At 36.3% G+C, this 51,623-nt stretch overlaps 1 protein-coding gene across 1 annotated transcript; it reads right to left on the reverse strand.

Annotated features, from left to right (window-relative positions):
* Nucleotides 1-17,113: 17,113 nt before the first annotated feature.
* Nucleotides 17,114-42,057, reverse strand: LOC121431095 (ubiquitin carboxyl-terminal hydrolase 37-like). Its single transcript, XM_041628582.1, has 18 exons — nt 41,762-42,057; nt 40,724-40,871; nt 39,580-39,701; nt 35,397-35,620; nt 34,461-34,567; nt 33,349-33,436; nt 32,537-32,698; nt 31,905-32,033; nt 30,796-30,922; nt 29,715-29,992; nt 28,337-28,459; nt 27,363-27,532; nt 25,341-25,410; nt 24,261-24,369; nt 20,370-21,741; nt 19,405-19,470; nt 17,878-17,993; nt 17,114-17,348 (listed from the first exon to the last, which is right to left on the reverse strand). The coding sequence occupies exons 1-18, from the start codon at nt 41,969-41,971 to the stop codon at nt 17,127-17,129; spliced, it is 3,843 nt and encodes a 1,280-aa protein (XP_041484516.1). The 5' UTR covers nt 41,972-42,057; the 3' UTR covers nt 17,114-17,126.
* Nucleotides 42,058-51,623: the final 9,566 nt, after the last annotated feature.

The raw sequence follows: 51,623 nt of genomic DNA on the forward strand, positions 1-51,623 counted from the left end.
AATAAGTGAGGGATGATAGTGAAGAGAAGATTGATTGCATTTTCTAAAATGAGAAAAAGTGTAGCCGAAATTTTCTACTTTTCACTTAAGTTAACAATGAAGATCAACACAAAGACAATAAATTGAAGTATACTGTATTGTTACATCAAGTTAAAAAATATGCATAGTTAATGTCCATGTTTTGTAGCGCAAACGTATCTTAAACAGAATTGTTATCATTTAATATTTGATTGTGACGGGCGTATATCTAAAAAAAAGATACATTCTCTAATTCATACAAAAGGGCATACAGAAATATTGGAAATGAATACAGTTAGATTAATGTTACAATCGCTTATTATGTCAGCTTTATCGAATGTTCTAACTCCCTATGCAAACGGATGCTATTTAAATTCACGAAATATACACGATGAAAATCGACTTGATAACTTTAAATTGATAAAATTTGATATTGTCGAAAGTAGACAGAATTGATTCTGTCGGAATGAAACAATACCCGAACGCTTCAGACGAAACTGAAATAATTCTACAGAAGAGATTTCATTGGATTTCCTGTAGCAGAGACATGAACCCTTGGGGGCACCCAAGAGATTGCCTGATTCTAGAGAATTTGCTCAGTTTCCCGAAGTTATTGAAATTGATTCAACCTACTTCTTGAGGAAAAATGCGAAAACTACATAATTAAAACCGTAGCGTGTCCCAGCCAAGGCCCTATGGGAAGCGGGGGTACGTTCTGTCGGTGCTGGGGGTACTGCGTGTATTTATAGGCAACTGCACCCCTGGAATTCTGGTAGGTGTGAGAAAATGGGGAAATGTTAACCCAAATTTCCGGGGACCAAAATGACCTTCATTTTGTATAATGGAACCTTGCATGTCGAATTTCTCGGGATCAAAACGACCTTCACCTTCGTTTGTAGTAACACCCTTTTTCTTTGTTTGTCAAATGTCTCGGGACCAAAACTAATTTCATTTTGTAATGCAACCATTCTCCCTCTTTCCTTTTTTTTAAATTGCTTATCAACTTTACACCACCCCCTGTAAAAAAAAATCGTTCCATGGGCTCTGTCCCCATCTTAATCTTTTCAATAAAACCTATTTTCCATTTCTTCTTCCGTTTTTTGTTCACCTTTGTATTATACACTGTATTTTCATGCTTTAAAAAATATTATTTGGTGGTAAAAGCCCCCCCCCCTCTCCTCCTCCGCCCCTATTGCGCCGAACCTGTAGACAAAATTTCACCACTTTAATGAAAAAAAAACGTGTGCGGGAAAAGAAAAACACTATTTATCATCCCGAATTCAGCGTATTTCTATCGATACGCTTTGTGGCTTTGTAAAAGAGGTAATGTATACATGGGTGTCGATCACGGGGGGGATGGGGGGGATATATCCCCCCCAATATTTCAAGTGGGGGGATGGCCTGTATTATCATCCCCCCCAATAATTTAGGGTAGAAAAATTATAATAATGATGATGAAAAAATGAAAAGATTGATCATGATGATTATAGTATGCCATCAATCAGTTTGTTTCCCTCGCAATTTGTGTATATTGTTTTCCAGGACTTTTAAACAGATGGGTGGAGGTTCAAGATGAAAAAGAATGAAATGTTTATTTATATGATATTTTTAACACATGGCATAAAAGGACCCCAACGAAAAACAACTTTTGTTGATAGGGTGTTTCATCCCACCAGTGGTGGGCAAATTAATTTTAATAAATCAATTAATTCAAAAGGGTGGAAAAATAAACGGGAGTAAAATGCTGGCAAGATAAATCGTCTAAGGAATGACGGTTAGCCCGATGGTGCACGAGAAGCCACACAGTTTGTAATTTGTGCTAGTCTTAATTGGTCAGAATCTGCATTTTATCATCATGCATTAGGAAGAAAAAAGATATTCCCAGTCGGGTTGTATACACAGAGGCGTCGATCCTCAATAATTCCGCATGTGCAACTAAAAAATATGATTGTAATGCTACACTTAAATCAGCAAGTGAGATTGAAATACCAACTCGATTTTGATTTAAAATCGTGCTCAAAATGTGTGCTTTTCAGATTGGAATATAAAGCTTTTCAGTTCGCACTCGCATCATTTTTGTACCAAAACCCCATACTTTTCATGATTAAATAGGTGAATAGAATGTCCCGTTTTCAGTTCTAAACATCAAAAGAACTCCCGCTTCGATTTGCAATAATCTTTTGTTGGATATATATCTTGTTCTTTATCAAAAGCGTCCAATAATCTGTCTTTTTTTTCCAGATCGAAATATCAAAATTTTCAGCTCGCGCTTTGCGCTCGCAACTATTGTTCTTCTAGATAACCATCTCAATCATTGGTACCAAAAATGCTTAGAATATCAAGCTTTCAGGTCAAAATATAAAGAAATTTCAGCTCGTTCTCTAGTGAGTTAATACAAAGAAACCTAAACTTCCTGTTTTCATGTCATACTAAAAAATTTCAGCTCGCGCTTCGCGCTCGCATTGTTGGTGAGGGTGAGATATGTGTCTCTTTCTCATGAGTCATATATATATATATAGGCCTATGTGTGGGTGGGTGAGTTTCTTCGTTTTGTGTGATAGAGCGCCTTTAGAACGTTGATTCATGATTTTGCCCCCCCCCATCTGAAAAATGGATCGACGCCCCTGTGTATACATCATGCTCAATAAACAGATCACTATGTACATGGTCCAGACAATTTTTGTCATTTTTTTTCTTTCGCATGAGTTTAGAATAGGCTCACTTGTAACACAATTTGAATTTTTTTTAAAAAAATATATAAGTAAAGTACACTACAACAATGAAGGAATTTCCAAGAACACCATGCATATCAACCACTCCCAAATGTCCTTATTTGTGATTTTAGTAATGTTGAAAGATCCCCATCCACAAAAAATTTGTGTCAATCATCCCCCCCAACCAAGAATACCGATCGACACCCATGAATGTATATCTTAAGAACAAACCCATGCAGCAAAGCGTGCATTATTAAGTATAATTATCATTGTTATCTTGCAGCGCGTCATTATAACGATACCACAGGTACATGCCGTATAGCATTATCGACTTTTTGTAGGCGAGGTTATTACGAGGCAGATGCCTGTCGATCTGGGAGAATTCTCCAGGAGAAATTCGACGGAAATGCCGATACGAAATGGATGGCTACGACAGACGCATCTGGCTACCTACTCAGACCGGTTTTCCGGCTAATATAAAACAGAGCGCCTAATTATCGAATGTAATTCCCCTTACATCGCAATCGTTGTGGTTGCGATGAGTCACAGAGCATTATATAAGAAATAACAATCATCATACACTGTAAAAAAAATATTGGGTAAATTATTTTACCACCACGAGGGTAATTATGCGTCCAACCAATTTGGGGAAGTATTTTACCCAATGCGGGAAGCATATTGTACAGTAAGGTTTATATACTAAAAAAAACCAGCAACTACTTTAGAATGGACAAAAATTTCATCACACTTGGTATATAAAAATGCCCAAAAGAAATGCCCTATGTTGGTTGGACACATAATTACCCTCATGGAGCACTATTACCCAATATTTTTTTTGAAGTGTAGACCTTACCTACTTTTATTTGATATATGCAATTTCACAGAGGTACTTTGGCAGGAAATCAATTTTATGGATAAAAACTTACACAAGGTAACATTAGGAAAAAAAATCAAATTAAATTAAGCGGATAAATTCTCTGTTTCATACCTACTATAGCATTGTCTAAATAATCCAGCTAGGCATATAGTGTAATCATAACCCTAATTAGGGAGACAATTATTATTTTAGTCCATGGAAAGACTTATCCTGTAAGGAACAATTATGATTCGGCTGGGATTCGATCCCACGACCCTATAAAGTATGTTTCGTCCAACCTGGGACAGAAAACAAAACAATTTTAGCATTGCAGACGATCCACGAAAATTCTACATAATAAATTTGAACAAAACAGTTTTAAGGTAAGCTATATTTTATTTCAGGAAGGGTTTGTAATAGCAATTAATTATTTCATTGTTTAAAAAATTGATATGTCTTAACAAACAAAATGTATAGGCCAATACCTTCCGTATTCGAAATTCCCTTTCTTCGAATTCCAGTTACCATATCTAAAGCCCCAAACCAGCTAAGTATATAAAAAGGCTTCGTACATAATTCTAGATCTAGTTCATAATACTTTAGTACGATGCCGAAAGTCAATAATATTTGTTTCAGATTTACAGAAATATAACCCAATTGACGTCACATGAAAAGTGACAGTATTGAGCATTATTTTGTCATACAAATATTGCATCGTTAAACGTATCATTTTGATGCCGGAAAAAAAAATGGTAATAAATGAATAAAAATAATAGTAAAATAAAAAAAATGAAAATAAAAAACAATGGTAAAACCTTTCATAATTCATATTAAGATATTACACGAAAAAAAATAGATGAAACATGGTAAAATGGAAACGTATAGGACCGACATCCTATAGTAGGAAAAGTCTCAGAAACGATTCCTAAATGAAAGCACTCCTTCTCTCCTAACACACAGCTCCTTCAGATTGAAAATTCCTGGAGGACAAATCAACTAAGAGGAGACTAAAACTTATATCTTCCACGGCAGCAGCATAATAGTGCGCGGGTAGTCGTCATCCTGAATTAATAGGCCCAAAATAAAATGCGAGCAGACGAAAGGGGAAAGAGAAATTTTAACATCAACGGGAGTCATAATGGTCTTAATATGCTAATACTTAGAGAAAAATAACTCCGAATACCAGCATTCGAAACAGCGCACTGATATTACAAATACCAAACCGACAGTTTTCGGGACAAATAAAGAATTACATCAGCTATTTTACACAAGAAAATACAAATTTTATCTATGGAAAAACAACTAGTCGGTTCATAATGGAACGACACTTGTTACCATGGTTACTATGACCAATGCTTCTGTTACGTAATCATCATAAGATATGAACGTATTATTTCCAATAGAGGTTGGATATAAACATTTAAAGGTATGCAGTACCTATGAATAATTTTCATTAATATTAATTAGCTGACTTGTTTCGTATATTGATTGGACCACTGGACCAGCAAAAGATATCAAGACGATCCGAAATGTGAATGTATGTGTTATTGTACAGATAGGGCCTATTTGACCGTATTTACATCTATTCCATGCTATTTCTTGTCCTTTGTTAACACTTCTTACTCATTTTCCTCTTTCATTTCGTTTAACTCATTTAGAAAAAATCAAGTAGATGAGTTCTTCTGATTTAAGTATTACATAACCTGATAAAGATCAGAACGAATTATTTGATTACATTACAAATTTTTGACACTTCACGATTGTCAAAGTATTTTGGGATATAAGACGACCGCCAAAAGGTAACATTGACTTGTCTTTTAAACTCAACAATAGCCGCATATAGTTACATGATTAAATTTATCTTTTTTTATTTATTTGTTCTTTCGTTATTCTATATCCATTTTATTTTCCTCTTTCCTTGTGTTTCCCCATTTTGGGAAAAATTAAGGGGAAAAGACTGCAATTATATAATTTCAAAGAATGTCATTGATGAGTCGTTACAAAACAAAATATCTCTTACAATCAACCAAACGCCTCTGCTTATGAAAATGGTATATAACATCGAATCAAACAGACTGAAAAAAAGCTCACAGGCTAAAAACAGATAAATTACTTCAGGGGCAATGTACGACAAGTTACACAGCAGTTAAATGAATCTAAAACAGTCCTTGGGATGTATCAAAGCATTAATTACTGCTATATAATGAGCAGGGCTGGTCGTTTGGTATGGATTTGGCCTTTTCTATTCAATTATTAAAGCCTGTTTTAAGGGAGAGGTCGCCCTTAATTTAATAAATTCACATACAATGCCATATGATTGGGAAGTAAATTCATGGTGTCCATTGAATTATGGTCATGATATAGTGGACATAATAATGACCTTAAGGTCTCAGGAGCATCCGCGGAAAGAAAAATCTCCAGCGTGTATGCAAGTAAGACACGTAATTTTATTATTTAAGAAGTTTTTAATAAAGTGTGTAGTTTTTGTTTCATTTTATTCATAGTTACATGTGTGGGTTCGTTTTATTTCATTTTTTGTCTTCGTTTTATTTCAATTAAGTATCATCAAAATAACGCATTACTACATGCCTAATAAAATAATAAACAAGTTTCAAGTTTCAAAATTCATTGATCAAAATCCACACATTTTGGATCATTTTCAATTTTACAAACAATTTTATGGACAATTACAGTGAAACACAAAGTTAAAAATCATTTTTTAAAGTATAAATATGAAATATAGAGAGATATATAGATAGAAATATTGCGGGCCCAGATAATAGTTAAGAAACATCAAAAAAACTTAGGTCACACAGGCCTACTTCATTATGGTTAACAATTGTCCATGTTGAACCCTCAAACATATTCAATACATATTCAAGTCAATAATTGGCCTCTTTAATAGGTAAAATGAGATGTTTTTCCTTTTTTTTTAGTTTCTTTGCACAATTTTCAAATAAGTAATTTATACTAGGCTCAAATCAAATTAAATATAATTGAATAAAACAGCCTATCAAAATGATAATTATCACGGGTGGGTGGGGTGAGAACCTGCAGTGCAGGATCCCCACCCCATCCCTAACATGAGCTTCATACTAGCTTGTGTGAACCAATATTGGTCATACTCTGGTCTACACCGATCAACGTCCCGAAATACTATCGATCAGTGAGCTAGTCGTGTGATTGTATTATTGCATTATTTTTTAAGACTTCCCATCTAAACTCGAAAGATAAACTTTCATCGCTATGCTTGGCGATATAAATACTGCTATTCGGCTATTTTCCCACCGCCTAATTAAAACAACTTGAAGTCGTCCTCTGCTTTTAGCCTGCATAATGACCCTTATGTAAATGACCTCCTTTCTGTGTCTTTACAGGAAGGCACATAGGATATTGGCAATGATATCAAACATGATCTACATGGACATTCAATCGTGTTCTTTTGGAAGAAACGAGAGTAGAAGGCGCCATTTATACCATCTCTGTTCATTGGTGTGGTCCACATGAAATGATAATGACAAAATTGACCATTCCCTTTCTCTTTCTTACTCAGGAAGAAAATGGGTATAATCGAACCAAGTTTCCTTGCCAATAAAACGATATCAAAATGCCATTAATGGATTATGATTTACATTAGAAAAAATGCCACGGCGTGACATATGGGTCTTGTAACATAACTCTCATTTATTTTCTGTGATATTGGATGTAGCGCCTTTTGGAACTGAACCCTTCATTAGAGCAATGCATGGAATCCATTGGTGTCCCCCGGGTTACCTCTCATTAAGTGCTGGATAACAAGCTATAATGAGGTCCAAGAATCCTCGGACATACAAACGCGAGCTTCCTTCTCCTACCACAAAAAAACATTCCATTACGATGGTCTGAGAGTGAGCAGGTATGATATACAAGCTCGTTATATACTCGTTATACATGATAAGGAACTATACTAGGGCCATGATGATTGTGATGATGATGATTACGATGATGATAATGATGATGATTCTGATGATGATGATGTTGTTGTTGATGATGATGATGATAATTATGATGATGGTGGTGGTGATAGTGGTGATAGTGGTGATGGTAATGATGTTGATTGTGTTGATGGTGATGATGACGACGACGATGATGACGATGATAATGATGATAGTGATGATTATTTTGATGATGATGCTGCCTTAGGGAATAATGTGTAATTCGAAGGAAAACACCCTGGTGATGGGTGTTTCATAAAGCTGTTCGTAAAGTTAAGCATGACATTACACAAGACTTAAACATGTTCTTAGGTGCTAAGTCAGCTGAATAGGGATATCATCATGAACCACAAAATAGGTCACCGGTCATTCGTAAAAGAACAGCTTCATGGAAAAAAAAACACCAACCAGGGCTAGAGCAGAAACACGTGTATAGCTTTCAATCCGTTCAAATATTTTATCGGAAAGAGGTGATAACGACGCTATTTATTTCTCGTCGTCGCTACATGCACGATGATGAATTACCAGTGGATAGATACCTGTCATGAAGTTTGACCAGCAGTGGGAAAATTGTGGAAGAGATGGGGATGGCATCGTCATCGCAGCAGAGGGGGGGGGGGGGGCTTTGGATAAGAAAGCAGGCCGGGGGAGGGGGTCATAAAATGTCCTATGATGAAGCCATGCTGCCTCATAAGGTGTCTTACCAAACAAGAGTGTTCTTTAAAAATGCAATAAATATGTGACGATATTAGTGTAACTTAATACTTATTATTAATATACACCATATGAAGTAAACAGGAACGGTATCTATTGACTACACGTGTCCCTAAAACTCCTGGAATCTCCAACATGTGTAAGTGGAACATATTTTTCTTACTTGCATTATCCTCGTCTATGTTGCGTCTTTACAAAAACAACAACCCCATTCTCGAAAAATACTTGATATCTATAACCATTGCATATATAAGCAACTTCTATGAATGAGAGAAAAAGAAAGAAAAAATAAAACCATATTTGTATTTCTTGTACGCCATTAAAGACTATTGCCCCAAGGCCAACATCCCCCAGCCCCAGTAGACCTGACATGCCAATTCCCCTTTAGAAAAAAAATCCACTCCTATAGCCGATGAGAAAAGCATTTTCACTTTCATTCTTTCAAATGGGGAAAATAAATACCTGTCATCAATAATATCCTCTCCGAATATCCAGAGCGAAACTTATATATCGTCCAGAATGATTGCTTTGACATTCACGTCATTCATAATTCATTCATGTTTAGGACGATGTAACGGATTTCCTCCTCATTTTGAAAATGTTTCTTAATATAATATTTATGTTCACATTCTTGTTAGTAATCCAAACGTCATGGTTGCAATCAATGGGTGAGTGATACGGTAAAAAAGAAGCCAATTAATGCTTGGAAATTAATAATAAATATCTAAGCACATAATAGTTGCGTTTATAAAAGTTGAATACAAAAATAATCCAGTTAAAAAGTCAACACACAAAGATAAGTATCAAATGGTGAAGATTTTCATAATCCAAACTCGGAAGAAAAGGGAATAAAATGAACTTTGGGGATGAAGGAAAGGTTCTCCGAAATACAGTCACTAAAAGAAGATAGTTAATTGTTTAGTATCTAATTTCTTACACATCCCAAGGATCGAAAATATCACTGTCGACACATTCAAAGCTTGAATCATCGCTTAAATCCAATCAGACAGAAGAAACCAAATTGTATTATCTTTGAATTTGGATTAGGCCGTTCGCGTGGAATAAACCTAGTATATGGGTCTGTAGCTTCCTTTGTGCAAAGAGAAAGCAAAGTGGCGCCTAATTCGGAGCTGAGCCGCATCAGTAGGCGAATTCGGAATTTACATTAAATTCTAGTTATTAATTTCTTTGTTTTCTCTTGTATGGAACACTCCACGATAAATCCAGTCATATCCGAGTTATGTAGTGTCATTTTACCGTTTAAACAACTTCGTCAGAGTAGAATAAACATAATATCTCTCTAACTGAACAAAATATTAAATATAATGTAGACAATGCATCTGCAAATATCGAATAAAATATCCTATGATTGAAAAAAAATTGTCTAAAAGTGGCTGGTATATTATACGGCTACGTCACTGGCATATTTATGACTTTCTGACTCATCGTCGTCATCATCAGCGTCATCATCATCATCATCACCACCACCATCATCATCATCATCATAATCACCATCAACACCACCACCACCATCACCATTGTCATCATCATCATCATCATCATCACCATTAATCACCACCACCATCATCAGCGCCGTCGTCGTCGTGCTATAACGACCATGACCAACATTCGTTTTGAACTCTTTATAAATGTTGCATAACTATTATCACAAACATCATGATCATGATAGTGACCAATAATGATTAAGATGACCACCCTACCCTTCAAATTCAGTAAAACAAAGATAAATAAGAGTTCCATGTTCGCTTTCTATGTTTTATGAAACACCTGCATCTACGGTTTATCATTTTCTTGTCTCCGAATATTTATGAAGACATTTATTTCGCTTCAGAATTAATCTATCATTTTGAAATGAGATCTAGTCGGGAATACACTCCAAGGACATAATTAATAAGATTTTTACTAAGATATCTAACCACAAAAAATGAAGATGGCAAAACTATGAAAATTGTTGATGTTGTGATTCTCCAAGCATGCCAAGTGAAACCCACGGGAGTGAAACACACAGATTGGTGTATGCTAGATGTTAAACGGCGCCACGGCTTATACGTCATATTGTCATCATAAATTCATGACCGTGAATTGGGTGAGGTATGATACATTGCATACACCAGTGAATATCCCTAAGCAACGGTGAAAAAAAAGAAAGAAAACATAGCACTTACCACTTTGCAGAAGATGTATTACATAAATACACACATAGGTCCAAAGGAATTTCCTCCAGTCCGCCATAATTATTTCAGCCAAGAATTTTTCCCGCCAATGAATACACACAGATCGTCTGCTCTCGCTGTAATTGCCTCAACTAAACAGTGGCATGCTGCAAAAAAGAGAAGACGAAGTACATGTGTGCTTAAAAGTGCATACAAATCCGTCCAGTGATGTGAGCGTAATGCTTTCTGATCGCAACTCCTATCAAAGGGGGGTTGGAATATTGGAGTGGAGCCGAAGTGAAAAGAATCTCGGAGCTCTTGTGTGCGTAATGACATTGGAGTGCACAGGGATTCTACCTCCGCGCTGCCGAGCTGATGCCTCTAAGCAAGAATTTACATCTTGTCGCAACGGGAAGGATGGCGGTGGTATTATATTTAAGACAGCGTACATACATACTGGGAGACTCTACTGAAGATATATTCATGTTGTCAATATTAAGCAGCGAAGGGTGAAATTACATAGTTGTGATAAAAGCGTTAAGACAAGAAGATATATTACAAAATAATGGTATGATAAAAGAGGGGCGTGGAAGGGGGTGGCTGCAAGCTTACCCCAAAGTATGCTTCTCTCTTTTTCTTGTCTTATCCCTCCCCCTCTCTTTCTTTCTTTCTTTCTTTCCTTCCTTCCTTTCTTTCTTTTTTCTGGTTAAATCAAGCCAATAACTGGTAGATAGGAAGGATGTTTGAAAGGGACGTGGAGTGGGGCTCGTTATAGTTATGATAACATAACTTGGCATCTTATTTTTTGTCCAGTCCAGATTGAAATAATTCCTTCATTTTCCTTGTGTATCATTATTGCTCAATGCAGAATGAAGGATATGTCAATGGGTAAACTGACGTAGCTCTATGGAAATTCATCAGTGTCAATTTTTTTTCTACAGGAAATTTGCACAATGTCTTTTATAAACAAAGAGACGCACAGAAAATTTTCAAGAAAACAATGAATGCATGAATATACATCATAGTCAGAAAATATTTTGAACGAACATGCATAATAGATTGTTGATGTTCCTGGCTTTCTATTGTTGAGATTATTCGGATCAATCGCAACTCTTGGTAAGACGGGGCACAGTGTGATTAGTCCCCCGGTTTAATTCCTGGTGGGTGTTTCATAAAGCTGTTCGTAAAGTTACGAACGACTTTACGCACGACTGGAACATGTTAGGTCATAACTCAATTACATAGGGGCATCACATAGCACAAGAAAGGATCACCAGTCGTGCGTAAATCATTCGTATCTTACGAACAGCTTTATGAAACACTCACCTGAGATAGAAATATAGCTAAAGAGAGTTATCTATTGTGCTCACTAAAGCAAAACATTCGTGCAAATCTGAAATTAGAAGTCTTACTTTTTTATAACTCGAATGCGAATGCACATCTCTTTTTTATTATACATATGCTTGAATATAACTTCATAGCAATACTATTGACAAACACAAGGGGCATTAACCTTTTGGAAACATGATGAAAGACTTTTTTGAAAGGTGCTAGGCAAACTTCACTTATCTTTTCTGCAAATGTCGAAAAGATTACTGAAGTTTGACCAGCAATTTTTTTTCATTTACTTTATTGGGTAAAATTTATCTGCTTCTTAAATGGGAACGAAACCTTTGGAACAAGTAGGCTGGAGTCGAAACAGAAAAATCAAAGAATAAGAACAAAGAAAGTTTTAGAAAAATCGGACAAATAATGAAAAAGTTATGAGCATTTGAATATTGCAATCACTAATGCTATGGAGATCCGCCTATTGGCAATGGGACAAGGATGTGTGATGTCACATGTGAACAACTTTCCCTTTGATGAACTATAAAATACCCTCAAAATGTCTCTTTTTCCTATTGTGATACAAACTCTTTGTCCATGATGTGAAATATATACTAAAGTAAGGGGGGGGGGGGTTGTTCACAAGTGACATCACACATCTGTCTCATTGCCAATTTGAGGATCTCCATAGCATTAGTGATCGCAGTATTCAAATGCTCATAACTTTTTCATTATTTGTCCGATTTTTCTCAAACTTTCTGTGATCTGTTTCTTTGATATTTCTGTTTTCACACAAGCTATCTTTTTCCAAAGGTTTCATTCTCCTATAAATTTAGCCCTAAATAGCCCGGGGGGGGGGGGACCCCCAGCAGTGTTTTGCTTGTCTGATTCTACTTTATTTGTTCAAATAATAATACTTTTCCGGGGTCTGGAGTACCCCTTTAGTAATTTAGTGACGTTCTATTTCATTAAATTGAAAAGTTGCAATAATCATTATTTTATTATTGTTATGATCACTTATTTATTTTTCATATAATCTAAATGCATAACATTATGTTAAGAGATTTTGTTTAATCAATAAAATGCCCTTCTGTAGAGGGAAGGGGGGGGGGGTGAAGAAAACAATTATGAAACATAAGAAAAAGAAAAAAAATCATAACTTGTCTGGCCTCTGTAAATACCTGATAAATATTGTGGACATGAAAATCAGTATGAACAATATAAAGTTGTCTCTTGAGTGTATAAACCTTTTGCATTCCAAAGAGAACATTTTGTTTAACCCTAAATAGACTGGGCTATTTCGCCCCCCCCCATTATGATCTTGGCCGTCGGATCGTGCGGTCACGACAAAAATTGGCACACATTTCCCATGGAATAATTTACAAAACTGTAAGATCTTTTTTCTGCGAAAACTATAATTGTTAATTAATTATGCTAATTCATACATAATATAAATGCTATTATTAACTATATAATGCCCCTAAAACGCTAATTTTTGGTTCATAGATTCTTAATAGGAATCTGATCAAATAAATCTTTAAAACCTTCCACATCACATTTATTTTCATTACATAGTTATTGTTTTCTACATTTTTTATGTATTTCTTTTTTTTTTATGGAAATATTATCAGTGACTTAATTTTGACCATAAGCAAGATTAAATTTATTGATTTTAATCATTAAAGGCAAAATAATGATACATTTATACATTTGGCTGAAAACCCCCACTATTTGCATTGTTTTTGTACACGGATCCACGTTTTGAGCAATTTTGGGTTGGCATGCACTTACGAAATATTGCATAATTTCGAATTTGGTCTCAAAAGTTGCGCGAGACTTAAAAGTAAAGAGTCAGCGAGAGACTGGCACCGGGGACTGACATTTCTCCTGATAGGAAAAGTGTGAGTATAAATGCAATCCACAATAAATATCAACATTCTTGGAATCATTAGGCTTCATAGAATTAATGTTTAATTCTTGTGCATGTTTATCAATACAATATCTCATAAACATCTTAAAAGGCCTATATTTTTTGTACATGAACATACAGATCATTGAGAAACAAAATGTAAAACAAAACAACAACATGATGCAATTCATTAGTTTTTAACTCACATGATATTATACATATGGGTCTACTAACATTTTAATGCCTTCATATCTGTGGTTTTAAGAGGATTGTACAACTTAACTGTCTGCATGTTGGAAATATCATTGAATTAGCCTTGGCTTGAAATGTTATTCAAAGCTGGGCTAAGTCTGTAATTTTGCAACCCCCCCCCAAATAAAAATGTATATTTGTTAGTCCATGGAATAATATTGAAATACAGCCTCTTTGATACAACTAAACAAGTGAAAAACCTCTGGCATTTGTGCCTGCAATACATTATTCAATATAGTAGCAGGGCTGACTTTGAAAACTACATGTAAGATAATTTTTCAGAGAGAGAGAAACAAAAATATTCACCATTTTCAATTCATATAAATTTCATATAATCTGATCAAATATTATTTGATCAGATTAAATGAATGTTATATAAATCGAAACAATATTTTTTTTCTCTCTCAGTGATGAATTACATATCTTACATGTAATTGTAGATTATCAATTCTTATCCTAGTAAATTGATCTGAAATGACCGCTGACCTTGACCCAGTAATCTATAATCATCTAAGTTATTATTCATATTTATGATTTCAAATAGTTTCAAAATCAATTTGAAAAATGAAAAGCCTAACCTTAAGTCAAATTTTATGAGACGGTAACTGCAATCAAATAAACTTTAAACTTCGCCTAGTGACATGAATTTTCATTTATCCATCTGCTGATAACCATTATATGGAAGTTCTATGGAAAAGGGATTTAAACTCATCATTCATAGTACCCAATAAACCCTTACTGAACTGGGCCATTTTGCTCCATGAAATACTCAGATCTCAGCCCTGAAGGAGCCAAATGCTGCAAAAATCTGCACACGCCTAAGAAATAGCACAGAGAGATAAACATGGGTACAAATTTCACAATTTTTTTTTTTTTAATTAGTTATGATGATTTATGCAAATGATATGCATAAATCATGTTTTTCTATAATTACTTCATAAACAAGCTTCTTTTACATATTTTTTTCTAAGTGTATCCTAGAAGCCTTGTTAACATTGAACCAAAATTCATCATGTTATCTTATTGTTTATGAATTTCTTAGGTATCCTATCATTTTGTATTTTATTGTTTGTTTTTGCTTTTTATACTTTTGAGTACTTTATTTTGACCAATATCATTACTCAATGCTGACACATAGCAGCAATGCTGACCCAGTGACATTGACATATCAAATATTTTCTCTTTTAAATTTACCCTTTGAATATATAATGCAATCATCCAAGGTCATGAAGGGAGCAATGCCACCTTATTGGCCAGGGAAATCAATACTCCTTTACACAAGTTTCACAAAAACAAATAGGATTAATAATTTTTTTTTACAAAGTTATGAACATTTCTATTATTAATTTGATAATAAATCTTTGAAGTTCATTTACTTCCAACTGCCTTGTACTTTGACAGGGAAACACACATTCATTTTTTGTTCAAATATTGTTTATGATATCTTATAAACATCTCATACAAGTATCAATTAATCTGGCTAAATACTTTTAAAATAATGAACAGAATACAGTTGGATCAATTATAAATTGCAATCTGAAGTGACATCTGACTTTGATACAATGACCTCTCGTTACCCTCGTAATAGCCGAGACCTAATAATCATCAAGTTTGACTGGATAAATATGGACTTAAGATTTCAAAATTATCTTGAATATTCAAATCAGCCTTGGGTTGAATTTTCTTTCAACTTGAGACCAGTTTACTGACCCCCAATGACGTTTGACCTTGTTCGAGCGACCTGAAATTACACCTCCTATTTTCTGATACTTGATAATTATAATAGGTAAATTTCATGTAAAAGGATTGATACCACAACATTATCAAACTCAGTTCAATTATCCTGATACCAACTGATCAGTGACTATTGATTCGCCTTAAACACATGTCCAAGTTTCATGAAATACACGCAGAAGGCTGTTACATCTTTTAAAAGGTATGACATTTCAAAAACCTAACCTTGGTTAAAATTTGGTGTGGTGATGCTGGCGTTGCCAACACTCTCAGAAAGCGTCAACTATGTCTCGCTTCTGCTATGAAGGCGAGACAAAAACCTGGGACGTGGTTAAGGAACCTGATGGAAAATAACATTTCTATAATTATCCATAGAGCCAAGAGTCTACATCAAAGTTGATTGATAAACTTTGATATAGTCATGAACAAGGGTCTTTTTATGAAGCTGTTTGTAAAATCACAAATGATTTGTTTTATTTTATGCATGACTGGTGATCCATTCTAGTACTAAATGAAGATCCCCAAGCCTCGCCTTCAGACAAGAAAAAAAAATTGATGCTGTCGACCTCTGACCTCAATCACATGACCTGGAATCTCATGCCAAATGGTGACACTTGATTATCTTAATTCCCAAATTCAACAAAATAGATCCTCATACATTTTAAAGATTTAAAAAGCTTCACCTTGGTTAAGATTTGATGTGGACGCTGCTGACGCCACAGCACACATGCTACGCCTTCAAGACAAACATCATATATTCATTAATATATCAATCTTCTAACATTAACATCCGAAGAAAATGCAACACATTAACAGATTCATCATTTAGTATTTTATCTATGTGGTAAAGCGTTAGCTCTAACAGGACTAACATTTTGCATCAATTTTATAACACATATGGATAATGCTGCAAAATTCATGACTTTAGGTTTCTAGTTTTGTTTTCAGAAACAGAAAATCTTCAGCAAGGTAAAAAAAGATTGATCATGAAGGTTTGGCAGGTTTTTAATCATGGAAAACATTATCTGGCCTTGCTTATCCAGGTGGGAATTTCTCAAAAAAAGTTTGTAATTTGGTTTTTAAAGCACCTTTCAAGCAAATGAAGAAGTCATTCTCTCTCTTCTCCTGATGTCATCTGGAGAGGGTGGCTTTGTAATTCACACCGTAAAGAGGTCTCGCTGAACAATGCCGAGTTGAAGTTTCCTGAGGTAAAATGAGTTGTATCTGGTTGTTCATCACTCCCTTCAGACTCCATCGGTGACCGCGGGCAACTCTTTGATTCATCGTAAAGACCTTGTCAGCCCAGGGCAAGGTTGTCCAAGAAGTTCAGGTTGAACTCTTTCTCAAGGTTAAAGTTGGATCTGATCGTACATTCCTCCTTTCGATCATGGAGTATTGGCAGCATCCAGGCCTTGTCCGACAATGTGGAGTTTGTGAAAACAGTTAAATGCCTCTTCAAAGGAACTCTTTAGCATGGTAAAAAAAGATGTATCCCGTTCTCCTCCTCTCCTCGCGTAGGCTTCTCTCATCTCTCTTCATCACCGTTGAATCGTCGTAACTTAGCCAGCATTTCTTCTCAACATCGTAGACATCGCTGATATAGTGTCCAGTCATTGATGTACTCCCGATATGGCTCACGATGGAGACAAGACGATAGGCATTGTTCAGATGACCAAGCTGATTGAAAGGAAGCAAAGAAGAAAAAAAAAAAACATTCATTTGTTATCCACTCATTTAAATCTTACCTCAGAATGTTTATTCATTCATTCATTTGAATCTTACCTTAGTATGTATTTTTAGTTCATTCACTCACTCATTCATTCATTCATTCATTCTTTCTTTCATTCATTCATTCATTCATTCATTCACTCACTCACTCACTCACTCACTCACTCACTCACTCACTCGAACTCACCCACCTACCCACCCATCCATCCATCAGAGCTGCCAACCAGAAAAAGAACATTTCAGTATTTTTAAAGCTGAAAATCAGTATTTCGGTGAGAAAATCAGTATTTTCAAAGAATACCATAGGACCACATGTAAAGCTGAAACTTAAGAAATCAGTATTTTACATGAAACTATCAGTATTCTTCTCATTTTTCAGTACTAAATATTGAAAATCAGTACAACTTGGCAGTTCTGCATGCATGCATGCATCCATCCATTCATTCATTTGCTAAGCACTCCTTCATATAATTCTTACCTCAGAATGTTTAGAGAGCATTTCTGTTTCTTCCTTGGAATAGACTGGTGATGATGGTTTAGAATCATCTCTGTCTTGGGTTTTGTTTGGGGTCATACCTTGTCTTTCATGCAGATCTGAGGGGAGAAACAATTGAATGTTACATAATAAAGTGAATATTATATAACTCAAACAGAGATTCTTGCCATCTGATAGGTTGAAAGGTGTTCAATATTTGGTCAATTCTTTACTGCGTGCATTTTGTAATTTTCCATTGCACGGTGACCATGCATTTTTTATTTTTCCATTGCACGGTTAGCGCGCTAGCGCTCCCTCATTATAATCATGTGTATGTCTACTTACCTGTGTGTGTAGGAGTGTGTGCGTGTGTGTGTTTGCGCGCATGAAATTAGCGCAGATCAACCTGACTGTGCGCACTCGACTCAAATCCATGAAGCAAAGAGTTATATAAAACAAATAATGAATGCAAATATTTGTGCAATGGAAAGAATATTTACATTCGATGAATGGAACTTAACATCTTTCATCTCATGAAAATATTCTTCCCATTGCACGCATGCACATTCATTATTTGTATACCATTCTCCATTAATAAGAGAGGGCTCTGTTATAACATTTTAGTGGTGCATCATAAAAGGATGTAATGACAACAAAAATTACAACTGTACATCGACATAATAATAACAACCACAAAATTAATTGAGTTTTTTTTTTTTTGCCCAACGTTTAAGACCAAATGGGAGATGAAATTCATAAATGGGTAAAAAATTTCATTCTAATTGGCCTGCTAAATCAAATGGGTGTAATTTAATTGTTAAATGGTCTGTAATCATTTTTATTGAAAAAAATAGAAACAAAAGATGAAGAAAAATAATATGCAGCGTTTTTATATCCAAACAAGGGATAAATGCTGCAAAAAGGGTATCAACTCTGCATGCATTTTGACAAACCCAATGGTAATCTTGATTGTGATTGGCTGCTGAGCCCTGCTAACATGGTAGTAGCTATAACAGGGAAGTTACCATGGAATCCTTGATTTTGATTGGCTGTTGATCGGTGTTACCATTAGATGGCAAACTTACTGTAATACAGTCCAACATAGCCAAGCGCTAGTGAGACATGTGTTGTTTTTTTTCCCGAAAAAAGAGAACGTGATAAAGTGGTTTCGCTGCACCCTGATTTACTGGAAAATGACCCTAAGTTCTTTTGGTGAGTTGGGTAAGATATTTTTATAAAAAATAATCTGGTTGTAGGTAGACTATATTGGAAATTTACGTAATTAAAGTGAGTTTGCATAGGAATTTTGAGTTTAGATTGAAATCGCATTTCCCTACGTACTAATAGATTATAAAAAAAAAATCTCGGCAAGTGTGCGTCCGGATAATAGAGAGATCCGGATAAGGGGAGGCTGGATAAGAGAGGTCGGACTTTAGTAACTTTTATGCAACGAGGCCCAGGTCACTAGTCATGCGTTTGATCATGGCCAGCTTGCTTCTGGACACCCCCAAACGATAACAATTCACTTACCCTGGAGACTCATTTCTTGTGCTCTCAATATCTCAGCTGCTTCTCTCTCAGAAATATCCTTTACCTCTGTATATACAAGATAAATTGTTGTAAAACATTAACTCTTTGCCCGCTTTGTTTCACTAGAGTCACATACAGCCGACTGCCAAGTTCGACTCTCAGCACATTCTATTCACAATAGACACAAACTGCATACACTCACACACAATAGTGATGTGGGCATGGTATCGTGAGCTGAATTAGCACAATCAATTCAAAACCCCTCTAAAGGTTGCACCTTGAGATTAAGGTGGCGCAGGAATGATTCTGTCCGTGGCGGGCAAAGAGTTAAACGAAGAGCATAAACTTGGGTCTTTCTCTTCATTCCATTCCTTGTGATGTATTGACTACACTTGATACAGAAGTAATAGAATTTCATGGTGCTGAGTGTGACATACACTTTTGGGGGGACTTATACATATAAAGAGTAAAGACAAGAAGGAAGAGAAAATAATATCAAACAAAGCGAAAGGTAAGCTATAGTGGAGTTCCCTTTTTTACTGAAATCTAAACTGAGGTCTTATCTATTCTTACAGTATTTAGTTATTTTTAGTTACTTAAGTTACTTTGACTCTCTCCGAGATCTCTCATTCTTTCTTTTCAATTTCTTGTGTGCCTCGGAATAGAATATTTCTAGATAGATGGCGCTATATAAATGCCTATTATTATTTTACCCTATCAAAAGTTGAGCCAAAATTGCTTTTCATGGCCATTAGTGGGCATGCATGTAGAAAGGGCACATACATTACAATTTTTTTTAACAATTAGAGCTAAAGTGTTAGGAAAGTCAAACCATTATACACATATTCGGTTTTTCTAAGATAATCAGAAGAAACATTAGTTTGAAACTAAAAATGATTCGATTTTTTGTAAGATGGTCATGGACATTTCATAAAGTCCATAGGAATGAAAAGGCAATGATTTACCTTGCATGCTGAGTTCTGTAGCTTTCCTTATATCTTCTTCCTCCTTGGCTTTCATCTCATCATAGCTAAGCTTCCTTTCTTCTTTTACCTCTCCAAGGATACCATCACCACCATCATCATCATCATCTTTCTTTTCCTCGTCTGCCCTGGTCTCATCAGAAGAGGGAAATTGCTGGAAGATGTTCTTTTTCAAATTATTGTACGGTTTCCACAGGTCAGCCCTATTTCCCTCAAGAGATTTACCATTGCGATTGAATTTGGTCTCACTGTTTGGAACATTTGTCGATGGAGAATTCAGAATGCTTCTGGGTTTGCTGCAAGATGAAGTTTGGTGATGGCTACTGGTATTGACGAGACCTTCAGTTCTGTGGTCAGGTGTCTTTGATAAATTGCTATCATCGACACTAGTGGCACTGACCTTGTTTGGTGTCTTCGATGAATCGACATCGTCAGTGCTCTTGCCACTGACCTTGCCTGGATGATGAAGGATGTCATCATCAGAAGATACCAGGTTTACAATGTCAGGACTGCTTTCCCTAGGTGGCAAGATATGAGATGCATGTAGACGGGATAGCTCTTTTAATTTCTGTGCAATTTGATTGGTGTCTGAGTCCCACATGCTAGGTTGAGTTGGGTCCTCATCGGAAGTACTGTCTAAGGAAAACGCAATGGGTTGGTCATCCTCAGTGTCCATTGGCTCATCCTTAGCAAACACTGAGCGTTGCTGTTGATATCTTTTGGCTCCACCAAGCAACCCATTGCCTTCTTGGACCAAATCTCCATCCTCCTTACCAGGAGCCCTTCCTGCATATTTCCCACCCTCTCTCTTGCAAGAATAGCCTTCATTTCCCATCCAATTGCACTTTTCAGAACCCCAAGTAGTGGATTTTCCAGCAAACTTTCTCCTAGCACCTCCGAGAAGGCCACCGTTCGTAAGGGTTCCTAGAGGCCCTTCTCCGTTGAAAGCACCTTGCCTCTTGAGCTCTTCCTCATGAGTTCTCTTGCTCAAGTGGAGCGCCCTCTCGAGGTCAGTAAGTCCTGCATCCTCGTTCAATCCATGCTCTTCTTGATGAGATTTCTTGCTAAGATAGAGCACTCTCTCCATGTCACTTAGTTCTGGATCCTCAATCAAACCAACTGGAAGATCATCATCACTATCTTGTTCCTCCTCCTTGGACTTTTCTCTCCTCTCTTCGGCCTCCATGGAATCGTTAAGAGCCTTTGCCAATTCTTCATCCGTAAACTCATCTACAGCAACCTCATCAGGCTTCCTTTTAAGACTTGCCTCTGCTTCCTGGCGACTCAGCTCCAAGGCACGTGCAAGCTGTTCTTCCTCATCCATCTCTATGAAGTTTTCATTGTTAGATTTATCCTGCAATTTCACAAAACACATAATAAACCATAAGGTTCATATACTTTCTTCAGAATAGGCAAAATTTGTCATGGGAGGGTTAAAAAAATATTAAAAAAATCTGGGGGAAATGAGAAAAGTTTGTCATACACAAAGCAAAAGAGATATACAGGTATATCAAGATTTGGCATGAAATTATGATGTATCAGACACCTCATGTAACAACTATTATTACACAGCACATAACTAAATTGAGTACACAAATATTATGCATGAAAAATTCAAATGGACAAATTGTAAAAAAAAAAAAATCTTTAACAGATTTTTTTTTCTCTTTCATCACATATAAATAATTTTGAAGTTTTGAGAGAAAGTACCATTTGCTCTTACCATCGCATCGTCAGATATGGTGGCTAAGTGGCAGAGAACCCCCCACCCCCATTGATTAGTATATCATGGGTTCAATACCTGGCTATTCAAATGTGATCAAACAATTTGAAAAGAAATGGGACCTTCTGCCTTCTTGATAGGCACTCAAAATTAAAGGCCTTTGCAAAATAAGATTGGAGAAGATTTCAATAAAAACATATTAGCATAAGTAGTGCAATTTGACTCACCATATCTGAACAAGGTTTATCCCTATCTATAACCGAAGGGGGGGAGGGGCCTCAGAGGCCCCCCCCCCCACCGACGATTCACGCAATATTTTTTGCAGCGCAAAATCTTTTAGGTGTGACGCTCACTGACTTTTTACTTTCAAGTGCGCATCTTTTGAGACCAAATTTTGCGACACCCGGCTACGCCATTCCGAAATTACACAAGATTTTGGAAGTGCATGTCAGACCAAAAATTGCTCAAAAACATGATTTTGTGTGCAAAGTCAATGCAAATTGCGTTTTCAATTAAAAAACATAAATCTATGATTATTTTTAGCTTTGCTAGTTCTAAATGGATTTATTTAAGCTGTTTATGATCTTGAAAGAGTCTCTGACAAAGTTCATTGAAAAAACAATGAAAAACAAAAGGTAAACAAGTGGAATGCCTCTGGCCGTCTCACCTGCATCACGCGGTTCAATATAGCAGCAGTGCTGACTTTGAATACTACTCTAACTCGCACAAGATGTTCAGTGATACATGGTTACTCTTATGTCCACGTTTTATGAACTAGACCAATAAACTTACAGAGATATGATGGTTATTCAACAAAAAACCCCAACATGGCCAAAGTTCATTGACCTTACATGACCTTTGACCTTGATCATGTGACCTGAAACTCGAACAGGATGTTCAGTGATACTTGATTACTCTTATGTACAAGTTTCATGAATCAGATCCATAAACTTTCAAAGTTATGATGGTAATTCAACAGATACACCCAATTCGGCCAAAGTTCATTGACCTTTGACCTTGGTCATGTGACCTGAAACGCGCACAGGATGTTCAGTGATACTTGATTACTCTAATGTCCAAGTTTAATGAACTAGACCAATAAACTTTAAAAGATATGATGGTAATTCAACAGATACCCCCGATTCGGCAAAAGTTCATTGACCCTAAATGACCTTTGACCTTAATCATGAGACCTGAAACTTGCACAAAATTTTCAGTGATGCTTGATTACTATTGTGTCCAAGTTTCATGAATCAAATCCATAAACTTTCAAAGTTATGATGGGAATTCAACAGATATCCCCAATTCGGCCAAAGTTCATTGACCCTAAATGACCTTTGACCTTGGTCATGTGACGTGAAACTCATGTAGGATGTTCAGTGATACTTGATTAACCTAATGTCCAAGTTTCATGAACTAGGTCCATATATTTTCTAAGTTATGATGACATTTCAAAAACTTAACCTCAGGTTAAGATTTCGATGTTGATTCCTCCAACATGGTCTAAGTTCATTGACCCTAAATGACCTTTGACCTTGGTCATGTGACATGAAACTCTAATAGGATGTTCAGTAATACTTGATTAACCTTATGGCCAAGTTTTATTAACTAGGTCCATATACTTTCTAAGTTATGACGTCATTTCAAAAACATAACCTCAGGTTAAGATTTGATGTTGACGCCGCCGCCGCCGCCGCCGTCGCCGTCGGAAAAAGCGGCGCCTATAGTCTCACTTTGCTTCGCAGGTGAGACAAAAACAAGGAAATACACAAGAAATTCCAAAATACAATATATAAGAAATTGATCTGATATCACAATACTTGTCACATACATTTGCTGAGAACACCCCAAAGATTTGTTATACCAAAAAATTAGAACATTTGGACATTTATTTAGGGAGTTAGAAGAAAATGTAAGATTTTGCATGCTAATTAGCATAATCACTACATAGCAATTTACATGAAATAAATTACTATACAATTTTGTAGATTTATGTCCCAGACAACTTGCGTGAATGCGCAATCGATGGCCGAGATCTCAAGGGGTGCCTGTGAGGCCCCCCCCCCCTCCTGCCATATTATCTCCCAAATTACCCCGGCCTAGGTAGGGTTAAAATTATGTAAAAAAGAAATAGAAGGTACCATACTCACAGATTTACTACTATCTTGTATATCTGTTTCAAAGCGACTGATGAAGTGTTCAGATCCTTTCTTAGCAGAATCCGATGCCAAACGTCCCCGGTTGAACTTGAAGCCAGATCTAAAATATCAAGCAAAGTTAATCATTTAAAAAATGAAATAAAAACAACTTTGAAGAATGACATCAAATGAAAAGTAAAGAGGCTACTGGCAATTTGTAGAAATGTTGGTAATAAGTGTTGAATAAGTTCTACATCATCTTTAACCGACTGGTAAGAAAAGTTTCAGACATTATTATATGGTAAGGAAATAATTACAGTTGGTGTAAGTGATTGGGACACAATATAATTTCTGAGGTGATTTGGATGCAGCTATCATTCCATAGTGTAGCTGAGTATTTCATATCACCAAGAAAGTGATAAGGCCTAACAAAAAATTATTATGTTGCCCACATTTACAGCGCCCTGCCATTGACAAATCATGGGAAAATCGAATCAATACGAAATTTGCAAAAGGCCAATTGACTTGCATAATATAATCCGTCTGTCATGAGCCCCCGTTGGACTGATGCGATAAAAGTTCGGACAGCACAAATTTGACCAAACTTATGATTAACTTCGGGTCGTCACAGTTCTAGTTTCCAACAATCCCAATTCCCAGACTCTTAGCAGGTCTCTTGATTGCTAAACCAGAATAAATAACCTCTGTGAAGTTACAAGTTTCAAAGTGAAAACACACAGTTTACTTTTTGGGTTGGTTAGTCTACAAACAACTATTTTTCTCCTATATTATACCTCTAAGACATGCTGGCGTCTATCACATAACACCACCAGGCATGCAGCCAATTGAGTGAAAGATTTGAATCCCTTCTCTGTTCCGAGATTAGCCTTGATTTCCCAATGATTTGTCAATGGAAGGTCACTTTAGTAGAGCGGAATCAGAAAGTTAGGTCAGTCACTTTTCTTATAACTTCGTTTTTCGCTTCAAATAGATAATCACGAATGGGATGATTAATATATGCAGTCAAAATGCATATTCATGTGCCTTTTTAAGCCACTGAACACAAACTTTAGCAAATGTTTGACATCTCACAAAAAAGTGTGCCCTTCTTTGCCCTTGCGCACAATCTGTTTGGCTATCCTATTTCTGTTCAAGAAGACCACTTACATGAACCCAATTGTAATAAATTGATTCTTATAATCTTTCAGGGGTTTATTTATTCTTAGCTCTAGTGTTTTCTCTGCTGCTTGACCTATACATCCAAAATATCTCCTCTCTTGAACAAGTAAAGCAGTCCAATTTGCAATACAGGACATACGAGACAGAAGCAAGTGTCACCCAACTAAACTCACTTCGACTAGAATTCTCTCGAAGAGAGACACAGCTGCAAGCACATTGCTACAAGCTGCTTCTTTGAAATGTTACATTGCAAAGTGGACATTGATCCCCAAGCAAACGCTCAACTAGACAGTAAGAGACATGGAGGCTCTTTCCAGCGTGAGGGAACATCTTCAAGGCTCAATCTGTATAACTCCTTCTTCTCCCGTACAATCACATAATGGAATAACCTACAACCTACCCTGGTATGTCAACTGATTAAGGTTAATTCAAAGCCACGATCCTAACCCCCCCTCCCAAATCCAACCTTAAGCACCATAACCTAGTTAAAACTCCAACATGAGTATTTTGGAGGATAAACCACCAAGTACCAAGCTTTTCTAGTTAGACTCTGATTTAAAGAGAAATTCCAGTAGTTGCAGTAAACACTGATTTCATGAGAAAGTCTGTAAAACAAGGCTTAATTGTCAGTATATCATCGATGATCTAGATCTGGCACAGTTGCATTAACCGAACTTTGTGAAATTTTGAAATCTACACTGAAAAATGTTCACACCGAAAATGTTCACCCAAACACAGATAAGCGCATGTGGGACAATGTATAATTATTGCTTAGAGCGTCGAGCCCGACGCTCTACCCGAATCCTGTGCTTATTTGCTGATTTCTCAGCAATTACACAATTTCTTCCAGAATCCTTTTGCACATGCGTTTTATTTATACAAACAGACACTTTGGTGGTCATTTCATTGGATTCTGTACGAACTCATTTTGATATCGTTACCAAAACTAGCATTTACCTTTAACCAAAATTGGCACTTGGGGGCAATTCTACCTTTTATTCTCATATTATCAAATTTCTACAAAATATGGTGATTTGGGCGATTTCAGAAGACATCATCAGAAAGGGCTTTCAATACTCAGAAAATGTAATAAATGAAAAGCTATATTTTTCGATAATATTGGCAATATTGCCTTTTAACTTGCCGAACGACAATATGTAAATGCGCAAATTGTTGGTGATGAGTTTTTTATACAAATTTTTCAACACTGTCGGACATTAAATAGAGGGGATTAACAAAATTTAAAAAATAGAACTGTAATTAGTGTTCATATAGATGATTACAAACATATTGCGGTAAAAGATTATGAACTGGTGTAAATGCCCCCCCCCATAAGAATATTGCAATAGAAATGACATATTAATCTGCCAAGTGGGCATTTCATAAAGCTGTTTGTAAATTATGCGCAACTTTATGAACAAAAGGTGATCCTAAGGAACTACATTAACACCAATGCAAATCCGGTACGCATCATTTACAAGAAGAAAGAATCACCAGTTGTGCGTAAAGTCACTTGTAACTTAAAAACAGCTTTATGAAAAAACCAACCAGGAGGGTATTTCAAAAAGATCTATGTCTTAAGTCGTACTTAAATGCTGACGCATGTAATGATATGCAACGCGCGATCTCATTGATAGATTCGCAGTAGTGTGCGTCCTCATTACATGATCTGACCAATGCGGTCAAGCCTTTCATACCGTACGGACCTCGGCATTTAAGTGTGACTCAAAGTCATACTTAAATCTTTGTGAAACACCCCCCAGGTATATGAAAATACCAACCAAAAGAAAGAATGGGTTTCTCTTCAATATCAACTTGAGAATCATATTGGAATTATGGGGGAATTTCCATACTCAATGCCCTTGATGAATTTCATGGTGCCTGCCTTAGCACCCTCTGCGGCCCTCAACCTTTATCTAGTGATAGTCAATACTTACACATGATAAGCTTGTGTGTGGTTTGATCTTGCTGGCGGTGGGGCAGTATTCCTTGTGGTATGAAAGGCCAATGTTAGGAAGCGTGGTATGACAACACTTGACCTTAGCTTGCTGTCTGAAGATGCATCCGAGTCGTAGGTGTAACGTTTCAGATGGAGGATAAGAACTCTGTTAAAAAAAAATAATAATCATTCAATGTGTGATTAAGATGAGGGTAAGTCAGCTGTTCATCTCATAACAGTTCAGTGCAGTTGAATTGCATTCAACTCAATTCATTCCACCGAATTTCAGGTAATCATCTCCGATCCATTTCAGTTATGCCATCAAGGGGAGTCCACTAGAGTTAACTACAGTTCTATTTTCTCAAGTTCTTGTTAAAGCTAAATGACAGTAGTTGCATTAAGACACTGATTTCATGATAAAGTTTGCAAAACCAAGGTTAAGTATTACACAATTTCTTCCAGAATCCTTTGGCATCCGTTTTTTTAATTCATACAAACAGACACTTGGGTGGTCATTATATTGCATTGTTTAAAAAGTCATTTTGAGATCCTTACTACAACTGGCATTTTTTACCTTTCAGCTAATACTTACATTTATAACATCTAACACAAATACTTAACTCAGTGTAGGAAATAATTCTTATTTTTTGGGGCTATTTTTTTCCACATTGGGGCGATTGCAGAATTTTAGGGGCTATTTCTTTCATTTTAAGAGCTACTTTTTAGGCGTAACAAGAAATCATGCAATAGAAGCAAATATCATTATTTTGACATAGAATATTGATTTTTAATGATCGTGAATAGTTTTTGTGACAGACCTGGGGCAACTCTAGAAAGAATGGTCGCCCCAAAGCAAGCATTTTGAAGGAAGTTTAGGGGCAATTTGGGCTGTCATCAGGGCAAAATTGCCTATCTGAAAGGAAGACCAACTTCTTGTAGACAAAGTGCATATAAACCAAGGTAGGGTTACCTGGGAAGTTTGGTGAATTTGTGGCACACCTTAGCTTCTTTCCAGTCACATTTCGCACAGGCGTATTCTAGTTTCTCGGATGCACAGAAGCTATCGAGAGCCGTCTGCAATGAAAAGGGCTCACTGTGGAGAGAAAGAGAATGAGAGAGACAGAGACATAGATACAGATATAGAGACAGAGAGAGGAAAGAGACAGAAAGATACAGATATAGAAAGAGAAAGAGACAAAATCAGAGCAAAAGAGAGAGAGAGATAGGCAGACAGTGATAGAGATGGAGTGAGAACGAATGAAAGAGATAACAAAGAAAGAGAAAGAAGGGGGTAAGAAAAAATACAGAAGAAATGATTTTCTTTAAAATGGAAGCATTCCAGCAACACCTAAACACAGAAGTATCATCCACTACACTTTTACTTCCTTCAATCACCAGCACACATGGGCCTTGTAACACAAAGGTTTGCCATTGGCTGCACGTACATGCCCTGACAATTCTGATTGGTTCCTGGGGGGTGTTTCACAAAGATTTAAGTATGACTTAGAGTCGCACTTAAATGTCTAGTTGCGCGCAGTATAAAAGGCATGACAGCATTGGTCAGATCATGCCAAGAGGACGCGCACTTCTGCGTATTGATCAATAAGATTGCGCGTTGCATATCATGTACGCGTCGACATTTAAGTGCGACCTAAGTCATACTTAAATCTTTGTGAAACAGCCCCAGGTCAGTTAGGAACACATATATTATGTTACAAAAGAAAATTAGCATACAACAACAGTCTTCAATTGCCATTTTCAAATAGCGATTGATTGCAGAAGTAGCAATGTATTAAACACTATATAAAAGCGGAATATTATTACAGATTTGAATCAAAATCAGAGTGTAAGTGATATCAAATTCTTATCTGTTAACTAATAAATTAAGATCAATTGAGTTTGATTTGAATCTATAGCAATGCTTTATGAGACAGAATGCTGGATATCCCTATGTTACAATGCTATCATGAAGCAAAAATGGCGTTGACTAAACAGAAAATAACTGTAATAGGAGAACATAACAATTATAGACTGCCAAACAACTAAAAGAGTTAAAATCATGATAGATAGCAAATAGGTGAAAGCGCAAAGAATTCTTTGATTAGTGTCTCCCAATAATGAAGGTTACTAGTTATTCTGCTGAGGAAGAATTTTCAGAATTCATAACGATCAGATTTGGGGGAAATTCAGGTACATACATCAAACTGCTATATCACAAGAAATAGAGTATGATGTAGTACATAAAACCAATTAAATGAAAGAGCGTGGTACCAAGTTATTGGTATCATACTTTTACTATATAGTATAACAATATGTTTCTTTCTCTAATATTCAAACAAAGCATTTACCATGTCCTTGGAAGGTCCAGTGAGAGATCATTGAAAGTCTCCTTCTTGCTTATTTCCTCTCCACACTCCTGACACAGAATGGAATGTTCCACTTCCAGTTCAAAGTTCTGACTGACAGCACATGCAAACTTGGGTTTGTCCTCTGACTGATTGGAAGGTACCACTTGGCTGGGAGGGGACACGGCCTCTTGAATGTCTTTGTCCGTCTTCGGATTGTTTACTTTTTCCACATCTTCTTTGAGCTGATCTAGGCACTGGCAGAGGAACTCATGGGCATCCTACAAAATCAAATTACAATATAATTCTGAAGATGTTCATCATCGCGGAGAATTCCATAGTTGATTGATCAGTTGTCTCGTGAAGCGGTTGAAACTGTAAAAAAGTTTCACAACATTTCGTTGGCTGCTGCTCAACTTTGTCAAGAGATGGAGACTTTGGTGCGAGGGCGAAGGTTATAGCGAGTATGCCGACACACATACCGAAGTATGGCTACCTCCCTCCGACGTTCGCATACTCGCTATAACCTTCGCCCTCGCACCAAAGTCTCCATCACTTGATTAAGTTGAGCAGCAGCCAACGAAACATCATGAACTCTCTTACAGTTTAAACTGCTTCGCGAGACAACTGATCAACCAACTCTATTACAATCTATTACAATAGAATTGTCTCTATAATATGTTTGTCAACAAAATACAGCAAAGGCATGAGTAATAAGTTCTTGGATCAATCTACCAGAAAATGTGGTTTCACCATCTCTTAATTTTTCTTTGCTTAATATCGCTTGAAGGATATTGCTTTTGTGTAGAACTTTGAGTAATGAATTTTCCGTCTTGCCACATGCAACTACTTGATATCTGGGAGCATAAAGTATATTCCATTGATTGGCAATAAAGAAAGATATCCTTGCCAGAAAATTATTGAAATTTAAGGCCTGCCTTTAATACTCAGGCTACCAGATACTGTGTGCAAAGGTTATCAAAACATTTATAGTTATTGTATTTATTTTGATATTGTAATGAATACTGTTTGTTCTGATAGTGCCATATAAATCGATAATACAATAATTCTACTGAAATCTTACATGTTGCATGAAACCTGAGAATCTTGTGGCAGTTGCCGATATTGCAGCCTTGACACTCTGGAGGCGTAACTCAATCTCAGCGCTTCCTTTGTTGCCTTGCTTTGAGTAGAGCAGCCGAGACAGGGCCCTAGAAAATAACAAAATACAGAGATTTAATCTTTCTCACTTTGATATCTCAGTTTGGAACTCTCACGATCTCACTAAATCATGGTTAGGTACATGGATAAACCATTCCAAATTTTCTTTGGGGCCATTTTCACTACTTCTGTTTATTCAAAAATTTTGTTTTGTATTGAAGCCGAAAAACTCAAACTATTTAAGGGGGGTCTTTCACAAATCAAGAAAAGTTTCCACTTCATATACATGATATTTATATCATATGGTTTTCCTAAGACCCAACAGTTGATCTTATTTCCATAAGAGAGATATATGGATAACTATATAACATCAAAAAGTGATATGAAAATAATGATGCAATTGCTTTCATTCTTAGTCTGTAAAGGCTTGGTCCCAGTGCATTTAAGGATGCAAAGCGGATGTAAAGCATACAAAAATCTTGCCATCCGTTGGAAAACGTTATGCATCCGTTGTGTACTCTTTTGCATACGTGTTTCATACGCTCTACATCCATCGAGCATCAGTCAACTGTGATTTCATTGTTAGTCCATTTTGTCCATTGTCTGGAGTAGGAGGATGAAAATGGATGGAGCTAACCTGAAATTTTGCTTGTCTGCTGTATCCATTATGAGTATGTTTTGTGTCCGTCGGCCAGTGGGACCAGGCCTGAACAAGTGGTCTCAGTAATATGAATAAAACTGTAATCCAAAGCATTTCTCCAATGGCATTTATCACACAGCTACACTGTATTGCTCTCTGATAGTAACCTTGTTGCTTATCAGCCTATCAAAGCTAAGGGGTTTACTAAAGGTGTAGTAAATGCTGACAATGATTTAGAAATTTCTGACAACATTCTTGAAAAGTGTCCAGGAAATAGCCCTAACTGTGTTCCTGGTCTAGGACTTGCATAAAAACCATCAAATTGGCAAACTGGAAGAAAAGACAGACTCTATACAGAATGAAAAACATGTACATTTGTATTACTGACTTACCTATAGAGGCTAGATTTAGGCAAGACTTTGATGAGAGGTAGATGCTGAAGATCTTGGATGAAGCATTGTAAACCCAGTAACGACTGCAGGATGGCATTCATGTAACAGGTGTTACCAAGGTTAGAAAATCTACAAAGATTTAAAAATAATAAAAATGGTCATCAGGATAAGTATTGACCTTGGTTGAAGATTTGTAAACCCAGTAACGACTGCAGAATGGCATTCATGTAACAGGTGTTACCCAGGTTAGAGAATCTTCAATGATTTTGAAAAATAGTATGAAAATGGTCATCACAAAAAGTATGTTACTGTCCATGGATGAAGCAATGTAACTCAGTAATAACTGCAGGATGGCATTCATGTAACGGGTGTTACCGAGGTTAAAGAATGTACAAAATCTTCAAGAGCACATAACAGATAAATATGGTTGTCAGGAGAGGCATATGTTGTAAAAGCTGCACAAGTCTGAAACTAAACCGGCTACCTTAGATGAAGCATTGTAAACCCAGAAATGATGATCAGAATCATCGGATGGCATTCATGTATGTTGCCAAGATTAGAGAACCTGCAAGGGGGTTGGATGGAAAGTTTAGAGGAGTGGTGGGGAGGATCCTAAAAAAAAAGTGACTCACCCTTGCAGGTTTCTCTGAGATGACTCCATCCCACTTGGTTTGTTCCAGGTCTTGAAGTTGAACTTTGACCTTGGTACATTGTTGGACCTTGAGACGAGAAACCCGGGAGTTGTCTTCTTGCCCGGTTCTTCAGACTGTGAACTACTGCTTAGAGATGGAGTTCTGTGGGTGGAGCATTTCACGAAACAAAAAGTTGGTGATTTTCACTGACATGTGATAAAAGCTACTGAAATCCTTGCATCTGATTGGATCATTACAAAGTGGTTCATGAAAGTAACCAACGATTTATTTCATGAAACAGTGCCCAGAAATAAAATAATTTATGTCTAATCTGTGAAAAGAATGTTTCAGGCCTCATTTGATCTTACATATTTCAAATCGTAAAAAACACATGTGGTTGTTTTTATTTGAAAGGACATGGACTAGAAATAAACAAAAATTGATGGAGAATGTCTTTAGGAGCTAAAATATGCCCTTTTGTAAGAAACTTAATCAGAGTGAGTTGGCAGCCCTGCAACATTTCAACCAAGGGACCATTTTATGAAAGCTGTCAGCAATGGCTGTCATAATCTGACAGTTACCATAGTAACAGTCAGATATGTGTTTGCTTTTTAAGCATATCAAAGCCAAGATCAGATTTCAAAACGTGTCAGACAAAGATGCGGAATAAAAAAGAATGCATTGTATCTACAACAAAGCATGCATCTACAACAAACCTGCCATGAAAATTGCACTTGAATGCCACCAATTTTCGAGCAACACCCTCAAAAACTCAAAAGTAATAAAATAATTGTATTTCCATGATTACTTACCGTGAGAAGAGATCACTTGTTCCATAATTTGACATTTGTCTGCCTCGGGAATAGAAATTATGAGAAACAGCTATAGCTGAATTTGGACCTGAAAACGCACAATCACACACAAAACAAAAATAAGAAAATACAATGATTATGAAAATAGTTTTGACTGGATGTAAAAATGGAAAAAAAAGGAATTTGTTTAGATTTTTATTTTGGAGCTATGTTTCAGAGAGTTATACCATGCATAGAGGAACTGGGGGTTTTCCCATGAAGCCAAGGATTGGGTCGGTCAAAATAAAAATAGCTTAATCTACCCTGCTTTCGATTTCAAAACATGCCCAAAAGATAACTTCTATGCGGTTTAGATGAGGACAGTGTTTTCTAGAATGTATGCCTCAGTTTGCATTGAAGATATGGCAACACAGAACACAATTTGATGTACATGTATGCAGACAAACATACGTAACCTTCAACCTCGTGGACCCTCCTCCAAGGACTGTAGCTTGCATGATGGATATCAAAATGCTATTTTATCACATCACAAGCAGCTGAAAACAGATCAAGAATCTGACTAATCCATCAAAATTAATTTTAAACTTGAGAACAAACAACACATTGATATAACATTGTTGATGAAAACAACAAAACTTAACTTTGCAAGCATATCATGCTTTCAAGTGAGAAATTCAACCTGACATAAAGTTTGTTTTGATAAATGAAGAAAGTTAGAGATACAAACTCATGAAGATTTGAAGAAAAAAATCTGACAAAGATTAATACAGTTCTGATTTTTTTCCAGCTTTGCTTTTGTAACATTTCAATTTAGCAGCTGCCCCATGCATGCTCATTATACAAGTATTTATGTCCATTCATGAATGGAAATACTTTTTTCATTGAAGTGTGAATGAAATTATGAGTCTTTAATAGGATAGAGTAAATCATCCAATAAAAAGTGGCTTTTTGTAGAATGTCATGACATGTGGGGAGGTGCTTGCAGGTGTGTTATGTAATGGAAAACCTGGAATCCATTTGAGTCCTACTTATGAATACATGTACACCACAAGTCAAAACCTTTGTCTTCGGATAAATGAATTGAGCTTAGTTATAAAGTCAAAGAGCTTTACCTTTCTTCTTGTTTTCACTCATTCCTTTTTGCTTCTCCTCAAATGATTCTAGGAATATGGAGCCACCGGATTTCATTCTCTTCTGCAGCACACTCTGCCCTTGTCCTCTATGAAGTAGAAGCAAAAACAGCAAAGCTGATAAAACATTACTCTTATAAAGAGATGATGTATAGACCTCTAAAAGCTTGATAGTAGACTGTACGTATCAGAGAATCAATGGCCGTATTTTGAACTCCAAAGGTGTTTTGTAAAAGTTGTCAGCACTGACTATTGTCGTTACCTCTGAACTTTTCAGTCATATAATTGGTTTTGATTGAATGAGGTGTCTCTCCACTAACGAAATGACAACTAGGCATGGGATAAATACCATTTTGCCAATTGATTGTTTGCCATGGTAAACAATCAAATAGTTTGAACAATCAATAGATTCCTGAATTATCACCAATCATAAAAGCAGGGCTGAATCAAAACGCTTAAACGCAGTTCGAACGACCGTTAAAAGCATAAACGTTTAACCTATTTTGAGAACCGATTAACCATAGACCTAGGGCCTAACAGAAAACCTTCACAAAAGTTGCTGAAATTTCAGATTTTACATCTTTTTATTCATGAAATGGTCATCTATTTTCCATAATTCCTTGAAATTGTTTAGTTTAGTTGGAAACTAAAGAAAAAAGTAAGAATACTCACCTTTTTCTTGAATCGAAATGATTGTTTCACTCGGTAATATTGTAGTCCCACATGTACACTTTCATGATGTTGATCGAGTACAAAACGATCAAAAATAATCAGAATGATTGATCAACTATTGTTTTCAATTAATGTTGAAACATTATGAAAGTCTACATGTTGGACTACAGTTAACATTAGCAACTTTGGTGAAGGTTTCCTCTTTTTTTAAAGCGTTTTTGATCGTTTCAAAACGTAATAATTCACCTGCAAGGCGTAGGTGTGTATCTGTTCTCCTTATCTGTCTGATCAGAGAAAAGCATTGATGCTCCTAGATTCTCTGTGTCTTCACCGTCACCGACTTCAAGAACTTCATCATCAGGGGTCTTGCGTTTGATGGATTTCCATGGAGAATATGACTTCTGATGAAAAGTTGGGGTTTTCACCCCCGTGAATTCCTCCCGATCACCCGTCCGACTCCGACCCGGTGTCTAAGTTTGGAATTAAAACAAAGAACAGATTGATTAATTACAATTGACATGGGATTGGCCCGCCTCCTTTGTATTGCATTCCAACTCAATCAGGAAGCATACGTTCAAAACTTTCTGCACAGACATGGGATGAGTTAAATAAATATCTTACAAGGAATACATCTTAAAACTAAAAAACAAATAAGAAATTATCAAATGAAAGGCTTTTTCCCTCTTAATCTGGTGAGGGTAATTGCGTTTCAATTCATATCGATCATTCAAAGATTGATCCCATAAGAAACATAGTTTTGTATGTTAAGTGTGTACAGTCCTTTTAAGATATACCAATTAACAACTGCATTTCCACCAATAGACACTGTGTACCAGAATAAGCTACGAGTGATTCTTTTTTTTTATTCATCAACTCCATTTCTGCTAAATCTTGCAAACACTTTGACTAAGTGATAAATGCTTGCAAAGTAAGCAAATGTTTGTAAAACTCTGATGAAGATAAATTTGCATAATTTGCAATATCAATATTAACAAGTGGAATACCTCTAGGCTCTACCCGTCTCACCTACATTACTCAATTCAATATAGCAGCATTGTTGACTTTGTGACATTGCTATTAAATATATAATGCAATTATCAGAGGCCATGAAAAGGCAATGCTACTCCTATCAGACTAGGAACTTGATCTCTCACTGCCGTCACTGTCAGAAAAGCGGCACCGACATGTACGTCTTACTACGCTATGCAGTTAGTGAGCCGTTTGTAACCTTTACAAACCCAGATGTACCCGTACACAACTCAAAATTTGGGATGTTTGCAAGCATTAGCCCCTCAATGAAATACACACCTAACCATTCATCTAAAGAATACCTTGTGGACCTACTGTATATCTTTAGAGGCAAATTTGAGAAATTCTAGCATTGCAGTGCGTCCCTGAAAATGTCCCTCTGAAATACAATTGAATTAAATCTACAATTAAGTATTATTCTCTGTTATATGTGCAGAACTATGAAGCAAATTTTGTGTTCAAACATTTCAATGGTCTCGCTTCAGCAGTTTTGAATACACAATCTATTAAAATGCAACAGTGGTAATTTTGGGCCCATTTGAAGTTTGCATGCAGCACTGCAGTACATGTATGTTCTGCATTGTCTGGCATATCAATCCCCTTTGATCATCCAGAATCTGACCAAGGAATTCCCGGATCTGACCAGGCTCATCAAATCACAAAGTTGAGCACGTTCAAAAGGGCAATATTTATATGTATATTTAACACCAAAGCCTGACAGGCCATTCTAAGTATGTTAATGGTAAATGCTGACGGAGATAATAGGCCAAGCCTGTATCATACCTGATTCAATGTGTCATATTCATATATTTCAACAACTGCTTTCTAACCCTATGGTTTTCATTCTTTCATTAATACTAGTATTGTGGAGTGTTGTGGCCCAGTGGATTAGTCTTCTGACTTTGAAACAGAGGGTAGTGGGTTTGAATCCCAGCCACAACGTAATTTTCTTCGCAATAAAATTATCCACATTGTACTGCACTCAACCCAGGTGAGGTAAATGGGTACCTGGTAGGAATTTATTCCTTGAAATGCCACCGTGCTGTAAAAGCCTGCAGGGCTAAAGCCAGGGTAATGACATCACATTGAGCACATAGGGACGCATTTGACAGTGATCAGCAATATACATGTAAAAGCATGTTGGTATTATTATTAGAATTACATGTAATTTACCTAATTGAATAAAAAGTCAATTTCCACTGGTAATGTTCACTTTTGCAAAAGTGTATAATACATTTATGGCATGACCTTCATTGTCATGATTGCTTAGCTTATTGTACTCCTCCATCATACAGATTTTCTTTCAGATTGGTGCAATGCAGGGTGCTACATAAGCACTTGCCCTATTGCCCGGGGAAAGTAAAAGTTAGAGTCGGGCAAGTGTTTTGAAGTAAAAACCAAAACAACAAAATCCTCGCAGAAGAATGACAAAAATTTGGGTAGATATGATATGATACAGCATTGACCCAAATGTTGGTCATGGCAGGCAAGATAAAATCACTTTGGAAAAAGAAATGCAATGACAAGGTAGATCAGTTCATGTTTTGAAGTAACAAGTGGAATGCCTCTGGCCGTCTCACCTGCATCACGCGGTTCAATATAGCAGCAGTGCTGACTTTGAATACTACATGTACTCTAACTCGCACAAGATGTTCAGTGATACATGGTTACTCTTATGTCCACTTTTTATGAACTAGACCAATAAACTTACAGAGATATGATGGTTATTCAACAAAAAAACCCAACATGGCCAAAGTTCACTGACCTTACATGACCTTTGACCTTGATCATGTGACCTGAAACTCGCACAGGATGTTCAGTGATACTTGATTACTCTTATGTACAAGTTTCATGAATCAGATCCATAAACTTTCAAAGTTATGATGGTAATTCAACAGATACATGTACATCCAATTCGGAGAAAGTTCATTGACCTTTGACCTTGGTCATGTGACCTGAAACACGCACAGGATGTTCAGTGATACTTGATTACTCCAATGTCCAAGTTTAATGAACTAGACCAATAAACTTTCAAAGTTATGATGGTAATTCAACAGATACCCCCGATTCGGCCAAAGTTCATTGACCCTAAATGACCTTTGACCTTAATCATGAGACCTGAAACTTGCACAAAATGTTCAGTGATGCTTGATTACTATCATGTCCAAGTTTCATGAATCAGATCCATAAACTTTCAAAGTTATGATGGGAATTCAACAGATATCCCCAATTCGGCCAAAGTTCATTGACCCTAAATGACCTTTGACCTTGGTCATGTGACGTGAAACTCATGCAGGATGTTCAGTGATACTTGATTAACCTTATGTCCAAGTTTCATGAACTAGGTCCATATATTTTCTAAGTTATGATGACATTTCAAAAACTTAACCTCAGGTTAGGATTTCGATGTTGATTCCTCCAACATGGTCTAAGTTCATTGACCCTAAATGACCTTTGACCTTGGTCATGTGACATGAAACTCTAATGGATGTTCAGTAATACTTGATTAACCTTATGGCCAAGTTTTATTAACTAGGTCCATATACTTTCTAAGTTATGATGTCATTTCAAAAACTTAACCTCAGGTTAAGATTTGATGTTGACGCCGCCGCCGCCGTCGGAAAAGCGGCGCCTATAGTCTCACTCTGCTTCGCAGGTGAGACAAAAACCAAAACAACTTGCCCAAATTGGGCAAGCAAAATCCTTGAAGAATGACCAAAATTTGGGTCGATATGATATGATATTGACCCAAATGTTGGTCATGGCAGGCAAGATAAAATCACTTTGGAAAAGAAATGCAATAACAAGGTAGATCAGTTCATGTCAAAAGAAAGAAAAGGTCAATACATGTAGTTTAATTGGGCAAGTATATTCCAACGATTTAAAAATTTACTTGCCCGACTGGGAAAGTGCTTCTTAAAAGTTATGTAGCACCCTGGTGCGATGACTCCCCTATCAATCAACAAACAAACTTCATGAATGCTGGATGTTTCCTGCTCTTCTGAACTTGTCCAAGTTTATGATCTGATGAGCTAGGACAGATCAGGGAATTATTCCTGGTCTGATCATGGATGGGGGATGACATGCTAGAGACAATGCGGAAAACAGCAGTGCTGTATGCAAACTAAGTTGGCATGGGAATGCAACGCACCACTGTTATAAAACAAAATGAGCATTTAAAACCACTGAAGCGAGACCCATGATATGTGAAAAAGAACAGGGGCTTTTTTGTTCTGTAATGTATATTTCATTGTGAATCATAGTACATTTTGGAATTCATTCCACCATGCATTAGAGGGACATTTTGGGGGGACACATTGTACGCATAAATTAATGGATTCATTCAATAATTCACTTTCCATCTCATATTACAGTGGAGGAAAGAATGTATTTCACTTACCAATGATTGTTCTCGTGAAGGTTTGGGCTTCTGAGGTGATATAACTTCCTTAAGCCAAGGGGGCGATGTCTTGTTTACCTGAGGTTTACTGTTCAAGTGAGAACTAATTCCTGTAGTCTTGCCTAGATACATGAACACAATAGAGAGGAAAAAGGTTATATATGGCAATGGTTATTTCACCTACAATTTAAGAAAGCAGGAATGATTTGAATTAACAGAGATGTAGTCGAGACTAGTTCTTCCAAGTCATGAGGCCGCAAGAGAAACCTTCTCTCAAAGACAAGTGACTTAACTAGGCCGAGGCCACGGCCGGCAAATGTGGCCTCAAGAATGGTCTTGATTACATCCCTGGTAACCCAAGTACCAATGGCTAAGGTCCTCTCCAAGGGACCTTTAATGAGGATCATGGGTTTTGAAACTGTTTCGCTGAGTTGCAAGACAAACAGTCCTCAGCTATCGTGCCTTGTAGAGCATCAATTTGAAACCAACAGACAAGTTTCTCTAATAGGAGGCTTTGGCAGGAAGTTTATCATTTGAGAGAGGGCATTGTGGCCATTGTCAATGTCCATTGATCAAGTTACACCTTTTTATTCTATATGACAAATGAGATGAGATGGGAGAACTTGTTAAAGGTGACAGGGTCAAATGTGTTGTAACACTACCCTTTAGTTTGAATGCCTACAGATACATGTACATTCTATGAATTAATTTTCATTGTTTATTCAATGTCTCAACCAGGATTTGAACCCCTGGACCTGGCATGCAAGCTAGGGTCCTGAGATCAAACCCGGTTGGGAGCAGTGTGATCCTTTCCTACATTGTACGATGGTTTTTACTTTTACCAATTATGATATTGTCCTCACTGTGATTATGTTTAGTTGTTTACTAATTTCAAACAAATAGTTGCAAATAATGCAATCTTGTTCAGTTATTACATGTAGATTGCATTATTTGGAGTCAAAAGAGTCAAAAGAATCTCTGGTCTCATCTACAAAGAGACACGCGGTGTACTAAAAGTCTTCTTGGAGAATCTTTTGACTCCAAATAATGTAATCTACATGTAATAACTGAACAATATTAGACCAATAAATACATGTACATACTTCATTGAGCCAAGTGAAAACGTATCTAGTTTTCAACCAACCTTTTTTGCCTAAAGCATCGATAGCATCAATCATCCTTTCAAGACTAGGAGCAGGGGCCTTATTGATGTGAACTGCTGTGCCATCCTTGAGCAAAATCATTGCTCGAGTCTTGTTGCTGGGTGTATATGTTCTACTCTTCACGTTCAACTGAAAATACAGAAAATGTAATAGTGGTATTATTTCAATTAAAATTCTGCCTCGGTAATAAAACAATTCCTGTGAGAAGAAAGGCACGAAACACAAACTGGTGGAAGTTTGTAGAAAAATGACAAGGAATAATACGAAATTTACTTATCAAAGGATGTATGCACATCCTGGTCGGTATGCAAATGAGGAGACTGATGATGTCATCCACTCACTATTTCCTTTGTATTATATTATATAAATTATTCTAATTTTCTCCTCATTGTCAAGTGAAACAACAATTAATTCCTCCCTGAACATGTGGAATTACATTTATAAAACTTTTATAACTTTTAATACTTTTTTCAGTCAAGTTGGTGATTATCTGTAAAAAATGAAATGTTGTATAATTCAAACAATCAAAAACAAAAGAAACAATGAGGGATATCTTCGGCTGTCTCATTTGCATGTCAATGGATTGTGCATATCACTGTTTTGTGAAAAAAAAGGTAAAATTTTAAAATGTCATAACTTTATTACTTTACTGTACACAATGTCAATGTGTAGGCCCTACATCCGATTTTGATGAAATTTTCAGCTTTACGCTAGCTATGAAACATTAGTAAATGATTTTTACTCTCTAGGAGCCTCCTGCCCTGGCTACGTATTTTTGCGAGGAGAAATACAAAAAAAAAGTATTAAAAGCTGAACTTTCACTTTAAAAAACTACTCGAACATGTCGAATCAGACGGCTGCCACTGCACTGCCAGCTGTCTACTGATTGATCTAAAAGAAATTGATCATGTCTACACCATCAAGTGTCCTGATTACTATCCTTTACAAGAAAAAAAATTGGTCTCAAACGTGACTTTGATCGAGAGTATCAAGAAAGTTTAATAAAGCGTGATTATTACCGGGAACGCTTTCTGGATTCCATTCCTGTACTCCACAACCAGCAAAAAAGAGTCTGTATGGGACTGAGCAATGTGCAATCTGCCATCTTTCCATGATGGCGCTAAGTTATCCACACTCGACTGCTTAACTTGGCTCCAACGATCATTCTCTTGGTATCCAGCTGAACAGATGATTCCTTTATATCGTTCTTTTATTTGCTTTTTCTCCATAATCGTACAGATACACTTTAAAATTTGTGAAAATTACATTCCGGCCATTTTTTATTTCCCACAAAACAAATCGCGCGCTTCCAATAGACCCGCGCGCGCCCGCACGACATACGTGCACAGAAATACCTTCATGGTTACGCGCCGCTCAAGTTAGTTGCTGCAATTTACCAAAAATGTATTTTGCTAGCAAAAAAAAAACAGTCTAGTTGTATTTAATCATAGAGATATATACTAATAACGCGTAATTAGTATACATCTCTATGTATTTAATACAGTCTGCCTGTCCGACTGCCTGCAATATATTGAATGTTTTGTTGGTTTGATTATATTTTGGAAATTTTGTTGAACGGAAATAAATATATCTAAATCTAAATCTAGGTGTCGCCCCATGCAGCTAGAGAGTCAGTAATATTTTATCATCAAAGAATTTAAAACCTAATTTTTCCATGCATTTCGTGAGATAAATGGATTATGTAATTAAAAAAAACACATACATACGGTATGTGTATATCTCCAAGATTTATTATATTACAGAGAAATTGATCAGTATAGGCCTATGTCCACTATCCACATGGCCTCATTGCAATTGACTCACAATCATCTATAATGATGGTCCACTCACGTATTTGGTCTGAAACTTGAAATGAATGAAATTACATGGATACTGACCAATCATGAGACGAAAGGTATTAGACATAGTGATTAGACGAATGATTGGTCCGTATTTTGGACCAAATCGTGAGTTAATCGAAATGCTGACTAGGGAATGGCCGAATGGCTTCAGACTTAATGATAGGCCATGTGGTGAATGGACGAGACGAATTGGTAATTTACCCCTAGGTCTTCAACGATAAAAACAGAGAAAAAAATATGGCAAACAGGAGGGGGCGGGATAACAATTTTCAAAAAAGAAATGAGACTCGGAGGGGAGTATGAAACGTGTAACTTGCGTATATCCGAGGACTGAGTGCTATACTCCTGTCTGCACTCCCCTCGCTTTGATAAAAATATTTTATGATGATTTTATGTAACAGAGTAGAAATTATCACAAGATATAATATCACATACAACATAATTATACCGGGTGTTTCTACAAAAAAAGGTAACCGAGGTTCAAAGGTCAGCTACATCAAAAATATACAATTAATTCTTGTGATTTTTATTCTATATGATCGAGCAACAATCATGACACCTTCCTTGTATCACATTTGTCAGGAGTTATAGTCCATTGTCTATTGTCAATTAAGGCTAAGTTTGTAAAACCCACTATTTCCTCTTTTTAAGTGTTTTCATTTATATGCGTAAATGCTGTAAGGTTTTTGTTTCATCAGAGTTTGCCTTTCACAATTTCAGTAAAATCCTATCCCCTAGCTCTAGCATTCACATATTAACTGACAATAGCTTATTTCTCCTTTGTACACGTCGTTTACCCCCCGTACTTTTGCACCAACACCTCCAACGTTTTCACAGTACATGCACCTTACATTTGACGCTGCATATGTCTTGCTCTTCTAAGTTCTAACCATTGCGGGGTTGTGATGAAGAACATTTATCTTGTGCTAAACAAAATTTGTGTCGGCAAGTCACCAATAAGGATGTGCTGAGCAGAGCCATAATTACAGCTAGACACCAATTATGTAACATTTACTAAAAAAAAATTTTTAGAAGGGCGACATTTCTTTGAAATTTGCAGGGGAAATCTGATAAAACCAAAACCTTACAACAAAGTTGGTTTCGTGCTTGTAAAACCCCCAAAATTTGAAAAAGTGGGTTTTGTACCCTTCGCTTTCGATGGACCATAAGTCTGTATCCCGTGACAATTGTGACAAAGGAAAGGTGTCAAATCAAAGTTGATGAGTTACTCAGTTAATTATCATGGTATAAATGCAGAATGGAAATCACAAGAATATATTCTTGTTATGGCGGACCTTTGAACTTCGGTTACCTTTTTAGAAACATCCTGTAGTGTTAAGAAACACAATAAAAAATTGAATTTTATTGAAAAGATATTTGTCGTATTTTATTGATTTGCCTTCATATGAGTACGAGATATTATTTTGCCGCTCGATCGATCCACTCTCTTTGTTATTTAAAGCACAATAGTTCCGGATGGCATAACATGTGAAAATAGACTCATAACTATATGGTGATGATAAATAGACACTATATCATTATTGCGATCTCAGGCATTACAAAAAAGTACTTACTTTAAGTCACTGTTCGGCCTTCCAAAAATATATATTAGCCTGCGCTTCGGGCACGCATCATTCGTTTAATGAAAAGAGCCTGTGCATTCCGTCCACAATTACAAACTGTGGTTAAATTTACCCCTTTTCGGGTCAGTAAATACTGACATTTATTTCGGGCTTCGCGCTCGCATTATTTACTGGCTCCCTATTAACGAATCATTTTAAGCTTATAAATGACTAAAATAACTTTGCCAAAAATATTTGTCGAATTGTTTAGAAATTTATGTCTCAGGTAGAAGAACTAGATCCTCTGAAGACTCACTTAAGCTATATCCAAATGAACGAAAACAGACCCGATATAGAAGTGCTACATCCTCAATGGAATGGAACTTAACAAACGCCCTCTCACAACAATCCCACACAATGGAATCCTTCAAGAAGTCCCAATTATAATAATAATAATAATAATAATAGGCATATATATTGCGCGAAATAATCTATTTAGAGGCGCATTGTTATTATTGTTATTATTACCCTGGCTTTAGCTCGAGCTGCCTTTCAGCGCTCAGTGCATCACTGTTTTATTGTGGGCAACTGCCTTCGTTGTATATGTTTGTTTGTATGCGCAATTGGAAAGTGTGAGTTCTGTAATGAAAGAGAAACGATATACCACTTCTTATATGTTTGCCCTAGATTTATTATTCAACGAGCCCTATTACTTAATGAATTAAATGTTAACAATATCTCTGATGCTGAACGTAAAATGGAGAATCTCGCAGTAAAGACACAAAGTGCTCTTATCAGATATTTCAAAAGGACTCATAGATTTCAAATTGGCTGCCAGGATGGCAACCATTACAACAGTGTGTAGTCAAGACTAAAGAGAACTTGACTTTAGCAAACTATTATTTTCGTGACCTTGATACTTTTCTCAGCAAAGTGTATTCATATTTTTGGGGGTAATTGTTTAGGATTTAATCGATGATGTTTTCACCTAATAAATCTATATGTGCACCTTTCTTGTCACTTTCATTTTGTCAAATGGCCCTTGAATGTCAGAATTTACTTTATGTTTTTGTTAAAAAAAAAGTTGATATTGATCTGATCGACTTGACATAAATTTTTCAACGGCGGAATTTTAAATGAAGTTCTACGAGGTATCGTAGAGCGCCCCCTGCTCACGTTTGAGAGACTTGTTTGTACTCCTGAGACGCCCTCGAAATGCACCTCGAGTGGGCTTGTCAGGATTACGTACTTAATACAGGGCAGGAAAGGTGGTCTTGCACGATTTCCCAAGAACTTTTCTTTCCTTTCTTTTTTGTACTTTTCTAACTGATATAGATTGAACAAAGAAATTATTAATATATTTGGAGAAAAAAAGGAAAACAAATTTACAAGGCAACAATAGTCAAAACTGACTAGTTTGCCTATTCAAAATAACAACAACAACAACATTGAAAATTAATGTGAGCTTTGGACCATTTTGGAAAAGCGCGTTACGAATATTGGGTATTATCATTTATTTAAATGCCCAGTGCGAGACACAACCGTATTTATCAAAACAGTGCTAATAGCACTTAACTCAACAGATTTTGACATGGTATTCAGAAAATGATATAATTTTCGCTCTTTTCTCTTTCCTTTTTTGTGTGTGTCTGTACGCCACTGTGAACAGGATTCTTTTAATGACTGTGCGCAAAGATCAATGCGGTTGTAGCGCAATAAAAGTCCCAAGCGAGCGTAGCGAGCGAAAAAAAACTTTTCAGGAGAATCTAACTTTGAGATATTTCTGACATTATTTTTATTACTTAAGTCCCAACACATTACCTTGCACTTTTCCTTTGCGTTTCTTTCTTCCTTTTCTTTTTTAGTTCTTGGTTGTAGAACATTGGACACTGGATATTCCGCCAGTGCTAAATGTATATGCGGGGCCTCCGCCCCGGAACCCCTTATATATATCAACATTAATTTATGTAGCTCAGCCTTACATAGATATATTCAGCAGAACTTTGAAATGTCATAACTTTCTTGCTTTACATCAATTCTTGATGAAATTTTCAGCGTGCGCTAGTTAGATTTTACTTCTATTTATTCAAATCAACATTTTTTTCTGGGGTGGACTTGACCTTAATGTTTAGATACTGCCTTACAGAGACTTTTTGCCGGTAAATCTTGCCAGCATACAACTTTACCAAGGTAGGGCATATAACGTATAACTAGATAATATTTGAAGCCTTTGGCTAGGGACATTTTTGTCCTGATAGCGACCATTATTGCATAAAATTTAGCAAGCTTAATGTTCTACATGTATGCAGTCCATCTTTCTTCTCGTTCCTTATTTTTAATCCTCGGCAGCCCGGTCGTGTTATTGTAGTTCTTTGTTTTTTTTCTTGTCCCTTTTCTTCGTTATCCAAATTAGCTCTTGGCTCATTCTATTCTACCTTAATTTCCAGCTTTTTTTGCTATTTTGTCGTCTTTTATTTTTTTTTTTTTTTCATTTCTTACTAATCATGCTAATGTATTAGTAATCATGCTAATGTATTAGTAATGTATCAGTAGGCCTATTTCGGAATGATTCGTTCTTTCTCACATTCTATTCTACCTTAATTTCCAGCTTCGTTTGCTATTTTGTCATCTTTTATTTTTTTCATTTCTTACTAATTATGCTAATGTATTAGTAGGCCTATTTCGGAATGATTCGTCCTTTCTCACATGTTCTTCTTTGAATTCGTTCATTTTCCCCGCTTCCCATCCGTTTCCATTTTTAAATGTTTGTTTTAGACATTTCTTTTCACTTTTACCCTTTCCCTTTACCTTTCTTTCTCCCTCCCGTTTCTCCTTTTCTCGTTTGTTTTTAATTTTCCCGGTGAAATCCGCCAGGGGGCAGCCTGCCCCCCCATAGGCGGCGGAAGCGGGGGGGACGTGTCCCCCCCTAAATTTTAGGTGGGGGGGGGACGGTCCCCCCCTAAATTTTTTTTTTTATGACCTTTTTTTTTTTTTTTTTTTTTTGCTTGTCAATTTTTTTTCCTGCGTCCCCCCCTGAAACGTGTGTTGTCCCCCCCTAAAATTAAGGTTGGTGACCTTTTTTTTTTTTTTTTTTTTTTTTGCTTGTCAAAAAATTTTGGGGCGCTTGTCACATTTTTTACATGTGCCCATCCCAAAATTTCAGGTGGACATCCCCTAAATTTATTGGCTTCCGCCGCCAATGCCCCCCCCCCTCGCCACTGCATGCCGAGCTTCTGGATGGATGGTTAATCGTTGGTGTGACGGAGGATAGAACCCACTACCTTCCATTCATTTGGCTACTCCCCCGGTCCTTCTAACTAGATACACCATTGGTTTGAACTTCATCATATCAGTTTACATTCCCAGAATATCTCCGTCATGTAAGCCAACTTGAAGGAACTTTGGATGTGCCGGTAATACCGAGGGGGTTACCTCTATATAAAGTCAGGGTACATGATTGTGAACACTATCAACGCAAGCTCTGTCCCACCACGCTCGTATCTACCATTCATTGAATATTACCAGAATATGGAGTTTCAAATCTGACTTATTCAGACCTATAATTGTATGACAAAGACACATTTTATTATATAGACTTTCGGCTTTCCGAAGCACAACAACCGAACAAACTACTGAAGAAAGGATGACACAATTCTTAAAAACATACTCTGACGAAAAGGCATGATCGTGGACACGAATATTGTTCTAACTAGGCAAAATACATGTCTCAATTTTCATTTTAGATGAAAAAAGTTCGTATTTTTTTTCTGAAAATTTCCAATGGGATCAAGTCTATTCGATGTTCTCGCTAATAATAGTGTGATTCAATTCAAACTACATTTTATAAATTACATCATTTTGAAACTTAAAACATTTTACAAATTACACTTTTTTAAATCAAAACATTTGGCCCGAATTCAAATCGATGGATTTTGCAAAATCTTCATTGTGAATTCGGTCTAGAGACACATATTTTTTTCTTATTTTTCAGTTTTTGTGCCAAGAGCCTAGAATTTAAATAGAATCCAAAGAAATCATAAACCTTATTTTAGCAGTAAAGAAGATTTTATGTTGAGTTGGGAGGTGGCTACCTAAAGTAGTTGCCCCCCAAAAAGATTTCGAAAGGTAAGCGTAAGGTCAAGGTGAATTATTGATGTATAGTGAGTCAGAGAAACGAATGAGCTGAAGATTTTTTGCGAAACAATGATTTTTGTTTGACTTAGAACAACACATTGTTGAGTATTATGTCATCATTATGTTTATTATGCTGACAATTACTTGTATTGAAATGTGGCATGTGGCTTTATCAATACTCTTTTAAAGTAATAATAATAATACTAATGATAATAATAATAATAATACTAATGATAACAATAATAAAAGGCATTCATATAACGCCAACTATCTAGAAATAATCTATTCCGAGGCGCATTGTTTATTATTATTACTCCGGCTTTAACTCGAGCAGCCTTTCAGCGCTCAGTGCATTCAAGGAATTAATCCTGCCGGGTGCCCATTCACCTCACCTGGGTTGAGTGCAGCACATTGTGGATATATATATATATATATATATATATATATATATATATATATATATATATATATATATATATATATATATATATTATTTATATGTATATATATATATATATATATATTTTGTAGAAGAAAATTACGCCATGGCTGGGATACATATCTCATTCAATATGTCTTGTAATGATAATGGATATAATTATAATATGGACAAATTGCGATATGAATTAACAAAGCAAAGTGAGTTTGGCTATTCGATAATTAAGTGTTCGCAATTACTTGCTTTTCAAGTATTATCCTTTTTAATTAGTTATTTAACTAAATCCAATCACATTAAAGTTGATTAAATTACGTAATTTCATTAGATCTAGCTAATATGTTAAATGGTAATGGCAAGGACGAAATTTATTTTATCTACTTTTTGATTTAATTTATTTTTTTAAATATACTTTTTGCAATATTATCATGAAATAAAGTGGATGAGGGATAGTTTTGAAATACCCAGCTCATTCATATGAGAGTCGCATCTTCATATCAGAGTGTAGATTACTGCACGAATAAGAAAAATGTAAAATTGATACTGTCTCTGTTAGCGGCATCCAAGAGCCTCCATCAGAGTCCTGCACTTTAGGCTATGGAATAGTTTTGGCGGGAATTCATGGGCACATGTGCAGACAATTTAAGTCAACACCTTTTCGAAGATGACGCATACCAGAGGAGTTGATCGTTTTGTACCGATTACATCGATCCCTCGCTTCGCTGAACTATACATGCATGTGCTGAGCACAGTCAGGAGATAATCAGAGAAAGAGATAGGTCTACTTTTCTTCTTATCGGATTGATGATCTTGCTTGAATAAAAAATGATAAGGAAAGCCTATCAGCAAAATCTCATAATTTGAGTCTTCATCTACCCTCCCTCAATTTTTTATGTTTTATCAATTAAAAAGTCTGGATTTCATTTCAATAAAAAAAGGCCTCGCTAGAATAAGATTTGATACTTTGTTGATATGTGTTGTTAATGTTGAATTACCCTACCTTACATTTTGACTGATTATTCTTTCATTTTTGCCATGATTCTTCATATCTCTTCATGGTATGTTTCTTTGCACATATCCCTATTCAATGTGTAAATTCGTCAAATTAAAAACAGATTAAGTGTTAGCTTTAATAAACAACTGTTTAAAATCAGCTTTGAGACCATCTCTCGCATGCTTTCGTATGAATCTCCTTTCATCGTCTGAACTTTAGAAAACAAGTGCTTTTGTATTCAGATATGCGTTCATTTTGAACAAAAATGACAAGGGCCTACTTGTTTTCGTTCTCTTTATTGTTTTTTTTTCATAGAGCAATTGCCCCTATAATGTGTTTACATAAAATCAGAAGAAATGACTATCCAAATTGCTCTTTTTGCAAAAGCTAACCAGAAACATTTGTTTATGGAATATACCCATATTCAACCTCGTTGGAACGAAGTGATAAAAGCTATGAAACGCAAAGTGATATCAAATTTACACCCTTTGAAAGATTGTTAGGAAAAAGGTGACAGATTTATGACTTATAATATCTTTCTCAGAGTATTGGAAAACAAGGGAAACTTACTATTCATTTACGAAAATGGAAATTTGATTTTGTATTTTTTGGTGAATGTTCATGGTCATCTGTGGTAATCTCTATATGATAAAATTCATGACACTCCTTTATTTTTTTAAATGTCTTTTTATTGTAATGCTATGTTTGATATTGCATGTAACTGATTTCTTGATTGTTGGTAAATAATTATTTATCATTCAAACATGAATGATATATATATATAAATATATATATATATATATATATATATATATATATGATATATATATATAACCAGAGAGACATACTTGATAAATAAATACTATATTATCACCACACTAGCTTGTGACTAACTATGCATTGTAACATTAATGCGAATAATAGAAAATGCACCTTTGCAAAAATTTAATAAAATAAAAATGAACGTTTATAAGAAATAAGTTTCATTATTGTGACGTCATTGTACCTCTCGTGGGAATACCCTGATATGACATTAGTTCTGTACTGATCTGAATAGACAAAACTAATGGGTTTATCTTTGCCCCACTAATCGAACTACCAGATCTGATTTCATTTGTTCACTCCACAGCTCTAAACGAATTTGATAGCACATGTTCGCTTTCTATCTCCCTCTGTCCCCTCTCACACTCGTTTACTCCCTTTCTCTCTCCCCCTCTCTCTCTGTATGGTCATTTCTTCATTGCACCATCTTAACATTTTCCTTTGCCGCATCTCACTGTCAATTTGATCACATACAGTTGGTAAGGTTTCTTTTGAAAGATGTCTTAATACTAATCTCAAACCTCCTAAAATCTAACACCCCATTTACATCTGGGCTACGACCATTGTAGAGTGCACGTAAGTAGATCGTATCCTGCTAATCATAGGCCTACGATATTAGTCCATGTTCTTTTTTGGTGGCATTGTAGGTGGCTACACTACATGCTACCATTTGTACGCTTACAATATTTTCGGAACATCGTGAGATTTACAGAGGCCTTTCGATGTCCCTGCACTAGGCTGATCGTGCGATAAAACAGTGCTGATGTATAGGATGCCCGTACGATCCTACCTTGTCATTGTGCTTTATCCTACGATGCCTGTACATTGCACGACGTCCCTGCGCTTGATCGTACAATGGCCTTGCGGCGGTCATACAATAACTTTACCTTACCTCTACGATGTATTTAAGGGCTACGATCCTTTTATTTTGAAGACACGCACACACACACACAAACTCTACAATGATCGTGAAGCCGAACACAATTCATACGATCTTAATCGTATGCCATACTAGGAGATCGTACGATAAGCAAGATAACCTTGTGATGATGGGATACCACATGTAGATGG

This window comes from Lytechinus variegatus, chromosome 1 (genome assembly GCF_018143015.1).
Source record: "Lytechinus variegatus isolate NC3 chromosome 1, Lvar_3.0, whole genome shotgun sequence".
Lineage (NCBI taxonomy): Eukaryota > Metazoa > Echinodermata > Echinoidea > Temnopleuroida > Toxopneustidae > Lytechinus > Lytechinus variegatus.

Excerpts from the sequence above, each read along its gene's own strand:
- LOC121431095 (XM_041628582.1), bottom strand. The coding sequence starts at position 41,971 with ATGGAGAAAAAGCAAATAAAAGAACGATATAAAGGAATCATCTGTTCA. Across the intron at positions 27,533-28,336 it reads AAATTCACCAAACTTCCCAG|AGTTCTTATCCTCCATCTGA; the intron begins GTAACCCTACCT and ends TTTTTTTAACAG. Across the intron at positions 17,994-19,404 it reads ACAAGAAATGAGTCTCCAGG|ATCTGCATGAAAGACAAGGT; the intron begins GTAAGTGAATTG and ends TTCTCCCCTCAG.